Genomic DNA, 72,089 nt, shown 5'->3' with positions numbered 1-72,089 from the left:
AGAGGAGTGCTTTTTCGACTTTTGTATTATACTTCCTTACATTGTTGTAGCTTATGTTCAAGTTAAGTGAATGTGTGAAGTTTTTTGATACTTTTGATATGCTTAATGCTTGAATATAAAGATAATCATTTGGACATTTGAGCTAACTCTGTATTATCTCATTATCTTTTTAAAAAGTGTAGGCTAATTGTTTTGTGCGTCTAGCCTTGTACATTTGTATGTGGTATGATTGGTGTATTCCTAGTGAGTTTTCGAGGGTGCATGCATAGCCATAGCATACCTTAAACTCAGGCTACTTGTTGGTCAGTCCCAAATGTTTGTATTTTGGCATTTGGATAACTTTCTTCACATAGTGGCCAAATGTATAACTAGTTTGGTACCCGTCACATCAACAAATAGGGTTAGCCTACAAAATTAGCGGTCTGGTGGTTTGCGTGAACAGGGTGGCCTGGGATGGAGTCAAATTCCCAACCTGAATTATTGTTTCAGTCCTCCCCTGTGAAGGCAAAGCTTCTGAAAAGCTTTGAAAAGCACGGGAGAGTTGAACAGAGGGTTGAACAGAGAGTTGAACAGACCTGCTGTTTTCAACTCTCTAGAGACAGCAGGAGCGGTAGAGATACTCTCAAGGATCGGCTATGAAAAAGCCAACTGACACTTACTCTTGTGTTACTGACTTGTTGCACCCTCGACAACTACTATGATTATTATTATTTGCCATGCTGGTCATTTATGAACATTTGAACATCTTGGCCATGTGCTGTTATAATCTCCACCCGGCACAGCCAGAAGAGGACTGGCCACCCCTCATAGCCTGGTTCCTCTCTAGGTTTCTTCCTAGGTTTTGGCCTTTCTAGGGAGTTTTTCCTAGCGACCGTGCTTCTACACCTGCATTGCTTGCTGTTTGGGGTTTTAGGCTGGGTTTCTGTACAGCACTTTGAGATATCAGCTGATGTAAGAAGGGCTATATAAATACATTTGATTTGAGGTAGCTACTGTCAGTGTGTACGTGTTGAGTTCTTTCTCCGAGTTGTAAAAGCAAGTAGAGGAGAAACTGGCCACTCTAGTTGACTGATGTAGCTGGCAAGGGAACTGCTGTTTTATTTAACTGAAGAAAAAAAACTAAACTTGTGTTTATTCCCAGTGCTGAGCTAGTAGTGTAACTGAAATGTAACTTTAGGTAATGTGTCATCCCCTCTCAACTGAGGTGAATTAATTAGCTAACGTAGCTAGTAGTAGCTACTACAACCAGTTCAGCTCTAGCCTCGGCTCTAGCTATCTGTCAGATAGTGCTATATAACAGCTGTTGTGTGTATGGAAATGTTTTGTCGACTTTGTTTTGTCCCGTTTCAACAGAAGTAAATGAACTTGGCAAGCTTTTGCTAATCGATGTAACGTTACCGATAAGAGAGAGCTAGCCAAAAGCTTTTCTTTGCTTTTGCTTTTTTTAAGGGGTGGATCAGCTTAGTATTGCGGAAAGATTGTTGCTTCCATCAATGTAATTGTCTGCATCATTTCCAATCCCCATACATTTTGGGGGGTAAATATATATATCCATACACATATGCATACATATACACATATATACATACACATACCTATATAGACATAGATACTTTTTTTTAGAATATACCTTTATTATTCCCTGCAAACTCTACCACCCTTCCCCCAATTGGAATAAACTAATAAACAATAACACTTACGCTTCTACCTTCAGTTTATACATCTTATACACATTTTAGACACTATCTATTTTACAATAGTTATATTTTGTTTGTTTTTAGTCCTTCCTCTATTTCTGATGTCCATCAAGTTTGATTTCTATTTGTAACTATGTTATTTCACAACATTTCAGAACCTATATACATTTTACAGACCCCGTATGTTTTACATTGGTTATGTTATTAGTCCCATCCTTCAGCTCCATTCAACCCCTCCCATCTATCTCTTAACACCATCCATTTTGGATTTCAATTTGCCATATATTTTCGACTGTGCTGTGATGCTTGACAAAAGTACTGAACCTTTCTATTCTCATATGTTCTACAGATTGCCAATTAAAAATAAACATTTTTGCAAAAATAATTATTATGTTATTGATTGATTGACTATGGCTTTTCAAAATCACCCAGTATTGCTATCTGCAGCGTTAGTTCTAGGCAAATGTTCAGCCATTCCTCTTCAGCCATTCCTGGACCTGTGACCAAAAACAAGCTACATATGGACAATACCAAAATAAATGATCTAATGACTCTGCCTCTTCACAGCAAAATCTGCAGAGCTGGGAAGATTGTATCCCCCATATATATAACATTCTATTGGTTGCAAGAATTTTGTATAGTAATTTAAATTGAAAAATTAGAAGTTTTGAATCCGGTGTTGTTTTGCGTATCAATTCATAAACCATGTGCCATGGAATGGGTACATCGAAAATCTCTTCCCAACTATTTTGCGATTTATATGGCACAGCTGTCAGTTTTTTGGTCCTTAAATGAAATTGGTATTTGTTTTTATTTATCACACTTTTCTTTAACCATTTATGTTCTTTAATACAGGGCCGACATACAAGTTCCTTGCTTTTCTTTTTACCTCAATCACACTTGACCTGAATCAAGGGGTGCTACTTTCACTAGGGACAAGGGGGACATGACCCCCCCCACATTCTGATATTACATTTTTGTCCTCCCCAGTTTTATCATTGCACTGTGAATCAAAAAGGACCATGCTTACGCTGTTTGGCGATATCAGCCGATTGGATTTAGGACCTTGCAAACACCACAGAGCGTACGAACAGAGGCAGCATGCAGCTACTCTGTGTTGAGCGGTTACCAAAGAAAGAAACATTTCCTCCTACAGTATATACTTAATGAAAAAAGTTGCATTAAAGGCATAAGCACTGTTTTGTTTCTTGTGCAGGCTGCACACACTTCATCAGTCTCTCATTCACAATTTGACAAGTACTTGATAATATTCTCACCAGGCCTAGAACACACCTGAAATTAATGTTTCACTAAGATCCTAAAGCTGAGTGGGTTGTATCGGGTTGGGGCGCTGCAGAGCGGTGGAGCCCTAGTGGCGGGATGGCGATCCATCTATATTGTTAAAACAAAAATTATAATAGCATTTGTGTGCAAGTAAAAAGAGCTCTACAGTACTATTAGGCAGAGAAGTATTATTTTCTTCTTTTGGTTCTATACTCCAAAAGTTTGGATTTGAAATCAAACAATAACTATGAAGTGAAAGTGCACACTGCCAGCTTTAATTTGAGGGTATTTTCATTCATATCGGGTGAACGTTTTAGAAATTATAGCACTTTTTAGAAGATACTGTAGTCCCCCCATTTTAGGGTAGCAAAAGTATTGGGACATATTCACTTGGATGTGTATTAAAGTAGTACAAAGTTAAGTATTTAGTTCCACATCTATAGCACGCAATGATTACATCGAGCTAATGGCTCTACACATTTGTTGAATGCATTTGCTGTTTGTTTTGGTTGTGTTTCAGATAATTTTGTGCCCAATAGAAATTAATGGTAAATTTGGATGCAAGGACTGACCAGCCATGAGATTAAAATGATAACCATGTTTTGAAGCCATGGAGTTTGTTTACAAATATACTGAACAAAAATATAAATGCAACATGTAAAGTATTGGTCTCATTTTTCATGAGCTGAAATAAAAGACCCCAGAAATGTTTCATATGCACAAAAAGCTTATATCTCTCAAATTTTGTTCAAAAATAACATCCCTGTTAGTGAGCATTTCTCCTTTGTCAAGATAATCAATCCATCCACCTGACAGGTGTGGCATATCAAGAAGCTGATAAAAACAGCATGATCATTACACAGGTGCAACTTGTGCTGGGGACAATATTAGGCCACTCTAAAATGGGCAGTTTTGTCACACAACACAATGCCACAGATGTCTCAAGTTTTGAGGGAGTGTGCAATTGGCATGCTGAGTGCAGGAATGTCCAACAGAGCTGTTGCCTGAGAATTTAATGTTAATTTCTCTACCATAAGCTGCCTCCAACATCGTTTTAGAGAATTTGGCAGTAGATTCAACCGACCTATCAACCGCAGACCACTTGTAACCACGCCAGCCCAGGACCTCCACATCCGGCTTCTTCACCTATGGGATCATTTGAGGATCTTTTGTCTGTAAAAAAGCCTTTTAGTGGCTGAAAAACTCATTCTGATTGCCTGGGCCTGGCTCCCCAGTGGGTGGGCCTATGCCCTCCCAGGCCGACCCATGGCTGCACCCCTGCCCAGTCGTGAAATCCATAGATTAGGGCCTAAATAATTTATTTAAATTGACTGATTTCCTTCTATGAACAGTAACTCAGTAAAATCTTTGAAATTGTTGCATGTTGCATTTATATTTTTGTTCAATATACATTTTTTTTTTTTTATTATTTTTTACAAACAATGGCTTATATTTTGGGTTCTAAAGTTGAACTAAACTCAGTTGAAGTAAGTTCGAGGCAATTAAAAAACTAAGTCAAGACATCGGTTGACAACTCCATTGTGTCCTCCTCCCAGAGTGCTAAGAGCCTTGGCGTGACCCTGGACAACACCCTGTCGTTCTCCGCTAACATCAAGGCGGTGACACGATTCTGTAGGTTCATGCTCTACAACATTCGCAGAGTACGACCCTGCCTTACACAGGAAGCGGCGCAGGTCCTAATCCAGGCACTTGTCATCTCCTGTCTGGATTACTGCAACTCGCTGTTGGCGGGGCTCCCTGCCTGTGCCATTAAACCCCTACAACTCATCCAGAACGCCGCAGCCCGTCTGGTGTTCAACCTTCCCAAGTTCTCTCACGTCACCCCGCTCCTCCGCACACTCCACTGGCTTCCAGTTGAAGCTCGCATCTGCTACAAGACCATGGTGCTTGCCTACGGGGCTGTGAGGGGAACGGCACCTCCGTACCTTCGGGCTCTGATCAGTCCCTACACCCAAACAAGGGCACTGCGTTCATCCACCTCTGGCCTACTGGCCCCCCTACCTCTGCGGAAGCACAGTTCCCGCTCAGCCCAGTCAAAACTGTTCGCTGCTCTGGCACCCCAATGGTGGAACAAGCTCCCTCACGACGCCAGGACAGCGGAGTCAATCACCACCTCCCGGAGACACCTGAAACCCCACCTCTTTAAGGAATACCTGGGATTGGATAAAGTAATCCTTCTACCCCCCCCCCCCAAAAAAAAAAATATATATAGATGTACTATTGTAAAGTGGTTGTTCCACTGGATATCATAAGGTGAATGCACCAATTTGTAAGTCGCTCTGGATAAGAGCGTCTGCTAAATGACGTAAATGTAAATGTAAATCAGAAATGTGAAAGTCCTAAAATGGATGGTCCACTACCATATTGCCCCTTACAACAACAAAAAAAACAATCCATAGGAAGGGGATGTAATTGCACACTCCTTTCTAGACATAAAAACTGATTTAATTGTTCCTCAACACAAACCAAAAAAAGATCAGCATTGCCATAGTAATGGTTAAAAGGTTATTGCGAGTTGAATTTAAATGTTTACCAAAGTTTGCTTGCTAAATCCCCTATCCTGCTTCGTGGCATACTTCTCTGGAGCGGGAAATTCTGAGTTGATTTGAGATCTGACTAAAGTAAGCTTGGTAAAAGCTTGGTAACTCATTAATCTTGCTCTCTGGAATAACCCTTTGCTTTCTCCCTAGTGTGGGTCCCCATGTGTCTTTTCAGATGGTGATTCTGACTGAAGCCTGTTCCACAATAAGGGCAGCGGAATGATTTCTCCCCTGTGTGAATCCTTATGTGCCTTTTTAGTTCACCATTGTAAAGAATTGTTTGTCACATTCACGACAGTGGTATGACTTATCCCCTATGTAGATCGTTAAGTGGGTTTTCAGATTGCTAGCAGTGCTAAATCCTTTGCCACAATCACGGCACTGGTATAGCTTCTCTTCTGTGTGGCTCCTAATGTGTCACTTTAGATGGTCACTCCGGTGGAATCCTTTGTCACAATCAGGGCAGGAGGTTTCTCCCCTGTGTGGCTCCTCATGTGTACTTGTAGATATCCAAACTGAGTGTAGCTTTTGCCACAATCAGAGCATTGATATTGTTTCTCATCTGTGTGGATCCTCATGTGCACTGACATATCATATTCCGTTGTGAAACATTTACTACAAACCTGACAAGAAAACCTAGCTCCGATGTGAGTTTGGTGGTGATCTATCATACTTTCTTGTGACTGAAAAAGCATTCCACAGACACCACAAAGATGTTCTTGATCTTTTACGTGAGTTTGCACATGTTTCATTAATGAACCCATGTAAAGAAAAGACTTGCCACACACCTTACAACAAGAAACAGCAGCATTACTTTGACTGGGTGATTTCCCGTTAGATACCTCTATAGATTTTCTAACCTTAGTATTGATACAGGAACGTTGGATTTTTACAATCCGTTTTCTCTTTGATTTGACTGGATTAAAACCTGAAGGAGATCCTGCATTTTTAATACTATGGACACTTTCAGAGTTCTCACTCTGATCCTCAGGACAGTCTGGATTTACTGCAGAGAGGGTCTGAGAATCACTGGTTGATTCGGATTCTCTGTAGTCTTCTCCATCAGGTTCTGTCTTGATCTGTTCAGTTGTAGTATTGGGCAGAGTGTCACCCTCTCGGTTCCCTTCCTTTGGGACTTGATAGAGATGTGAGGGCTGAGTTGGGTCCTCATCACAGTCACTTTTCACAAGGACAGGAGTGAATATGAACTCTATGGTATGTGAGTTCTGCTCTTCCTCTTGACTGGGCCCGAGTTCCCCCTGTTCCTCTTTTATCTGTGTGGGCTCTGTGTCTTCCTGCCCCAGACTGGGGCTCTTCTCCTGCTCACAGTGCTGCTGCTCAGGGGTACCGGAACTTCAGAGATAGAGAGGGTGAACTGCTGGAGGTCTGGAGGAAAGGATTAAACAAAACCTCAATGCTGACATGATGAGGGGTATGCCTACAAGTTAGGATTTAGGAATCTGTTTATGGTCATTTTAATTATTGATATACACTGCTAACCATATGTATTTGGACAGTGAAGTTAAACATCTAATTTGGGCTATACATTCCATGTTTTCATTGGAAGCATTGGTTCTCCCAAATTAAAAAATTAGGAGCACAACATAACATTGAGGACCACCAGAAAAAGACGATTCTTGAAATCGATTGAGATATAGCCTATATTGAGCCTATATGAACTTGAGCTACTTCTGAAGCACATGTTGTGGCCTAGAAACTAACTACCCTGTAAAGATATGTTTATTAGAAAAAGCTAAAATATTGAATATTAGGTTTCTACATGGTTAGGGCCCTATAATTTCTATTTCGACTTTGCACTTTCTTCCACTACAAATATACCATTCCAGTGTTTTACTTGCTATATTGTATTTACTTTGCCACCATGGCCTTTTTTGCCTTTACCTCCCTTATCTCACCTTATTTGCTCACATTGTATATAGACTTATTTTTCTACTGTATTATTGACTGTATGTTTGTTTTACTCCATATGTAACTCTGTGTTGTATGTGTCGAACTGCTTTGCTTTATCTTGGCCAGGTCGCAATTGTAAATGAGAACTTGTTCTCAACTTGCCTACCTGGTTAAATAAAGGTGAAATAAATAAAATAAATAAAAAATAACAAATGTTTTTTTGCCCAATTCCGTTTTCTCAGTTTTGTTTTCCTAGGTTTCAGATTCTCTCAATCACACTTTTTTTCAAAGAAAAACAACAAAAGTAAATGTTCAAAGTCCACAACAATGCCACTTTTGTTTTTTTTGTTGTTCACATGCGCTTGAACCGTGCACACACACAGCAGCAGCATTCCTGTGCGTTGCCTCTCCAGAAAGTTGCAGGAAATACAAATCACTGATTCATTCTGTTCATGTCTTATGATGTACTTGGACAAATTCATTAATCTTTTTAACTGTTTGGGCTGGAAACAATCCATTTTCTATGTACCCTAGTAATGGTGCAACCATAACGCTAACGAATCTGTGCTGAGTTTCTTCTCTGAGGTACTCGGAAGCAACGGTACAGCAAAGCCTAATCATTACAACAATAATAATCTGGGTGATTTTTTTCCTAGGCGCACTGGTGCTCCCAAATAAAAATTTCAGGAGGCACGGCAATTAAGGAGCATATGCAACGAAAATGGTTGCTCATTAGAGCCCTAATAATACATGCATAATTAACAAACTGCAGTCCTCTCCAAGCGGAGAAAGGCACAGAATCCTTACATTCTAACATGGCATCATTTAGTGCACACGATCGGCACACTCATTCCTGTCTCATGTAGTGAACGCACGCCCTGAAGCAACAGGGATTACCTGGCTGCATGCACTTACCATTAGTTCTTTTGATAACAGTGAAAATACACTGAACAAAAATATAAACACAGCATGTAAAGTGTTGGTCCTATGTTTCATGAGTTGAAATAATATATCCCAGAAATGTTCCAGACGCACAAAGCTTATTTCTCTAAAATGTGCACAAATTTGTTAACATCCCTGTTAGTGAGCATTCATTCTTTGCCAAGATAATCCATCCACTTGACAGGTGTGGCATATAAAGACGCTGATTAAACAGCATGATCATTTCTCAGGTGCACCTTGTAAGTTTTCAGCTATACTTTTCGTGGCTGTTTATTTACCACCACAGACAGATGCTGGCACTAAGACCGCACTCAGACAGCTGTATAAGGAAATAAACAAACAGGAAACCACTTACCCAGAAGCTGCGCTCCTAGTGGCCGGAGACTTTAATGCAGGGAAACTTAAATCAGTTCTACCAAATTTCCATCAACATGCTAAATGTGCAACCAGAGGGAAAAAAATTCTAGATCACCTGTACTCCACACACAGAGACGCGTACAAAGCTCTCCCTCGACCTCCATTTGGTAAATCCGACCACAACTCTATCCTCCTGATTCCTGCTAACAAGCAAAAATTAAAGCAGGATTCACCAGTGACTCGGTCTAAAAAAAAGTGGTCAGATGAAGCAGATGCTGAACTACAGGACTGTTTTGCTATCACAGACAGGAACATGTTCCAGGATTCTTCCGATGGCATTGAGGAGTACACCACATCAGACGCTGGCTTTATCAATAAGTGCATCGAGGACGTTGTCCCCACAGTGACTGTACGTACATACCCCAACCAGAAGCCATGGATTACAGGCAACATTCGCACTGAGCTAAAAGGGTAGAGCTGCCGCTTTCAAGGTGCGGGACTCTAACCCGGAAGCTTACAAGAAATCCTGCTATGCCCTGCGACGAACCATCAAACAGGCAAAGTGTCAATACAGGGCTAAGATTGAATCATACATACTACACCGGATCTGACGCTCGTCTTATGTGGCAGGGCTTGCAAACTATTACAGACTACAGGCGAGCTGCCCAGTGACACGAGCCTACCAGACGAGCTAAATCACTTCTATGCTCGCTTCGAGGCAAGCAACACTGAGGCATGCATGAGAGCATCAGCTGTTCCGGACGACTGTGTGATCACGCTCTCCGTAGCCGACGTGAGTAAGACCTTTAAACAGGTCAACATACACAAGATTGCGGGGCCAGACAGATTACCAGGATGTGTGCTCCGGGCATGTGCTGACCAACTGGCAGGTGTCTTCACTGACATTTTCAACATGTCCCTGATTGAGTCTGTAATATCAACATGTTTCAAGCAGACCACCATATTCCCTGTGCCCAAGAACACAAAGGCAACCTGCCTAAATGACTACAGACCCGTGCTTTGAAAGGTTGGTAATGGCTCACATCAACACCATTATCCCAGAAACCCTAGACCCACTCCAATTTGCATATCGCCCAAACAGATCCACAGATGATGCAATCTCTATTGCAATCCACAATGCCCTTTCCCACCTAGACAAAAGGAACACTTATGTGAGAATGCAATTCATTGACTACAGCTCAGTGTTCAACACCATAGTACCCTCAAAGCTCATCACTAAGCTAAGGATCCTGGGACTAAACACCTCCCTCTATCTGCATTGTGTCCCACCCACCACCCGCCAACCCCTCTTTTGCGCTACTGCTACTCTCTGTTCATCATATATGCATAGTCACTTTAACCATATCTACATGTACATACTACCTCAATCAGCCTGACTAACCGGTGTCTGTATGTAGCCTCGCTACTGTATATAGCCTGTCTTTTTACTGATGTTTTTATTTCTTTACCTACCAATTGTTCACCTAATACCTTTTTTGCACTATTGGTTAAAGCCTGTAAGTAAGCATTTGACTGTTGTATTCGGCGCACGTGACAAATAAACTTTGATTTGATTTCTATGGACCAGTTTATGCCAAAGTCTATGTCTGTAGCAAAACAAGGCCAAATTGATATTGCACTGGCTAAAATGATTGCCACCGATTTCCAGTCATTTTCGATCATGGAGGACAGAGGTTTTAGAAATTATAGCAATAGTCTAAATCCAATGTACACAATTCCAAGCAGGAAAACCCTTTCAAAATCACTTATTCCACAACTGTACGAGAGCACACAGGCTTCAGTGTGGGAAAGAGTCCAAAAAGCTACTGCAGTTTGCCTTACCACTGACTGCTGGACATCAAGGGTAACCACTTCTTACATGTCGGTTACATGTCACTTCATTGAAGATTTTTATATGTCTAGCTGTCTTCTGGACTGGTTTGAGTTCAGCAACAGACAAACCTCAGAGAACTTGGCTTAGGAACTGTTGAGAGTGGCCAGAGAATGGCAAGTTAGATGGAAAAGTGGTCTGTTGTGTTAGCGACAATACAGCTAACATAACCAAAGCCATGAAAATATTAAAATGGACCCATCATCCATGTCTTGCCCACACAATCAACCTGATTGTAAGAGAGGCTCTGAAGGTGATGAAGCCCACTGTGGACAAAGTGAAAGCAGCTGTGGAATACTTCCACAGGAGCACAGTAGATGCTGAAAAACTACACAACGCCAGATGGGGATGCCTGAGATGAGGCCTAAACAAGACTGTGGAATTCAACATTTTATTTGTTGAAGCGGTTTCTTGAGTCAAAGGATACCATCATCTCTACCCTGGCCATTGTCAATGTACCTGTTGATGCTCTGACCCAAGAGGAATGGGAGGTGGTGGAGGAGGTGTGCAGAGTCCTGGAACCCTTTGAGCAGGTCACTGTGGAGATCAGTGGAGAGAGGTACAGTAAGCAGTTATTACTACATCATTATTTAACCTCTATGGGCTAGGTGGGACGCAGGCGTCCCACCCGTGTTGCACTCCATCAACAGCAGGTGCATTTCAAGAGCGGCAAATTTGAATCCAAATAAATGTCAAAATTCAAATTTTTCAAACATACAACTATTTTACACCCTTTGAAAGATAAACATCTCCTTAATCTAACCACGTTTTACGATTTCAAAAAGGTTTTACGGCGAAAGCATAAATTTAGAGTATGTTAGGACAGTACATTTACAAGAGTTGTGTGTAATGTTTTGTCAATTCAAAGACAGGGTCACCAAAACCATAAAACCAGCTAAAATGATGCACTAACCTTTTACAATCTCCATCAGATGACACTCCTAGGACATTATGTTAGACAATGCATGCATTTTTAGTTCTATCAAGTTCATATTTATATTCAAAAACAGCGTTTTACTATGGCATTGATGTTGAGGAAATCGTTTCCCTCCAATAACCGGCAGTCAAGTCAGCATCACAAATTAAATAATTAAAATTAGAAAACATTGGTAAAATATTATATTGTCATTTAAAGAATTATAGATTTACATCTCTTGAACGCAATCAACTTGCCAGATTTAAAAATAACCTTACTGGGAAATCACACTTTGCAATAATCTGAGCACTGCGCCCAGAAAAATACGCGTTGCGATACAGGCTAGTCGTCATGTTGGGGAGATCTAAAATCGAAAATACTATGTAAATAATCCATTTGACGAGAGAGCAACTAGGGATGCAGCACGAAGGAATCCCTCAGCAGATGTCATAATTGAGGTCCGATCCTATTTAGAGGAGCCCCTCCTCCAAAGATCTGCAGATCCTCTGAGCTGGTGGAAGAACAAAGCCTCTGTCTACCCACGGCTTACTAAAGTCATGACAGGGAGACTCTGCATAGTGGCCACATCTGTTCCCTCTGAGAGGGGCTTAAAGAAAACGGGACAAATAATTACTGAGAGAAGAAACCGCATCAGCCCCTGGAAAGTGAGGCAGCTTGCATTTCTGAATGCAAATCTCTCATAAAAGCAAAATATGGTTCGCATTGCTGTGTGCTGCTGGTTATAACATGGCAATAAAGGAGAGAAAAGAGGGACCAGTTTAATGTTTTAAGTGGGATGCTGCAGTTTTCTGTTTTACATTTATTTCAATTTGTGGGATGCTGCAGTTTTGCAAATTGTTATTTTTCTTTGATATGGTGCAATATTCTATTATGCTGTTCAGATTGTATTCATTTTGAATGGTTAGATTTATATGCACTTTGTTTATATACATTAAAAAGTTATACTTTAAATGCAAATGTTTAATTGCATTCTTTTTCATAACAAACCAATGCATTTTTAAATAAATTGTGGTTAAGGGAGAGTACGATTTCATTTAATAATTTAATTAGAATTGTTTTAACACCAATCATAGTCAAACTATCGCAAACTGTTTGACTTATAAAAATACAAAAATATATTTTTTTAAAGAGCCGTTTCGGAGCCAAAGCACCCGGCTCTGTTTGGTGAGCTGAGCCGAACAAGCCGCTCACTGAAAATAACCGGAATGCCCATCACTACAAAATAAACAAGACAGCTCCCACTTTTACTACCGCATCTTCTTCTAGGCCAGTTATTACTGGCCTAGAAATTGTAGAAATGACTGGGCAAATGAAAGTCTTGTGGCAGTGCCTTTGTGTTCGATTATCCAAATCAGTGACAATAAATAGTTTTCGGAAAGGAGGATGAAGGACGCACTTTTAAGGATTTTGAACAGGACCAAAGAGTCAAGCAGATACACTACATGACCAAAGTATGTGGACACCTGCTTGTTAAATATCTCATTACAAAATCATGGGCATTAATATGGAGTTGGTCCCCCCTTTGCTGCTATAACAGCCTCCACTCTTCTGGGAAGGCTTTCCACTAGATGTGGGGACTTGCTTCCATTCAGCCACAAGAGCATTTGTGAGCTGGAGCACTGTTATTGGCCGATTAGGCCTGGCTCGTAGTCGGCGTTCCAATTCATCCCAAAAGGTGTTCGATGGGGTTCAGGTCAGGGCTCTGTGCAGACCAGTCAAGTTCCTTTACACGATCTCGACAAACAAATTCTGTACAGACCTTGCTTTGTGCACGGGCGCGTTGTCACGCTGAAACAGGAAAGGGCGTTCCAAAACTGTTGCAACAAAGTTGGAAGCACAGAATCATCTAGAATATCCTTGTATGCTGTAGCGGTAAGATTTCCCTTCACAGGAAATGGGCGATGTAAACCCATTTCATGAAGCTCCCGAAGAGCAGTTATTGTGCTGACGTTGCTTCCAGGGGCAGTTTGGGACTCGATAGTGAGTGTTGCAACCGAGGAAAGACGAGCTTCAGCACTCGCGGGTCCCGTTCTGTGAGCTTCAATGGCCTACCACTTTGCAGCTGAGCAGTTGTTGCTGCTTGACGTTTCCACTTCACAATAACAGCACTTACAGTGGACCGGGCACCTTTAGCAGGGAAGAAATTTGACAAACTGACTTGTTGGAAAAGTGGCATCCTATGATAATGCCAAGTTGAAAGTCACTGAGCTCTTCAGTAAGGCCTTTCTACTGCCAATGTTTGTCTATGGAGACTGCAGAGCCATACACACCTGTCAGCAACGGTGTGTCTGAAATAGCCAAATCTACTCATTTGAAGGGGTGTCCACACACATATATATCATAGTATGTATGGCTCTGTGTTGAGTTTCTCCATGTATGAAGTCATGAAGAAATGTGTCATGCAAGACTACATTTCAATACAGAAAACCCAATAAAACCACAAAGTACACAGAATTCCAAAAATCATTCTATTGAATTTTATACAATTTCATAAATAACACAATTTCAGTCATGATAAAAACAATCTAAATATGCAAACTCCATATTTAGCAACATAAATCCATAGGCTGTGTAGGGATTATTTTCCAAAAGGCACAGTTTTACTAGGTGGACTCCAAGGGGGAGGTGGATCGTCTTGTAGAATAGCTTGTATCCGTCTCTCCTTCCTCTGTCTTGTCTGTTGGCGTTCTTTCCTTCTCTGTAGGAGAATTGCAGACAACATAGTAGCTCAATTGGCAGAAAATGTAATTTTCAACATGGCGGGTTGGGTTCAATTCGAATTGAAGTCAGTAAATTCAGAAAGTGACTTGAATTTGTCAATGTAAAGTGTAAAAAAATTTTTTTTTACTTCAAGCTGTCTTCAAGGCAAAGGGTGGCTACTTTGAAGATATACAACATATTTTGATTTGTTTAACACTTTTGGTTACTACATGATTCCATGTGATATTTCATAGTTTTGATGTCTTCACTATTGATTAAATGTTATATATATATATATATATATATATATATACATACACACACACACACATCAATTTCAGAAAAAAAGCTGTAACGTAACAAAATGTGGGAAAAGTCTGGGGGTCTGAATGCACTGTATACTGTATTCTACTGTATTTTGGTCAATGCCACTCCAACATTGCTCATCTTAATATTTATATATTTCTTAATTCCATCCTTTTACTTTTAGATTTCTCTATTGTTGTGAATTGTTAGATACTACTGCACTGTTGGCGTTAGGAACACAAGCATTTTGCTACACCGGCAATAACATTAAATATGTGTATGTGACCAATAAAATTTGATTTGTTATTTCTGTATAACAAAACAATTGACGACAAAGTTGCCTCTTTTACAAGGGGGTCAATAGGAAAGAATGTTGGTTTTCCCCAATTTGTGGGCGTGGTCGAGGGGAATTCCTTATTACGTGAATACCGACTGGGACTATAAAGCTGCTTAAATGTGGTCTGTGTGCATACACTACCGTTCAAAATTTTAGGGTTACTTAGAAATGTCCTTGTTTTTGAAAGAAAAGCAAATTCTTTTGTCCATTAAAATAACATCAACATCCCTTCACAGAACAGTACAAACTGGCTCTAACCAGAATAGAAAGAGGATTGGGAGGCCCCGGTGCACAACTGAGCAAGAGGACAAGTACATTAGAGTGTCTAGTTTGAGAAGCAGACACTTCACAAGTCCTCAACTGGCAGCTTCATTACATAGTACCCGCAAAACACCAGTCTCAACGTCAACAGTGAAGAGGCGACTCCGGGATGCTGGCCTTCTAGGCAGAGTTCCTCTGTCCAGTGTCTGTGTTCTTTTGCCCATCTTAATCTTTTTATTGGCCAGTCTGAGATATGGCTTTTTCTTTGCAACTCTGCAACTCTGTACTCCTTAATGAAGCTGCCAGTTGAGGACTTGTGAGGCGTCGGTTTCTCAAACTAGACACTTTAATGTACTTGTCCTCTTGCTCAGTTGTGCACCGGGGCCTCACAATCCTCTTTCTATTCTGGTTAGTGCCAGTTTGCTCAGTTCTGTGAAGGGAGTAGTACACAGCGTTGTACGAGATCTTCAGTTTCTTGGAAATTTCTCACATGGAATAGCCTTCATTTCTCAGAACAAGAAAAGACTGACGAGTTTCAGAAGAAAGGTCTTTGTATCTGGCCATTTTGAGGCTGTAACCGAACCCACAAATGCTGATGCTCCAGATACTCAACTATTCTAAAGGCCAATTTCATTGCTTCTTTAATCAGGACAACCGTTTCAGCTGTGCTAACATACTTGCAAAAGGGTTTTCAATTAGCCTTTTAAAATGATACACTTGGATTAGCTAACACAACGTGCCATTGTAACACAGGAGTGATGGTTGCCGATAATGGGCCTCTGTACGCCTATATATTCCATAAAAAATCTGTAGTTTCCAGCTACAATAGTCATTTACAAAAAATGTGCTTTTCTTTCAAAAACAAGGACATTTCGAAGTAACCCCAAACTTTTGAACGGTAGTGTACATACCAGCCATTTTTCATACATCTCCAAGGCCATCCTATCCTTCTCTTCTTTTTCATATCTCTCCTCCTCCTCTTTGATCTTCTCTTTCCGACGCTCCATTTTCACTTTTTCATGGACAACATCCTTCTTCCTTTCATTCCTATGTAATTTCCAGGGGAAGAAAAAAAGCAATTGTATAGTTTTGATTCAATCATATCCTGTATCTATGCCAATACCGTAACGTCCTCTAGTGTAACTGACCAATACATTTCTATCTGTGATTTTAAAGAGCTTTCATCAAAGCTTGTTACTTTAAAAAAGATCTCCCACTGATGTTTGAAAAATAATATGCCACTTAGCAGACACATTTACCCAAGGTGACAGTCTATAGTAGTCTGCATACATTTTAATATGTTTATGTGATCTCTGCAGGAATTGAACCCACGACCTTGACGTTGCTAGTGCCACGCCTTAACCAATTGGGCCACCAAGGACCACCATTTGATGCTCTCACCAATTAGAAATGGCAGATAAGGAATCTCTCTTTCTCTCCTCTTCCGTCTCTTCTTTCTTCTGTTTTTGTTTATTTTCAACCTCCTTCTGTTTCCTGTATTTCTCTTTGAGAAGTTCATCATGACCCTGCTTCCACTTTTCAAAAACCTGCAGGGACATACATTCATAAAGATATGAATAAACGCAGATAATGTTTGCATAAATGCAGATAATGCATTGAGATATATTCTGTAAAGCTTAATAACTACTTAAAGGCCCAGCGCAATCAAAAATGCGATTTGACTGTGTTTTATATATACACATTTCCACACTACCAGGTTGGAATAATACTGTGGAATTGAGAAAATTATGATAATGCACTTTTAGTGTAAGAGAGGTTTGAAAAGACTGCCGGAAATGTCAGCCTGTTTTGGTGGGATGGAGTTTTGGCCTGACATCACCAGTCGGTAAATTAGTTATTAGACCAATAAGAAAGAGTTCCAAACCTCTATGCCAATAACACCTAGTTTTCAGCTTTCCTCTCCCCACTCAGAATGTTGCTCTTTGCTAAGAAGCTTTCTGACCTGGGTACTTAATTGTCACCCAGAAATGATTTTATATTGAGATAAAAAGGGCTGCATTGGACCTTGGACCACAAACTGGTGCATCAGCCACCTACTAGCACACCCTACTAGCGTTCTTAAATGTTCTGTACACTCAGTGTATATACCTTTTTAGCAGATTCCTTTTTCTCTTCTTGTTCATAAATTTCTCTTTGCTTCTTTTTGATCACATCTTGCTTTTCTTTGACTTTTGCTTTGATGACTTCGGTTTTCTTTTCTTTCCAAGCCTCATAAGAGGCCTTGGCGTCGTCTATCTTAGCTTGCTCATCCTGTGGACAGAGGTAATAATGTGTTATTTGATGATTAGCTGTTTTCTTCTTGTATCGTTTACTATTAATACATGAGGTGCTCTTAAGACCTACAGGACCTAAAACAGCTGCATTTGTAGTTTAAGTTATTTATAATACATACTTTGGGCGGAAAGGTCATTCTTAAAATAAAGAATCTCAATAGTGTCCATTCAACTATCTGAATCATTTTTTACAAATCTATAAATTGATTATAGAAATATTATTCTGTAAATAAATGTACACAATTGTTAATTTTAAAATAGAGAATCTTTAAACTTTTAATATGCAGTGCCACCATTTTCACCTTTACCTTTCTCCTCTTCTCTTCCTTTAATGTTTGTTCCTCTTTCTTTGTTTGCGTTGTCTCTTGCAACTTCTTCCTTTTTTTTTTCAGCCATTCCTGTTATTTTCAGAAAATGGTTATGGTACACCTCAAACTAAGACAAACAGTCACATTTAACAAGTTTTTAGATGTAGATATATATATATATATAATTATCTAAATGTTTGTTTGTATATATATATATATATATATATATATATATATATAGTGATGAGGTAAGGTAGATACAGTGCATTTGGAAAGTATTCCGACACCTTTACTTTTTAAAGATTTTGTTATGTTACAGCCTTATTCTAAAATGGATTTAATAAAGAATGTTCCTCATCAATCTATAGACAATTACCCCATAAAGAAAGCGAACACAGGTTGTTGTTTTTTTGCAAATGTATTGAAAATAAAAGACAGGTACCTTATTTACATAAGTATTCAGACCCTTTGATATGAGACTCGAAATTGAGCTCAGGTGCATCTAGTTTCCATTGATCATCCTTGAGTTGGATGTTTTCACAACTTGGAGTCACCGGTGGTAAATTTAATTGATTGAACATTATTTGGAAAGGCACACACCTGTCTATAGAAGATCCCACAGTTGACAATGCATGTCAGAGCAAAAACCAAGCCATGAGGTCGAAGGAATTGTCCGTAAAGCTCTGAGACAGGATTGTGTCGAGGCACAGATCTGGGGAAGGGTACCAAAAAAATGTCTGCAGCATTGAAGGTCCCCAAGAACACAGTGGCCTCCATCATTCTTAAATGGAAGAAGTTTGGGACCACCAAGACTCTTCCTAGAGCTGGCCACCCGGCCAAACTGAGCAATCACGGGAGAAGGGCCTTTGTCAGGGAGGTGACCAAGAACCCGATGGTCACTCTGACAGAGCTTCAGAGTTCCTCTGTGGAGATGGGAGAACTTTCCAGAAGGACAACCATCTCTGCAGCACTCCACCAATCAAGCCTTTATGATAGAGTGGCCAGACAGAAACCACTTTGCTTGGAGTTTGCCAAAAGGCACCTAAAGGACTCTAACCATGAGAAACAAGATTCTCTGGTCTGATGAAACCAAGATTGAACTCTTTGGCCTGAATGCCAAGCGCCACGTCTGGAAAAAACCTGTCACCATCCCTACGGTGAAGCATAGTGGTGGCAGCATCATGCTGTGGGGATGTTTTTCAGCGGCAGGGACTGGGAGACTAGTCAGGATCAAGGGAAAGATGAACAGAGCAAAGTACTGAGAGATACTTGATGAAAACCTGCTCAAAAGCACTCAGGACTTCAGACTGGGGCAACGGTTCACCTTCCAACAGGAAAATGCAGGAGTGGCTTCAGGACAAGTCTCCCAAGGACATCTCTGGAGAGACCTGAAAATAGCTGTGCAACCTGACAGAGCTTGAGAGGATCTGCAGAGAAGAATGGGAGAAACTCCCCAAATACAGGTGTGCCAAGCTTGTAGCGTCATACCCATGAAGACTCCAGGCTGCAATCGCTGCCAAAGGTGCTTCAACAAAGTACTGAGTAAAAGGTCTGAATACTTATGTAAATGTTATATTTCCGTTTGTATTTCATTTTTATACATTTGCAAAAACATTTTTTTCTGCTTTGTCATTATGGGGTATTGTGTGTAGAATGATGAGGGGGTAAAACTATTTAATCCATTTTAGAATAAGGTTGTAATGTAACAAAATGTGGAAAAAGTCAAGGGATCTGAATACTTTCCGAATGGACTGTATCGTAAATTAATAATCACAACGGAGACACAAAAGATAGCATTTCATCTTTCTCATATATTCTGCATAGGGCCCAAAGGTTTTCTGCTCAGGACACATGGTCAGGGAAAACTCCTGCCCCTTATCACAATTATGCATATCTACAAAGTCATCCAATCAAAGTCATCCAACCAAATCCTGCCCATACCTGGTATATGGCCGCTCTGAGAGAATCTGCAGATCCGGGCTCTGCTTCCTTTAGCTGCACTTTACGATCCAGAACTTTCAGCGACCCCAAGTATTTGGACTCTGCTGTGTACGAACACACACTCTGCGACTTTCGGGAGCTTTTTGTCAGAGAACTTGAGGGCCTAAGGAAATAAAAAGAAAATAGGAATGACCAAGGTTTACCAGAAATGAAAATGATCCCCATGCATTTCTTGTAGTTATCAAATCTAATTGTATTGGTCACATACACATGGTTACCAGATGTTAATGCGAGTGTAGCGAAATGCTTGTGCTTCTAGTTCCAACCATGCAGTAATATCTAACAAGTAATCTAACAAGTAATCTAACAATTTCACAACAACTACCTTATACACAGTGTAAAGGAATGAATAAGAATATATATAAATATATGGATGAGTGATGGCCGAACAGCATAGGCAAGATGCAGTAGATGGTATAGAGTACAGTATATACATATGAGATGAGTAATGTAGGGTATGTAAACATTATATGAAGTGGCGTTGTTTAAAGTGACTAGTGATACATTTATTACATCCAATTTGTAATTATTAAAGTGGCTAGAGATTTGAGTCTGTATGTTGACAGCAGCCACTCAATGTTAGTGACGGTTGTTTAACAGTCTGATGGCCTTGAGATAGAAGCTGTTTTTCAGTCTCTCGGCCCCAGCTTTGATGCACCTGTACTGACCTCGCCTTCTGGATGATAGCGGGGTGAACAGGCAGTGGCTCGGGTGGTTGTTGTGCTTGATGATCTTTTTGGCCTTCCTGTGACATCGGGTGGTGTAGGTGTCCTGGAGGACAGGTAGTTTGCCCCCGGTGATGCGTTGTGCAGACCTCACTACCCTCCGGAGAGCCTTGCGGTTGTGGGTGGAGCAGTTTCCCTACCAGGCGGTGATACAGCCCGACAGGATGCTCTCGATTGTGCATCTGTAGAAGTTTGTGAGTGTTTTACGTGACAAATTTCTTCAGCCTCCTGAGGTTGAAGAGGCGCTGCTGCGCCTTCTTCACCACGCTGTCTGTGTGGGTGGACCATTTCAGTTTGTCTGTGATGTGTACGCCGAGGAACTTAAAACTTTCCACCTTCTCCACTACTGTCCCGTCGATGTGGATAGGGGGGTGCTCCCTCTGCTGTTTCCTGAAGTCCACAATCATCTCCTTTGTTTTGACGTTGAGTGTGACGTTATTTCCCTGACACCACACTCCGAGGGCCCTCACCTCCTCCCTGTAGGCCATCTCGTCGTTGTTGATAATCAAGCCTACCACTGTAGTGTCGTCTGCAAACTTGATTGAGTTGGAGGCGTGCATGGCCACGCAGTCATGGGTGAACAGGGAGTACAGGAGAGGGCTGAGAATGCACCCTTGTGGGGCCACAGTGTTGAGGATCAGCGGGGTGGAGATGTTGTTTCCTACCCTCACCACCTGGGGGCGGCCCATCAGAAAGTCCAGGACCCAGTTGCACAGGGCGGGGTCGAGACCCAGGGTCTCGAGCTTAATGACGAGTTTGGAGGGTACTATGGTGTTAAAGGCTGAGCTGTAGTCGATGAACAGCATTCTTACATAGCTATTCCTCTTGTCCAGATGGGTTAGGGCAGTGTGTAGTGTGATTGCGTCGTCTGTGGACCTATTGGGGCGGTAAGCAAATTGGAGTGGGTCTAGGGTGTTAGGTAGGGTGGAGGTGATATGATCCTTGACTAGTCTCAAAGCACTTCATGATGACGGAAGTGAGTGCTACTGATAGTCATTTAGCTCAGTTACCTTAGCTTTCTTGGGAACAGGAACAATGGTGGCCCTCTTGAAGCATGTGGGAACAGCAGACTGGGATAGATTGAATATGTCCGTAAACACACCAGCCAGCTGGTCTGTGCATGCTCTGAGGATGCGGCTAGGGATGCCGTCTGGGCCGGCAGCCTTGCGAGGGTTAACACATTTAAATGTTTTACTCACGTTGGCTGCGGTGAAGGAGAGTCCGCAGGTTTTGGTAGCGAGCCGTGTCGGTGGCACTGCATTGTCCTCAGAGCGAGCAAAGAAGTTGTTTAATTTGTCTGGGAGCAAGACATTGTGGTCCGCAACGGGGCTGGTTTTCTTTTTGTAGTGCGTGATTGACTGTAGACCCTGCCACATACCTCTTGCGTCTGAGGCGTTGAATTGCGACTCTACTTTGTCTCTATACTGACGCTTAAGCTTGTTTGATTGCCTTGCGGAGGGAATAGCTACACTGTTTGTATTCGGTCATGTTTCCAGTCGCCTTGCCCTGATTAAAAGCAGTAGTTACGTTTCAAACAATGTCATAGTATTTGAAAATAGAATAGAATATCATGTTGCAGTACTAGAGAGTAGTTATTAACCTACCAATAATGGAAGATTTTTTTGCATGAAGCATGCTACTATCCTATAGTTTGCAAAGTATAATATAGTTTGAGGCCATGGGTAAATAGAAAAGGAAGGATTTCCCTGCAAGATTTAGATAAATGTAGAGAGAAATATGGTGTTTACCTGGTGTCGATAGAGTTCTCAGTCACATGGCTGAGTCTGCTTATATGATCTGGGTGATCCTCTGAATCGTCCTGAGAAGAAGCAGCATGAATCACCTACATGAAAACTCCTGGACCTTATCACAATCATGCACTCTCAATAAGTTTTCTAATCTTTACATTTTCTGTAAATCCCACTCGCTAAAACAGTGTGGTGAGAAGTTTTAGGAAAGAGAAAGTTATAGCTCAGTTTAGTTTTAGGTCAAAATGTCCCTCAATGCAGTCTATAAAAATAACATGATTTTTACTGGATGGAGCCTTTAATGAAACCTGCAACTCTGTTTGGATGTAATTTTATACTGGTGAGTATGGTTTAGTTTCCAAAATTATTAGAAAGTGGGGTGAAGCTAATACTTTAGGTATACGATAGGCAATACAAAAATATCAGATTTCTTAGTCAAATCAGATGGCATCTCAATAACAAAGCAAATTAAAAAACTGTAGATTACTTACTTGATATTCTTCAAATGATGTGGAGTATTTTCCATCCTTTGCCTTGCTGTCTTCTGAAGTATGTCCATCTGTAAAAAGAGATGGAGTTTTTAGAATGTGTTGGATGTTGTCCTTCTTGAAACAACTTACACAACTAAACCCACTATAGCAATGTTTACGCAGTGTCTTTGTTAATAACCTTCTGCCTGGGCACACACATTACCTATCTGAAAAATGTATACCTATGAGATGGGTAGTAGTACTGGACCAAGTAGTACTGTTGTTAGGTTTTTACAGGGAAAGAACTGCTGTGTGAATATCGCAATGCAGGTTCTATTGAATCAAGTCCAAATTCATATTTTCAAATTCGTTTTTGAATACTGCAGCTCACAAATGCATAGCGTGCATCAGGTAAACACGAGTCATATACAGTAGAAAACAGACTGACCAGGTGAATCCAGGTGAAAGCTATGAGCCCTTATTGATATCACTTGTTAAATTCACTTCAAATCAGTGTAGATGAAGGGGAGGAGGCAGGTTAAAGAAGGATTTTTAAGCCTTGAGACAATTGAGACATGGATTGTGTATGTGTGCCATGGGCAAGACAAAATATTGAAATGCATTTTGAACGGGGTGTGCTAGTAGGTGGCTGATGCACCAGTTTGTAGTCCAAGGTCCAATGCAGAAAAAAAAAGTACCTTTGAATGGGGTATGGTACTAGGTGCCATGCGCACCGGTTAGTGTGACATGAACTGTAATGTTGCTGGGTTTTTCACACTCAACAGTATCATGTGTGTATCAAGAATGGTCCACCACCCAAAGGACATCCAGCCAACTTGACACAACTGTGGGAAATATTGGGAGTCAACATGGGCCAGCATCCCTGTGGAAGCTTTTGACACCTTGTAGAGTCCATGCCCTGACAAATTTAGGCTGTTCTGAGGCCAAAAGGGGTTGCAACTCAATATTAGGAAAGTGTTCCTAATGTTTTGTACACTCAATGTAAATAGAGTGTTAGGCCAATGTGGCTGAACGTGTCAAGTGCCACATTTCCTCCATAGCCCTTGCTAAGTGATAATTAATGCTTCTGCGCTGTGCTGTTTATTTCTAATAGTTTTCAAAACCTATGAAGATGTCCAGTGAAAGCAGATATGCTTTCACTGTTGACACTACAACACAGTACAGACTTGGATACACATTATGCTGAATGCTAATCAATAAAAATGAAAAAATCTTAAACTCGTTGCTCTGTTTTCCTTGTTTACAGCGGGTCATTTCATAGAGAACTGTCGGAGGCGCTCTTGTATTGCATCACCAATATTACAAGAATAAAGTTCTCAAGGTTATATGGGCGCTAGCATGGCGGCCGTTCTAAAACCTGGCCTAACGCTCTCTATATATGGCTCTGAGGTAAACACTAAGGGGAAGTTTCCAACCAGACCCAGAATAAATCTATGCCTGGACTAAAAAGCATGCTTATGAAAGAATCTCCCTTGATCGTGCTTTTTAGTACAGTGGACTAGGTTTGGGCCTGGGAAACCAACCTAAACTTGCTTTTAAGTCTAGGACTAGGATTAATCTGTGCCCGGGAAACCGCCCCAAATGTTTATTTCTGCTTAAATTACAGATAGCTAACAATACTTGCAGCTGGATGTAGGCCTATCGGTTGTTTTACTTTGCACACTTAAGTGCAGAAAATGTCACCCATGCTCTTCTTACCTCTACTCCAGGTGCCGTCAGTAGATTTGTACAGCGAGTTTGACTGCCGACCTACAGTTGAAGAGGACGATTTGCGGAGTTTAGATGAGATGTTGTGGTCTCCTACGGGGCCCTGTGGTGAAATACAAAAATACAATGACTTTATTGTCCAATGTGAATCCGAAATGTGCATTTTTTGTCGTATCGTCATTATCCAAAGGTTGTGATAAGGGCCAGCTAATCGATGGTGCCATTGTTTTTGACTACCATTACAACATTGTCTGCATTATCTAACTGATCTATATGCCGCAGATTATTATGACCTCTCCTCAAATGTGTTACAATAGCGACAGATGTGATAAGTAGAAATCGGAGTTGAAAAAAGAACGGCCATTCCTCGCACCCCGACCCTTAGGAACTTCTGACAATCTGAAAGGACTGAGACAGGTATAAGCAACATGGTGAAAATCCCACTGTACATCTGCAGCAAAGGTAGAGCTACTTTCAAAATCCATATTGTTTATACCTATCCCAAGGCACTAGAAGCTGGGTCATAGAAATTGACCACTAGTATAGATAGTCTACATCTTTATTATCCCTACTCTTGGATAATCTACAGGTAAATGCCAAATTAAAGGAAACAAACAGTGTCTTAATTAGGTCGTTGGGCCACCATAAGCCGCCATAACAGCTTCAATGCGCCTTGGCATAGATTCTACAAGTGTCTGGAACCATTCTTCCACAAGAAATTTCATCACTTGGTGTTTTGTTGACGGTGATGCATAAGTGTTCGATTGGGTTGATCTCTGGTGACTGAGACGGCCATGGCATATCATGAAACAGTCTGTCACTGTAGCTCCTGCCAAACGTGCCCAAACAATCACCCCTCTTTCAAAGTCACTGAGATCTCTCCTTCCCACCATGGTAGAAAAGATAGTGGACAATTTTTATACATTCATTGTATTCATTTTTTATTTTACCTTTATTTAAATAGGCAAGTCAGTTAAGAACATTCTTATTTTCAATGACGGCCTAGGAACAGTGGGTTAACTGCCCTGTTCAGGGAACAGATTTTTACCTTGTCAGCTCGGGGATTCTATCTTGCAACCTTTCGGTTACTAGTCCAACTCTCTAACCACTAGGCTACCTGCCGCCCCATACATGACCCTAAGCATGATGGAATGTCAATTCCACACCTGTGTTGAAGCACCTGCTTTCAATATACTTTGTATCCCTCATTTAATAAAATTGTTTCTTTAATTTTGACAGTTACCTGTATATCTCTTTACAATTCTATGTCTTAGCCTGGCCCCAGGTCTGCTGTCTTGCCAACTCCTACTGTATGGTCATAGTCAAGCCAAGCAACAATGCCCATCTGACAAAAACAATAGGAGTTGGCAAGATGGCACAAACAAAACTGGCACCAAGTTACCCGTTTCTGGTCCAGGTCAAAGTATCACGTTACTCACTTGTCGACTATGACTCCTGGCAGATGTTTTGCTAGAGGATGAAGTAGTGGGGGTGCTTGCCATTTCACCCTGGTCAATAGAGGAAAGGGAGATAGACACAGAGGAGGTGGGGGGTCTGCTAGGAGTTTCCTTGTCCACGGCGACAGGCTCCGCCTCGGTTTGACTGCTCACCCTCACGGTCCTCTGCCTGGGTTTGGGTCTGGGCGGCTCATTCTCGACAACGCTGTCTGAATGGGGAAGGGATTAGGCAATAATACCTAATAATTCCTAAGACTATAGCTACAAACAGATATGATAGCTGACACGAATAAGATAACAATGAATCAATGTCGCCCACAAATTGTGTCATGACCATATCAAATACATCATACATAACATTGTGCATATTAATGACAGGAACAAGCAATGAATTGAAGGGGATTTAGAGAAACCTGTCAAGGATGCACATCTGATGAGTGGCAGTGGAGTAGCTAGTTTTCCTTTTCCTCCAGTCCCCGATTCTTTGCTCTCCACACTATTTTCAGACGGCAAGGGCAATGGGGTTTCCAACAGACCACCATTAGATGTCAGGGGCAAGGGAGAATCCCAATGGCTGTTGTTCTCCGAAGTTGATTGCAATGGGGATTCTTTTTGACTTGGTTGCGAGGGTAGGGAAAGAGATTTCAACTGACTGTTCTGTGATGCCGAGGATTCTGTGTAGTCTTGGTGAGGGTTTTTAAAGTGCAGTGAGTGTAAGGAGTCCGAATCCTTCTGGTCGCTGCTACCTCCAATAAAGCCGTCTGTTTGTTCATTTTTATGTGGGTCAGGTGTCGCCAAATCTTGTAAGGGGGAAGTGGCCTTTCGCGTCTTCATGAACGACACTCTCGTCGGCCTTTCGCTTTCCTCCTCGTCATCCGACAGGTTGAAGTCGTTGATCTTGGCTTTCTTCTTTCCCGCCTTGAAGGTATCGATTCTCTTTTTTCTTGAATTGAGAAGTTCTTTCAACACATCTAGGAAAATATTACAAACACATCCGTCAGTAATTTGGTGGTCAACTTATAACAGTGTTGCCTAATGTAAAATGTAGCTGGCCAATATGAACTGATATTGTGTATTAGGGGGGATTTAAGATCACTGAAGTTCAGATTTCGAGTGATCGATGTATGTGCCACTCATTAGTATGACTAACGTCTTACCATCTTCGTCAAAGTCATCTGAGTAGGAGTATTGGTCAGTCTTTTTTTTACTTGCTCTAGCAGAAACAGCTGCCTCCAGCTCATCCTAAGAAAGGGGGGGGGGGGGTGCAACTCAATATTAGGAAGGTGTCCTTAATGTTTTGTACACTCAGTGTATTTCAAAGCACTCTCAGTAGACCATTTTAAAACCCTTTTGTTCATAGGCTACTTCTGTCTAATGGCCAGGATAAAAAAGGCGCACCTATGCGATACTGCTAAATCAGCCTTGATTAAGGGGAGGATAGGCTATGCTTGGTTTTTAATCAAATTAAAGAAAAATGGGGGGAAACCAATTGTTTTGTTATGTTTCTAAATACGAGATTCACCGGCACAAAAGGCACATCTCTCCATCCATGGGCACTGTGCGCCATGGCTGGATAGGCTGCGCTTCCGCTCTCAAAATCCATGCCATTATCAACTGCGCTACGTTAAGACCTGCTTTTTGTGGGTCTTAACTTCTCATTAGCGCTGCTTGAAATTGTCCCTTTTGCTTCATTGTAAGGACACCTCAAATATTACCACCCCTCCCACCTCAGCGCAAGCGTGCTGATGTTAGACAGGTAAATTACCATACTTGGCGTTGGGGCTGGAAAATGACAAAATTGCAAAACCAACGTGCATTTGACACTTGCGTCTACTTAGCGCCAGCTGAAAATAGAGGCCTAGATATACAGCACACTACCTCTTTGTTTTCCTTTTTGTATATATATGATTTTGTCACCAACCATTTGAACTCTAACCTTTTTGGGCTGGCCAACTAGAGAGTCGAGACTGAGCTGGCCCTTGAAGAGCGCCAAGACACTGGGATTTTGAGTCCGAGAATTTTGGATGGAGACAACGCTTTTTAAGTAGGAGTCATCTGTTGCCATATGATTGACAACGGATCATGACTGACCGACCCAAAAATATAAAAAATAAAAATATACACAAACGGTCCCTCTTTCAACTCGTCCGATAATAGTTGATTTGAATTGTACTTTTGATGGACAAAAGCGGACAATGATGTACGTCATACAATTTTATCCATGTTAATGTGTCTCAGTGGGGCCGAAACCTAACCCAGTAAGTTTGCTGTCTCCAAGGTACACATAAAAGTATCAAGTTAATGCAAACATTCTGACAGATTACAGATAATTTAGCCAGGCCTTGCCTTTGTCATGACTCTTTTGGAGTCATTTCATGTTCAGTTTAAATAACCGAAGCTCTTTCTAAACCCAAATACTCCTCGCATTTGATACAGTTTGGAAACATATGGAACTTAACTTTCAAATCAGCGATAAATAATTTAAAAACAAACTACTATACACCTTTATAGGGTTATGGTTTGTGTTCCCACATGGCCATATCTCCATGTTACAGCCTGTGTTTATGGAAGACAGGCGGAAGACAGAGGAACCACTAGTGCTAATTAGCTATCTAGCATGCTCCGAACACCTTTGTGTAATGGAAGAAGGCCGCCAGAAACGTGTTGTACCACTCAATACTTCTATAAATATCATTTTTTTTAATGCTTACTGTGTACCTGTGCTTATCCTGATTGTTTCAGAGTTGTCAGAATTCATAGTTTTTGTGTAAAATGCAACTTTTATTTCAGCACCCCAAGAAAAGCTTAAAGTTACACAGGACAAACATAGGTACAACGTAAGCATTAAATAATGGACATTTTTTGAAGTATTGACTGATAGCAGTACACTCCACAGACACTCATTGCAACTCCATTGAGATGTGGGCCTATAATGGAGTTGCGTTTACTAAGCTAAGCCTATACCTAGACCTATACCTTCAAGCCATAGACGAAAGGTAGGCTCTCTTTGTTCTAGCCTATGACTTAACCTCATGAAAAAAATACTACAGTTTACCATAGAATACTACAGTACTTACTACAATTCTGTAGTAAAGTGGAGTATACTGTAGAATACTACAGTAAATACTACAGTATTATCCACTCAAAAAACACTGTAGTAAAACTACAGTAATGTCCGCAAAAACACTACAGTCCGGTCAAAAACACTACACTTGTATTGTAAATACTATGGTATCCAATTTGCATAAAGGCCTACCCTGTCCATTCCCCTCCCGCATATCCCAATTTGTGCCACCCATAAGTGAGAAATTTACATACATGCCAAGTGTAGACCATATATTGTGTTCCCTACAGGTCATCGAAAAGAGCAGAAGCTCTTAACTATCTGTTTAGATCCCAGTCCTTCCCACCTACAACAATAAATAATACACATACAAACGACAACATCATACAAACATCAACTACATCACCCCTGCCCAGACCCACGAGCACCCCCCCCCATCCCCAGCGCACACATCACTTTCTGCCACATGGCCTGAAACTGCACCATTTTGTTTCTCTCCATAGCACAAGTACTTTCAATATTTAAATAATAATTAATTTGATTTTTCCATTGTGTTAATGATGGCGGATTGTTTTCCATGTTTTGAGTATACATTTTTTTCAAGATGAGTTATGAGAAGAGAATCGTCCAACCCATCGTGTATCTCACTACACCCCCATATGGCATTTCTTGAAATGTGCAGACAAATGGATGAAAAGTAAATTTACATAGTGATATTTATATATACCAGGAGGTGTAAAAGGTAAGATCCACGTTTCATTACTTCATCAATTGTAGTTTCCCCGACCACTATGGCGTTTTGGATTCATGACTGCTTCAAAGGCCGCTGTGGTACAGTTCACAACCATTTAGTTCGCAACCATTTAGTTCGCAACCATTCAGTTCACAACCATTCAGTTCGCAACCATTCAGTTTGCAACCATTCAGTTTGCAACCATTCAGTTCACAACCATTTAGTTCACAACCATTTAGTTCACAACCGCTGTGGTACAGTTCACAACCATATAGTTCGCAACCATTTAGTTCGCAACCATTCAGTTCACAACCATTCAGTTCACAACCATTCAGTTCACAACCATTTAGTTCACAACCATTCAGTTCACAACCATTCAGTTCACAACCATTCAGTTCACAACCATTTAGTTCACAACCATTTAGTCCACAACCATTTAGTCCACAACAGCTGAGATTCAGTTCACAACCATTTAGTTCACAACAGCTGAGATTCAGTTCACAACCATTTAGTTCACAACAGCTGAGATTCAGTTCACAACCATTTAGTTCACAACAGCTGAGATTCAGTTCACAACCATTTAGTTCACAACAGCTGAGATTCAGTTCACAACCATTTAGTTCACAACAGCTGAGATTCAGTTCACAACCATTTAGTTCACAACAGCTGAGATTCAGTTCACAACTCCACAATAATTTACAACACCACATATTGACAGTTGATGTCGTGGATATCGCCTTAAACCTTTACCGTTACACCAATCACATCTTCAAAACAACACTATAGATACAGCTGACGGTAAGACCTCATCAAGGTTCGACCTAAATCAAAGTTTAATGGTCAAATTTAAACATCAAACAGTGAAATGCGTGCTTTGCTAACTCTCGTCTCAACGATGTGTGCGGTCGGACGTTATATACAGGACGTCTGTAGTTTCACGCAGAAGTTCAAAGTTCTGGATGATTAGAATAACTTGATCAAATCAGCCTGAATAAGTTAGTCCCCGTTTAACGTAGCAGAAGAACATGATAGAACAGGTGAAGACTGACAGAACAACACGTGTCAGGGTGGTGTGTGTGTGTGTGTGTGTGTGTGTGTGTGTGTGTGTGTGTGTGTGTGTGTGTGTGTGTGTGTTCGTGTGTGTTAATACACTCCTATCTCCTTCTATCTGAAACACCAGTCAGCTCTGAACCCGTGTGATCCATTGTCCTACTTAACATTTGTCTGGCTGAATAAAATACCCATCTTGATATTTTCCTTTTGTGTCTCCCTGGGTATATAGCGACTGCATTGAACAGCGTATAATCTGTCAGTTGTTTTGTCCTGGGAAACGCTCGACAAGGCTGACGCCTGAGTAGATCAATGCAGTGTCAGTCAAATGAAAAACTAGTCTTGTCATAAGGAAGCATACTATATACAGGAAATATTAAGTCACTTCCAATATATATACAGGAAATAACAAGTCACTTCCAATATCACATTTACATGTGCAGGGATACTAGAGTGATGGAGGTAGATACAGTTTGTATACGGGTAAAGGGAACTAGGCTGCAGGATATGAGATAAACTGTCTCTGTGTGTGATCAGATTATCATATTACACATCTCTTCTAGATCAGATTATTTTACTACACATCTCTTCTAGATCGGATTATTTTACTACACATCTCTTCTAGATCGGATTATTTTACTACACATCTCTTCTACATCAGGTTATTTTACTACACATCTCTTCTAGATCGGATTATTTTACTACACATCTCTTCTAGATCGGATTATTTTACTACACATCTCTTCTAGATCGGATTATTTTACTACACATCTCTTCTAGATCAGATTATTTTACTACACATCTCTTCTACATCGGATTATTTTACTACACATCTCTTCTAGATCAGATTATTTTACTACACATCTCTTCTAGATCAGATTATTTTACTACACATCTCTTCTAGATCGGATTATTTTACTACACATCTCTTCTAGATCAGATTATTTTACTACACATCTCTTCTAGATCAGATTATTTTACTACACATCTCTTCTAGATCAGAATATCGTACTCTCTTATTATTTTAGGGTGTCTGGCTCTTCTCTCCACCCCCCCACCTCTACCCCCTGGTGCTTGTCCTGAGTGACAGGGTAGTGATCATGGAGGTTAGGATGTCTGGCTCTTCTCTCCACCCCCCCCCCCCACCACCTCTACCCCCTGGTGCTTGTCCTGAGTGACAGGGTAGTAATCATGGAGGTTAGGGTGTCTGGCTCTTCTCTCCACCCCCCACCTCACCTCTACCCCCTGGTGCTTGTCCTGAGTGACAGGGTAGTAATCATGGAGGTTAGGGTGTCTGGCTCTTCTCTCCACCCCCCACCTCTACCCCCTGGTGCTTGTCCTGAGTGACAGGGTAGTAATCATGGAGGTTAGGGTCTCTGGCTCTTCTCCTCTATGATAATTACACAGTGGTTAATCTGACAGGGTCTTGTTCTCATGTCTGACGTCAGATGAAGGGAGGGGAAATTAGAAAGGCTGTCTCCTCTCACATCCATTTGCGTTTGGTAATTAATTGGTCCGAGGGGCTGAATTCTCCTCCAAGCTTGTGTTCTTTACCAACCCTTGACAGTCATTGTTGGATAACTCTGGGTGCTGCCGTGTTACTGCCTGGTTTCCTGCCTAATGAATTTCACCAGGGACCTCTAGGGCAGGTCTTTAAAAAAATGCAATTAGAGGCGCCAAAGGGCCCCGACGCAACCTCACGTTCAACCTCGCGTTGAGATGTTTACAGTTAATTACTACTGCTTTTAAACCAACGGCTTGTGTCAACCGGATTGTCTTGTACAATTCTACTGTCTTGTACAATTCTGTCAGACACATTTTATCTCTAATTTAACATAACACACCTGAAACCCCACCTCTTTAAGGAATACCTGGGATAGGATAAAGTAATCCTTCTAACCCCCCCCCCCCCAAAAAAGATATAGATGTACTATTGTAAAGTGGTTGTTCCACTGGATATCATAAGGTGAATGCACCAATTTGTAAGTCGCTTTGGATAAGAGCGTCTGCTAAATGCCGTAAATGTAAATGTAATATTTCTGACAGACAACTTTCTAGCTCCGCCCACACAACTTCTGGAATATATACCATTCCCAGAAAGCATGGATTATTAATTTACACTTAAGACGTGACTGCCAATGTGCTGTAGAATTTGTGAATTTCAAATCAAATTTTATTTGTCACATGCGCCGAATACAACAGTTGCAGACCTTACAGTGAAATGCTTACTTACAAGCTCTTAACCAACAATGCAGTTAAGAAAAATACCTAAAAAAATGTAACAAATAGAAGTAACAAATAATTAAAGAGCAGCAGTAAAATAACAATAGCGAGGCTATATACAGGGGGTACCGATACAGAGTCAATCTACAGGGGCATCGGTTAGTCGAGGTAATTGGGGTATATGTACATGTAGGTAGAGTTAGTGACTATGCATAGATAATAACAGAGAATAGCAGCAGCGTAAAAAAAAGAGGGGGCGGAGGGGCAATGCAAATAGTCTGGGTAGCCATTTGATTAGCTGTTCAGGAGTCTTAAGGCTTGGGGGTAGAAGCTGTTTTGAAGCCTCTTGGACCGAGACTTGGTGCTCCGGTACCGATTGCCGTGCGGTAGCAGAGAGAACAGTCTATGACTAGGGTGGCTGGAGTCTTTGACAATTTATAGGGCCTTCCTCTGACAACGCCTGGTATAGAGGTCCTGCATGGCAGGAAGCTTGGCCGCAGTGATGTACTGGGCCGTACGCACAACCCTCTGTAGTGCCTTGCAGTCGAGGGCCGAGCAGTTGCCATACCAGGCAGTGATGCAACCCATCAGGATGCTCTCAATGGTGCAGCTGTTGAATCTTTTCAGTCTCCTGAGGGGGAATAGGTTTTGTCGTGCCCTCTTCACAACTGTCTTGGTGTGCTTGGACCATGTTAGTTTGTCGGTGATGTGGACACCAAGGAACTTGAAGCTCTCAACCTGCTCCACTACAGCCCGTCGATGAGAATATGGGCGTGCTCGGTCTTTCTTTTACTGTAGTCCACAATATTCTCCTTTGTCCAGATGGGAAAGGGCAATGTTGAGTGCAATAGAGATTGCATCTGTGGATCTGTTGGGGCGGTATGCAAATTGGAGTGGGTCTAGGGTTTCTGGGATAATGGCGTGAGCCATGACCAGCCTTTCAAAGTACTTCATGGCTACAGACGTGAGTGCTACAGGTCGGTAGTCATTTAGGCAGGTTACCTTAGTGTTCTTGGGAAAAGGGACAATGGTACTCTGTTGAAACATGTTGGTATTACAGACTCAGTCAGGGACAGGTGAAGAAACTTGTCAGTTGGTCAGTGCATGCTCGGAGTACACATCTTGGTAATCTGTCTGGCCTTGTGAATGTTGACCTGTTTTAAGGTCTTACTCACATCGGCTACAGAGAGCGTGATCACACAGTCGTCCAGAAGAGCTGGTGCTCTCATGCATGTTTCAGTGTTACTTGCCTCGAAGCGAGCATAGAAGCAATTTAGCTTGTCTGGTAGGTTTGTGTTACTGGGCAGCTCGTGGTTGTGCTTCCCTTTGTAGTCTGTAATTGTTTGCAAGCCCTGCCACATCCGACGAGTGACAGAGCCGGTGTAGTACGGTTCAATCTTAGTCCTGTATTGACGCTTTGCCTGTTTGATGGTTTGTCAGAGGGCATAGCGGGATTTCTTATAAGCTTCCGGGTTAGAGTCCCACTCCTTGAAAGCGGCAACTCTACCCTTTAGCTCAGTGTGGATGTTGCCTGTAATCCATGGCTTTTGGTTGGGGTATGTACATAAAGTCACTGTGGGGAATACGTCATTGATGCACTTATTGGGGCGGCAGATAGCCTAGTGGTTAGAGCATTGAACTTGTAACCGAAAGGTTGCAAGATCGAATCCCCGAACTGACAAGGTAAAAATCTGTCGTGCCGCCCCTGAACAAGGCAGTTAACCCACTGTTCCTAGGCGGTCATTGAAAATAAGAATGTGTTCTTAACTGACTTGCCTAGTTAAATAAAGGTAAAATAAAATAAAAACAAATTGGGGGGGGATGAAGCCAGTGATTGATATGGTGTACTCCTCAATGCCATCGGAAGAATCCCGGAACATATTCCAGTCTGTGCTAGCAAAACAGTCCTGTAGCTTAGCATTTGCTTCATCTGACCACTTTCTTATTGACCGAGTGCTTCCTGCTTTAGTTTTTGCTTGTAAGCAGGAATCAGGAGGATAAAAATGGTCAGATTTGCCAAATGGAGGGTGAGTGAGAGCTTTGTACGTTTCTCTGAGTGTGGAGTAAAGGTGGTCTAGAGTTTTTTTCCCCTCTGGTTGCACATTTAACTTGCTGATAGAAATGAGGTAAAACTGATTTGAGTTTCCCTGCAGCATTAAAGTCCCCGGCCACTAGGAGCGCCACCTCTGGATGAGCGTTTTCCTCTTTGCTTATGGCCGTATACAGCTCAATGAGTGTGGTCTTAGTACCAGCATCGGTCTATGGTGGTATGTAGACATACGAAAAATACAGATGAAAACTCTAGTTAGATAGTGTGGTCTACAGCTTATCATGAGATACTCTACCTCAGGCGAGCAAAACCTCGAGACTTCCTTAGAGTTTGTGCACCAGCTGTTGTTGACAAGTATGCATAGGCTGCCCCTTGTCTTACCAGAGGCCGCTGTTCTATCCTGCCGAAAAAGCTTACAACCCGCCAGCTGTATGTTAATCATGTTGTCATTCAGCCACGACTCGGTGAAACATAAGATATTACAGTTAATAATGTCCCGTTGTTAGGATATACATGCTCGTAGTTTGTCTATTTTATTATCGATTAATGGTACGTTGGCTAATAGGACCGATGGTAAAGGTAGATTACCCTCTTGGCGACCTTACAAAGCACCCGGACCGTCGTCCACGATATCTCCTTCTTTTCCTCCTGCGAATGACGGGGATGAGGGCCTTGTCGGGTGTCTCGAGTAAATCCACCTCATCCGACTCATTAAAGAAAAATTATTTGTCCAGTTCAAGGTGAGTAATCGCTGTTCTGATGTCCAGAAGCTCTTTTCAGTCATAAGAGACGGTAGCAGCAACATTATGTACATGCAAAAAAACAAACAAGGTTCACTAATGTGAGTGGGCCATTGCCAGAGGAGAGAGAGTGCGACATTTCAGCAGCAGGTATGAAATAATGACAGACAACAGACAAACTAGATAGCCAATTCAAAACATAACTTGTAGCAATTTTTTGTATTGGTGTCGTTGTCGCCTTTCCACCGGCACTGTAGATAGCCTAAATAATATAAACGCAACAATTTCAAAGATTTTTCTGAGTTACAGTTCATGTAAGTAGATCAGTCAATTGAAATAGATTCATTAGGCCCTAATCTATGGATTTCACATGACTGGGCAGGGGCACAGCCATGGGAGGGCGTAGGCCCACCCACTAGGGAGCCAGGCCCAGCCAATCAGAATGACTTATTCCCCACAAAAGGGCTTTATTTAAGACAGAAATACTTCTCATCGGATGGGATCAGGCACAACAGCCTTCCAGTGTCAATAATGCTTACTTGTTCATTAGACTATAATAATAGTCATTAAAATTTGGTTAAAAGTCATGGAAAATGTGTATAAATCCTTAACAGTGAATAATCAGAAGTCTCTATTGCATAATGTCATTTGTGAATTTTGGTGAACATTTTCTAATGGATCGACATGGAAAAAGACAGCTTCTGGACATATTTCATCCCAAGTCAAGCACTGTCTCTTTTGTATAATACATTTGCTTATACTGGATTAACTGTACATTTTCGTTAACTGTAATTTTGTTATGTTCCAACATTCTTGTGCCAACATCAGTTCTTGGTTACAAAAGTTTATATTTTTTTCAAGGAGACTGTCAGTTGGATATCTTCCCTATCATATAAAAAAAATCATTTTCTGACTCAAATAAGATTCCCTTAAGATAGTTCTGATGTCCAAAAGATTTCAAATCGAAATTTTAAGATATGTAACTTTTAAGTTGCATGTATTTGAAACTATCGACATTGGTTAGTCCATAATTACTTTTTAATTGTGTCATGGAAATACATGTATTTCCTGTTAACAACTCATTTAGGGTTTCTATGCCTTTAGTTTTCCATGTGGACAAATTTATCGGTGAATTCTGAAAAGCTATCCAAGGATTGTTCCTTAAGGTTGTGTTTTTAGGAACTGAAATTGCTTGTTTTTTTATTTTTATAATGATGGCCTACCCCGGCCAAACCCTAACGACGCTGGGCCAATTGTGTGCCGCCTTATGGGACTCCCAATCACGGCCGGTTGTGAAACAGCCTGGAATCGAACCAGGGTCTGTAGTGACGCATCTAGCACTGAGATGCAGTGCCTTAGACCGCTGCACCACTCGGGAGCCCGTATTCTTGTAGAATACGTTTCATTTTCTGCCATATTGTTATAGTGTTCTTATCTATGAAGTTGTTAATATTTAAAAACTTAACAACTCCAGTAGGTTTCCTCAAGGAGAATGCCACCACTTCTATGTCAAAGATAATAAAACAAAAACACTATAGTAAATACTACAGTAACATCAGCAAAAACACTACAGTAAACTACAATCTGCAAAAACATTACATTATTTACTATACTAGTTATTTTACTACAGTCTTTATACTATAGTTAACTGTAAATACTACAGTATACAGTAAATACAGCAAAAATACTACAGTGAATACTGTAGTATTTATATCATAGTATACTATAGTATTTTTTCATGTGGGTATAGGCAGTTAGGCATATAACGACTACGTTAGGCATGGGTGCTGAGCAGAGACAGTAAAAAAACAGGTGTTGAATAAGCAGTTTATAGCTACCTGAAAAGTTGTTCTCCTCGACGTCTTCGGGCTCTTGGTGTAAGCCAGTGTTGTGCTGAAGTCTTTATCTGCCATTCCTGGAAATGAAAAAGTTATTTTGAGATGCCAGCCATGTGAATAGCTTAGTTAGATAGCCAAGCTAGTTTAATTTGCAAGCTACTGTAGCTATTTGTCTTAGACAAAACGCCTTGCCATACAAATCAATGTTACCTTGGTTATCTCTGGTTTTGAATAAGCTAACGTCAGCTAGCTCACCCAGCCCACTTGATCTTTCTGGGGAAAACGTGATTTAGCTAAAGCTGCAAGAAATATCCTGCTATCTCATGAAAAACAACTAGCTAGCTGTATGCTAACGTTAGCTATTTAATCTTTATACCTCAGTTGGTTTGATCTTGTTTGTCAAGAAGGTAGTTTGTTGCTAAACAACATGTTTCACTGAATGAGGGGATTCTCTTAAACTGGCCTGGGCGCCCGGGTTTTCGTAGTTTGCAGCGGGTAAAAAACGATAGCATTCGTTTTGGAACCAGACTGCCCCACACCCCCCGTGTCACGATAGGCCGGTTCAACGCTGGCCAGGGTATTTAACAGAACTGCAATTGTTGGGTCGTCACTAGTTACCACAAACACAAAGTCATACACAGTAACTAAGGAACTGTTTCTGGATCACTTCCGTGTCACGTTTTTCCTCAAGGTGGGAATTTCACAATAAAGGTTCCCTATACATAAGTGTAAAACAAAAAAAAAAAAACAATTTAAAGGAATACACGTACACTTAATGAAGCCCTTTGATCTATTTTACCTCCCCAGAGTCCGATGAACTTGTGGATACCATTGCATGTCTCTGCGTCCAGAATAAAGGAAGTTAGAGGTAGTTTCGTGAGCCAATGACTAGAAGTCTACACGAACAGCTAGCATGCTATCTGTCCCCATTGATTCCAGTCATTGCGCTGGTTACTTAATTAATTAATTCGTTAGTTAATTGCTAGTTAGAAATTGCTCTAACGCTACTTAGCAACTTCCTAAAAATGGTATGCGAGTTCATCCAACTCTGGGGAAGTTTCATGAAAAAATTCCGAAGTATATCCCAAGCACAACACATGGACTTTATGATAAATCTGAAATCAGTATAAAATGCATGATATTGAATGAAAAAAATAATAATCTAGAAGTATTGACAACAATAGCGAAGTCCCCTTAAACCGCAGGTTTAATGTACAGTAGATTGTTATTGTTGTGATTGTCTCTTATCACTTTCAAAAAGTACTTTCAGGGAAAATGTGTGGGACATCACTGATCTATACAAAATACTACATAATGTCAAGTGGTGGCCACTTTTCTGCCAATCAATCAATATAATTTGGGATAAACAGGGAAGTGTTATTATTATTCCATTTGGGATACTCAGAATATTGCAAGCGTACTGTCATTGTTACATGTATCTGCCTTGATTTTAAGACTTGACTGTTCATCATGTAACTTTACTGCTTATTCCAAGTCAGGGAATTTGTATTTGTTTTTATTAGGGATCACCATTAGCTGTTGCCACTCTTCCTGGGGTCCAAACACACCATGGCCCTACCATTACATATAAAACAAAAGATAAAACAGTACATCATATAACATTACCACACCACTACATATCCACAATACAAAATGTATAATACCAGTACACAACAATATTACAATGTGCGTGTGCTAGCACCTATGTGCGTATGCGTGTGTCTGCACCTTTGTGTGTTTCTCTTCACAGTCCCCGCTTGCATCAATTACCTGATGTGGAATAGAGTTCCATGTAGTCATGGATCTATGTAGTACTGTGCACCTCCCATAGTCTGTTCTAGACATGGGGATTGTGAAGAGACCTCTGGTGGCATGTCTTGTGGGATATGCATGGGTGTACAAGCTGTGTGCTAGCAGATTAAATAGACAGGTCAGTACACTTAGTCTGTCAACTCGTCTTACAAAAACAAGTAGTGATGAAGTCAAGCTCTTTCCACTTTGAGCCATAAGAGATTGACATAAAAATCATATATATTTTGGGACACTGCAAAGTCCATGGAGAATAAGAGCACCTCCCCCATCGATAATTTCAATAAGCATTTTTCTACGGCTGGCCATGTTTTCCACCTGGCTACCCCTACCCCGGTCAACAGCTCTGCACCCCCTGCAGCAACTTGCCCAAGCCCCAGCCCCCCCGCTTCTCCTTCACCCAAATCCAAATCCAGACAGCTGATGTTCTGAAAGAGCTGCAAAATCTGGATCCCTACAAATCAGCTGGGCTAGACAATCTGGAACCTCTCTAAAATTATCCACCGATATTGTTGCAACCCCTATTACTAGCCTGTTCAACCTCTCTTTCGTATCATCTGAGATCCCCAAAGATTGGAAAGCTGCCACGGTCATCCCCCTCTTCAAAGGGGGAGACACTCTAGACCCAAACTGTTAATGACCTATATCCATCCTGCCCTGCCTTTCTAAAATCTTCGAAAGCCAAGTTAACAAACAGATAACCAACCATTTCGAATCCCACCGTAACTTCTCCACTATGCAATCTGGTTTCCGAGCTGGTCATGTGTGCACCTCAGTCACACTCAAGGTTCTAAACGATATCTTAACTGCCATCGATAAAAGACAATACTGTGCAGCCGTCTTCATCAATCCTGGCCAAGGCTTTCGACTCTGTCAATCACCACATTCTTATTGGCAGACTCAATAGCCTGGGTCTCTCAAATGACTGCCTCACCTGGTTCACCAACTACTTCTCTGATAGAGTTCAGTGTGTCAAATCGGAGGGCCTGTTGTCCGGACCTCTGGCAGTCTCTATGGAGGTGCTACAGGGATCAATTCTCGGGCCAACTCTTTTCTCTGTATATATCAATGATGTCGCTCTTGCTGCTGGTGATTCTCTGATCGGTCTCTACGCAGACGACACCATTCTGTATACATCTGGCCCTTCTTTGGACACTGTGTTAACAAACCTCAAACGAGCTTCAATGCCATACAGCACTCCTTCCGTGGCCTCCAACTGATTTTAAATGCTAGTAAAACTAAATGCATGCACTTCAACCGATTGCTATCCGCACCTGCCCGCCCGACTAGCATCACTACTCTGGACGGTTCTGACTTAGAATATGTGGACAACTACAAATACCTAGGTGTCTGGTTAGACTGTAAACTCTCCTTCCAGACTCACATTAAGCATCTCCAATCCAAAATTAAATCTAGAATCGGCTTCCTATTTCACAACAAAACCTCCTTCACTCATGCTGTCAAACATACCCTCGTAAAACTGACTATCCTACCGATCCTTGACTTCGGCGATGTAATTTACAAAATAGCCTCCAACACTCTACTCAACAAACTGGATTAAATACACTGCTCAAAAAAATAAAGGGAACACTAAAATAACACATCCTAGATCTGAATGAATGAAATAATCTTATTAAATACTTTTTTCTTTACATAGTTGAATGTGCTGACAACAAAATCACACAAAAATAATCAATGGAAATCCAATTTATCAACCCATGGCGGTCTGGATTTGGAGTCACACTCAAAATTAAAGTGGAAAAACACACTAGAGGCTGATCCAACTTTGATGTAATGTCCTTAAAACAAGTCAAAATGAGGCTCAGTAGTGTGTGTGGCCTCCACGTGCCTGTATGACCTCCCTACAACGCCTGGGCATGCTCCCGATGAGGTGGCGGATGGTCTCCTGAGGGATCTCCTCCCAGACCTGGACTAAAGCATCCGCCAACTCCTGGACAGTCTGTGGTGCAACGTGGCGTTGGTGGATGGAGCGAGACATGATGTCCCAGATGTGCTCAATTGGATTCAGGTGTGGGGAACGGGCGGGCCAGTCCATAGCATCAATGCCTTCCTCTTGCAGGAACTGCTGACACACTCCAGCCACATGAGGTCTAGCATTGTCTTGCATTAGGAGGAACCCAGGGCCAACCGCACCAGCATATGGTCTCACAAGGGGTCTGAGGATCTCATCTCGGTACCTAATGGCAGTCAGGCTACCTCTGGCGAGCACATGGAGGGCTGTGTGGCCCCCCAAAGAAATGCCACCCCACACCATGACTGACCCACCGCCAAACCGGTCATGCTGGAGGATGTTGCAGGCAGCAGAACATTCTCCACGGCGTCTCCAGACTCTGTCACGTCTGTCACGTGCTCAGTGTGAACCTGCTTTCATCTGTGAAGAGCACTGGGCGCCAGTGGCGAATTTGCCAATCTTGGTGTTCTCTGGCAAATGCCAAACGTCCTGCACAGTGTTGGGCTGTAAGCACAACCCCCACCTGTGGACGTCGGGCCCTCATACCACCCTCATGGAGTCTGTTTCTGACCGTTTGAGCAGACACATGCACATTTGTGGCCTGCTGGAGGTCATTTTGCAGGGCTCTGGCAGTGCTCCTCCTGCTCCTCCTTGCACAAAGGTGGAGGTAGCGGTCCAGCTGCTGGGTTGTTGCCCTCCTACGGCCTCCTCCACGTCTCCTGATGTACTGGCCTGTCTCCTGGTAGCGCCTCCATGCTCTGGACACTACGCTGACAGACACAGCAAACCTTCTTGCCACAGCTCACATTGATGTGCCATCCTGGATGAGCTGCACTTCCTGAGCCACTTGTGTGGGTTGTAGACTCCGTCTCATGCTACCACTAGAGTGAAAGCACCGCCAGCATTCAAAAGTGACCAAAACATCAGCCAGGAAGCATAGGAACTGAGAAGTGGTCTGTGGTCACCACCTGCAGAACCACTCCTTTATTGGGGGTGTCTTGCTAATTGCCTATCATTTCCACCTGTTGTCTATTCCATTTGCACAACAGCATGTGAAATTTATTGTCAATCAGTGTTGCTTCCTAAGTGGACAGTTTGATTTCACAGAAGTGTGATTGACTTGGAGTTACATTGTGTTGTTTAAGTGTTCCCTTTATTTTTTTGAGCAGTGTACATTTTATTTTATTTTTATATTTTTTATACATCAGCTGATATCTCAAAGTGCTGTACAGAAACCCAGCCTAAAACCCCAAACAGCAAGCAATGCAGGTGTAGAAGCACGGTGGCTAGGAAAAACTCCCTAGAAAGGATGTACTCTATCACAGTGCCATCCGTTTTTGTCACCAAAACCCCATATACTACCCACCACTGCGACCTGTATGCTCTCGTTGGCTGGCCCTCACTACATATTCGTCGCCAAACCCACTGGCTCCAGGTCATCTGTAAGTCTTTGATAGGTAATGCTCCGCCTTATCTCAGCTCACTGGTCACCATAGCAACACCCACCCATAGCACGCGCTCCAGCAGGTATATTTCACTGGTCATCCCCAATGCCAACACTTTCTTTGGCCGCCTTTCCTTCCAGTTCTCTGCTGCCAATGACTGGAACGAATTGCAAAACTCACTGAAGCTGGAGACTTATATCTCCCTCTCTAACTTTAAGCATTAGCTGTCAGAGCAGCTTACCGATCACTGTACCTGTACACAGCCAATCTGTAAATAGCACACCCAACGACCTCATCCCCATATTGTTATTTATCTTCTTGCTCTTTTGCACCACAGTATCTCTACTTGCACATCATCATCTGTACGTCTATCACTCCAGTGTTAATGCTAAATTGTAATTATTTTGCCTCTATGGCCTATTTATTGCCTTACCTACCTAATCTTCTACATTTGCACACACTGTACATAGATTTTTGTAGATTGTGTCAATAGACTGTATGTTTGTTTATGTGTAACTCTGTTGTTGTTTTTGTCGTCACAGCTTTGCTTTATCTTGGCCAGGTCGCAGTTATAAATGAGAACTTGTTCTCAACTGGCCTACCTGGTTAAATAAAGGTCAAATAAATAAATAAAATATATCACAGTTCTGTGATATATGTAGCGCACACTATGAGTAATTAGATAGTTATTATAGAATTAAAGTTATTATTAGAGACATGAGTTCCATGTTGTTAAGTGGGAGATTTAGATTTTATATAAAGTGTGTTTTAAAGTTGTTAATAAGAAACTTGGGTTTATAGTATAAAATCATACAATTTCAAGTGCCATCACACAGGAAATTCAAGTTACAATTGTTTTACTTGAAAGGGTTGTACCTGAGAAGAGAGCACTGTGAAGTGTTCATTGATTGATTTTATTTGCCAGTAAAACAAATTCACATATAAGCCTATTATACGCAGTAGATACATTTTAAAAGTGTGACAGGGATATCACAAAAAAGTTAGAGATTATTTCCATTGTGGTCTCTAAAGTGCATGGTAAAAAAACATGACAACATTACATACTGTAGATAAGTTATATTACATAGATACAGACACATTACATACAGTACCAGTCAAAAGTTTAGACACACCTACTCATTCCAGTGTTTTTATTTATTTTTTACTATTTTCTATATTGTAGAATAACAGTGAGGACATCAAAACTATGAAATAACATATGGAATCATGTATTGTAGTAACCAAAAAAGTGTTAAACAAATCAGAGAGACCATATGCTGGTGCGGTTGGCCCTGGGTTCCTCCTAATGCAAGACAATGCTAGACCTCATGTGGCTGGAGTGTGTCAGCAGTTCCTGCAAGAGGAAGGCATTGATGCTATGGACTGGCCCACCTGTTCCCCAGACCTGAATCTAATTGAGCACATCTGGGACATCATGTCTCGCTCCATCCACCAACGCCACGTTGCACCACAGACTGTCCAGGAGTTGGCGGATGCTTTAGTCCAGGTCTGGGAGGAGATCCCTCAGGAGACCATCCGCCACCTCATCAGGAGCATGCCCAGGCATTGTAGGGATGTCATACAGGCATGTGGAGGCCACACACACTACTGAGCCTCATTTTGACTTGTTTTAAGGACATTACATCAAAGTTGGATCAGCATGTCGTGTGGTTTTCCACTTTAATTTTGAGTGTGACTCCAAATCCAGACCTCCATGGGTTGATAAATTGGATTTCCATTGATTATTTTTGTGTGATTTTGTTGTCAGCACATTTAACTATGTAAAGAAAAAAGTATTTAATAAGATTATTTCATTCATTCAGATCTAGGATGTGTTATTTTAGTGTTCACTTTATTTTTTTGAGCAGTATATTTTATATTTGAGATTCTTCAAAGTAGCCACCCTTTGCCTTGATGACAGCTTTGCACACGCTTGGCATTCTCTCAACCAGCTTCATAAGGTTGGAAATACCTGGAATGTATTTAAATTAACAGGTGTGCCTTGTTAAAAGTTAATTTGCGGAATTTCTTTCCTTCTTAATGCGTATGAGCCAATCAGTTGTGTTGTAACAAGATAGGTTTGGTATACAGAAAATAGCCCTATTTGGTAAAATACCAAGTCCACATTATTTCAAGAACAGCTCAAATAAGCAAAGAGAAATGAAAGTCCATCATTACTTTAAGACATGAAGGTCAGTCAATCCGGAAAATTTCAAGAACTTTGAAAGTTTCTTCAAGTGCAGTCGCAAAAACCACCAAGCGCTATGATGAAACTGGCTCTCATGAGGACTTCCACAGGAAAGGAAGACCCAGAGTTACATCTGCTGCAGAGGATAAGTTCATTAGCGTTAACTGCACCTCAGATTGGAGCCCAAATAAATGTAGATTTATTTAGAATTCAAAGCACACTTAACCAGCATGGCTACCACAGCGTTCTGTAGTGATACGCCATCCCATCTGGTTTGCGCTTAGTGGGACTATCATTTGTTTTTCAACAGGACAATGACCAAACACACCTCCAGGCTGTGTAAGGGCTATTTGACCAAGAAGATGTCACGTTCGTCATGAAAATGATCGGACCAAGGCGCAGCGTGAGTAGCGTTCCACATAATTTATTATAAAGTGAAACGTAATGCAAGTACAAAACAAATAAAAAATAGACTAACCGTGACTAACAATGCAACAATACATAAACAATATCCCATAACCCCCCAGTGAACAACAAGCTACTTAAGTATGGTCCCCAATTAGAGACAACGATTACCAGCTCCCTCTAATTGGGAATCACACCAATCACCTAAACATAGAAAAACTAAACTAGAACCCCACATAGAAAACAACAACTAGAAAAAAAACCTGTCACGCCCTGACCTACTCTACCATAGAAAATAAAAGCTTTCTATGGTCAGGACGTGACAGAAGAACAGTGCTGGTGTGACATTCATTGTTAAAGGTAGACCAAGGCACAGCATGATTTGGGTTCATCATATTTTATTTTAAAGGTGAACCAGCAAAAAAACAATAAACCACACAACAAACGAAAAGCATCGTAGTGCAAAAATACATGCAACCAAACAAAGACAAGATCCCACAACTGACTGTGGGAAAAAGGGCTGCCTAATTATGATTCCCAATCAGAGACAACGATAGACAGCTGCCTCTGATTGGAAACGATACTAGGCCAATCAAAGGAAAAACCAACATAGAATTACAACACATAGAATGCCGACCCAATGTCACACCCTGACCTAACCAAACAGAGAAAAACGTCTCTCTCAGGTCAGGGTGTGACAGATGGAGTGCTGCATCAGATGACCTGGCCTCCACAATCACCTGACCTCAACCCAATTGAGATGGTTTGGGATGAGTTGGACCGCAGAGTGAAGGAAAAGCAGCCAACAAGTGCTCAGCATATGTGGGAACTCCTTCAAGACAGTTGGAAAAGCATTCCAGGTGAAGCTGGTTGAGTGAATGCCAAGAGTGTGCAAAGTTGTCTTCATGGCAAAGGGTGGCTACTTTGAATAATCTTGGTTACTATATGATTCTATATGTATTATTTTACAGTTTTGATGTCTTCAGTATTATTCTATAATGTAGAAAATAGTAAAAATATAGAAAAACACTTGAGTAGGTGTGTCCAAACTTTTGACTAGATACAGTCATACATTTTTTATATTGTTTGATCATTAGACATCATTTGACATTCTTTTAAAATTAAGTTATGGTCAGCATGGTAGTTTGTTCCGCTCAACAGCGCTGGTATACTGTATAAAAAGGTGTTCTTACCAGATAGACTATTACATTTAACACAGGCAATATCAGAATCTCTGGCTCTGGTGTTATATTGGTGGACATCTCCAATAAAAGTAAAATAATTTGATTGGTTAGGTACCTGGGGGCTGAGTCAGTCACAGGAGGTGGGTGGAACCTTAATTGAGGAGGATGGGCTTATGGCAATGGCCGGAGCGGAATAAGTGGAATTGTATCAAATATTTCGCTCCATTCCAGCCATTATTATGAGCCGTCCTCCCCTCAGGAGCCTCCACAGGAGTCAGTAATAATAAAGAACAAGTGTAACTTATATTAGCCTTTACTCTACAGAAAGCCAGCTCAGCTGATTAAAATGCTCGACCTCCAGATAAACTACCTAGGTTATACTAAATATACTAACTTTACATAGGGAACCACTGAGAGACAGTGGACAGAACAAGCAAGGAGGTGTGCAAACTATGGTGAGCACGAGTTAATGAGATCCTATTGGTATATTTTAGCATGTATTTGCATATTTCCATCAAGGAACTTGAACAATGCAATTTTTTTAACTTTAGCAAAGGGGCAAGTGTATTAACTTACTGCACTCTATTCACAACTGATTTTAGTTCTGGGAACAGAAAACTGTATTGAGATTGGATGTTTCATCTAAGAGAAAATGTGCAGAATGTCGGCCCAGTTTCATCTTGCCTCATCTTCTCCCTTTGCCTGCCACTGGACTTTCTCTGTGGAAGCCTCCACCGGATGCTTCAGGTTTTTACCTCATGTGACACATCTGGATTTCCCCCTTCATCTGTGGTTATACCCTGTCACCTTCGTAGAGGGTTCTTCATGAAAGGATTCTGAATGGCTGTAAGGTCTGTCGTCAGGACTGGACCAAGGCGCAGCGGGAATGTGGATACTCATATTTTTAATAAACACGAGTAAAGCATCCACAGGAAAAAAAACAATAAACACGACAGGAACAGTTTTGCAGGCACACAATACGCAGTGCAAAAACAACTACCCACAACCACAAGGAAAAACACACACTACTATATAGGACTCCCAATCAAAGGCAACTCAACACACCTGCCTTCAATTGGGAGTCCAACAACCAACTCACACGTAACACAAAATCTCTGCCACGTCCTGACCAAAACTAATACAATTGCTCCCTCTGCTGGTCAGGAGGTGACAGTACCCCCCCCCCCCCCTAAAGGTGCAGACCCCGGAATGCACCTTAATAAAGAAAACACAAAAAATCCCCAATACCCCAACAAAACCAATAAACAATACCCCCTAAACAATAAGGGAGGGAAGGGAAGGTGGCTGCCGTCAATTACGGCACTGTGCTACACCCTCCCTCCCCAACCCACCTATCCTGGAGGTGGCTCAGGTGCGGGACGTGAACCTCGCTCCACCTTCGGCGTCGCCCACTTCGGTGGCGCCGATAGCTGCGCCGGACAGACGGGCCACTCGGGCTGACCCTGCCAGACGGACCACTCGGGCTGGGCCGGAGGACAGGCGGACCACTCGGGCTGGTCCGGAGGACAGGTGGGCCACTCGGGCTGGGCCGGAGGACAGGCGGGCCACTCGGGCTGGGCCGGAGGACAGGCGCGCCACTCGGGCTGGGCCAGAGGACAGGCGGGACACTCGGGCTGGGCCGGAGGACAGGCGGGCCACTCGGGCTGGACCGGAGGACAGGCGGGCCACTCGGGCTGGGCCGGAGTACAGGCGGGCCACTCGGGCTGGGCCGGAGGGCAGTCGGGCCGCTCTGGCAGCTCTGGGCAGTCGGGCCGTTCTGGCAGCTCCGGGCAGTCGGGCCGCTCTGGCAGCTCCGGGCAGTCGGGCCGCTCTGGCTGATCCGGGCAGACGGGCCGCTCTGGCATCTCCTGACTGGCGGGCAGGTCTGGCGACTCCTGACTGGCGGGCAGCTCTGGCGACTCCTGACTGGCGGGCAGCTCTGGCGACTCCTGACTGGCGGGCAGCTCTGGCGACTCTTGACTGGCGGGCAGCTCTGGCGACTCTTGACTGGCGGGCAGCTCTGGCGACTCTTGACTGGCGGGCAGCTCTGGCGACTCTTGACTGGCGGGCAGCTCTGGCGACTCTTGACTGGCGGGCAGCTCTGGCAGCTCCTGACTGGCGAGGCTGGGCTGACGCACTAGACGCCTGATGCGTGGGGCTGGTACTGGACGTGCCAGCCTGGAGACACGCACCTCCATGCTAGTGCGTATAGCGGGAAACACCGGACCGTAGAGGCGCACTGGTGGTCTTGAGCGCAGGGTTGTCATCACCCCTTCAGGCTCGATGCTCACTTCGCCCTGGCACATGCGGGGCGCTGGTACTGTGCCTACCGGCCTGAAAATCCCAGGCCTCACCACAGCCCCTACCCCAAAGCACGGGACCTGTCCAGTCTGTCTCTGCCCTACAAGGGTACGGGGAGCTGGCCTGGGGCTCCAATCTCGCCCCGCCAAACAGCCCTTGTGCCCCCCCCAAAAAAAATCTTGGGGCTGCCTCTCGGGTTCCCTTAGCTCCCTTAGTTTGTCCTCCCAGAATCGTTGTTCATTCTGCCAAGTCCATTCATCAACCCGATGCTCCTTCCTCCTCCGCTGCTTGGTCCCTTTGTGGTGGGTAATTCTGTAAGGTCTGTCGTCAGGAATGGACCAAGGCGCAGCGGGAATGTGGATACTCATATTTTTAATAAACACGAGTAAAGCATCCACAGGAAAAAAAACAATAAACACGACAGGAACAGTTTTGCAGGCACACAAAATGCAGTGCAAAAACAACTACCCACAACCACAAGGAAAAACACACACTACTATATAGGACTCCCAATCAAAGGCAACTCAACACACCTGCCTTCAATTGGGAGTCCAACAACCAACTCACACGTAACACAAAATCTCTGCCGCGTCCTGACCAAAACTAATACAATTGCTCCCTCTGCTGGTCAGGACGTGACAATGGCCTAAAAGAATTCTGCAGTTCTGACATCACAAACTGTCAATATAATGTGTCACTCAATGCCTATAATATACTGTACATAAGGAAAACCACACAACATATTATATCAAGAGAGATGGCAATACAGTCTACTACTAATATACTAACCCTAAGTGCCTTTGGAAAGAATTCACACCCCTTCACTTTTTCTACATTTTGTTGTGTTACAACCTGAATCAATAAGTATTCAACCCCTTTGTTATGGCAAGCCCAATTATGTTCAGGAGTAAAAATGTGCTTAACAAGTCACATACTAAGTTGAATGGTCTCACTGTGTGCAATATTAGTGTTTAACATGATTTTTGAATGACTACCTAATCTCTGTACTCCACACATACAATTATCTGCAAGGTCCCTTAGTTGAGCAATGAATTTCAAACACAGACTCAACCACAAAGACCAGAGGTTTTCCAATGCCTCGCAAAGAAGGGCAGACATTGAATATCCATTTGAGCATGGTGAAGTTATTAATTACACTTTGGATGGCGTATCAATACACCCTGTCACTACAAAGATACAGGTGTCCTTCCTAGCTCAGTTGCTGGAGAGGAGGGAAACCGCTCAAGGATTTCAACTGGAGGCCAATGGTGACTTTAAAACAGTTTAATGGCTGTGATAGGAGAAAACTGAGGATGGATCAACAACATTTTAGTTACTCCACAATACTAACCTAAATGAAAAGAAGGAAGGCTGTACAGAATAAAAATATTCCAAAACATGCATCCTGTTTGCAATAAGGCACTAAAGTAAAACTGCAAAAAAATTGGAAAGAAATTACAAATCCAACAGAACACATCACAGTGTACCACTCATCATATTTTCAAGCATGGTGGTAGCTGCATTATGTTATGGTTGTGCTTGCCACTGACAAGGACTAAGGAGTTTTTTAGGATAAAAAGAAATGGAATAGAGCTAAGCACAGACAAAATCCTAGAGGAAAACCTGGTTCTGTCTGCTTTCCAACAGAGACAAATTCACCTTTCAGCAGGATAATAACCTTCAACACAAGGCCAAATATACAAATATACATTGCTTACCAAGATGATATTGAATGTTCCTGAGTGGCCTAATTACAGTTTTGACTTAAATCCACTTGAAAATCTATGGCAAGACTTGAAAATGGCTGTCTAGCAATGATCAAAAAACAACTTGACAGAGCTTGAAGAATTTTAAAAAGAATAATGTTCAATCCAGATGTGCAAAACTCTTCAAGACTTACCCAGAAAGACTCACTGTAAACGCTGCCAAAGGTGATTCTAAAATGTATTGACTCAGGGGGTTGAAGACATAATATATTTTTTATAAATGTTAGAAATGTTCTTCCACTTTGACATTACAGAGTATTTTGAATAGATTATAGACAAAAAATGACACTTTAAATCCATATTAACCCCACTTTGTCACACAACAAAATGTGGAAAAGTCAACGGGTGTGAATACTTTCTGAAGGCACTTGTATGATGTCATGTATTGGCATTGTTAATTACACACACAAATCTCAAATTAGGATTTGGCCTATATTGCACACACATTGTATAATATGGTCCATGAAACTTATGTGAGTTGTTAAGCAAATGTTTACTCTTTAACTTTTTGAATACTTATTGACGCAAGACATTTCAGCTTTTCATTTTTAATTAATCTAAAAACATATCTAAAAACATAATTCCACTTTGATGTTATGGCGTTATGGGGTATTATGTGTAGGCCAGTGACACTAAATTACAATTTAATACATTTTAAATTCAGGCTGTAACACATAAAAATGTGGAAAAAGTCCAGGGGTGTGTATACTTTCTGAAGGCACTGTACATCACTGTACTGAGAGAGTGTCAGATTCTAAAATAACGTATCTTTGTGTTTATTTTACATTTCGTTCATGTCCTTTGCGTGCCCTTATAATGCACAACAAGCAATGAGGAAGTGAATCCCAGCTGGGGTAAGTTTTTAAAAACAAGCCAAATCACAAAAAACATATCTGGATCCTTCTATAACATGCCATTTACATCAAACATATATACACTGCTCAAAAAAATAAAGGGAACACTTAAACAACACAATGTAATTCCAAGTCAATCACACTTCTGTGAAATCAAACTGTCCACTTAGGAAGCAACACTGATTGACAATAAATTTCACATGCTGTTGTGCAAATGGAATAGACAACGGGTGGAAATGATAGGCAATTAGCAAGACACCCCCAATAAAGGAGTGGTTCTGCAGGTGGGGACCACAGACCACTTCTCAGTTCCTATGCTTCCTGGCTGATGTTTTGGTCACTTTTGAATGCTGGCGGTGCTTTCACTCTAGTGAGACAGAGTCTACAACCCACACAAGTGGCTCAGGTAGTGCAGCTCATCCAGGATGGCACATCAATGCGAGCTGTGGCAAGAAGGTTTGCTGTGTCTGTCAGCGTAGTGTCCAGAGCATGGAGGCGCTACCAGGAGACAGGCCAGTACATCAGGAGACGTGGAGGAGGCCGTAGGAGGGCAACAACCCAGCAGCAGGACCGCTACCTCCGCCTTTGTGCAAGGAGGAGCAGGAGGAACACTGCCAGAGCCCTGCAAAATGACCTCCAGCAGGCCACAAATGTGCATGTGTCTGCTCAAACGGTCAGAAACAGACTCCATGAGGGTGGTATGAGGGCCCGACGTCCACAGGTGGGGGTTGTGCTTACAGCCCAACACCGTGCAGGACGTTTGGCATTTGCCAGAGAACACCAAGATTGGCAAATTCGCCACTGGCGCCCTGTGTTCTTCACAGATGAAAGCAGGTTCACACTGAGCACGTGACAGACGTGACAGAGTCTGGAGACGCCGTGGAGAATGTTCTGCTGCCTGCAACATCCTCCAGCATGACCGGTTTGGCGGTGGGTCAGTCATGGTGTGGGGTGGCATTTCTTTGGGGGGGCCGCACAGCCCTCCATGTGCTCGCCAGAGGTAGCCTGACTGCCATTAGGTACCGAGATGAGATCCTCAGACCCCTTGTGAGACCATATGCTGGTGCGGTTGGCCCTGGGTTCCTCCTAATGCAAGACAATGCTAGACCTCATGTGGCTGGAGTGTGTCAGCAGTTCCTGCAAGAGGAAGGCATTGATGCTATGGACTGGCCCGCCCGTTCCCCAGACATGAATCCAATTGAGCACATCTGGGACATCATGTCTCGCTCCATCCACCAACGCCACGTTGCACCACAGACTGTCCAGGAGTTGGCGGATGCTTTAGTCCAGGTCTGGGAGGAGATCCCTCAGGAGACCATCCACCACCTCATCAGGAGCATGCCCAGGCATTGTAGGGAGGTCGTACAGGCACGTGGAGGCCACACACACTACTGAGCCTCATTTTGACTTGTTTTAAGGGCATTACATCAAAGTTGGATCAGCCTGTAGTGTGGTTTTCCACTTTCATTTTGAGTGTGACTCCAAATCCAGACCTCCATGGTTGATAAATTGGATTTCCATTGATTATTTTTGTGTGATTTTGTTGTCAGCACATTCAACTATGTAAAGAAAAAAGTATTTAATAAGATTTTTTCATTCATTCAGATCTAGGATGTGTTATTTTAGTGTTCCCTTAATTTTTTTGAGCAGTGTATTTAATTCAGAAATAGGAAAATTGTCCTTTAATATGATAACACGTTTTAGGTAAGTTCTGTTTGACATTAAGGGAATGGTCTCTTGTAAACAGTCCTTTCACATCACTGGAACATTCCTATGAAAATGAATGAGCCTCGTAAGGGAACATTCTCTAAAGTTGTTGGAACATTTGTTGTTAGCTGGGGAGCAGCTTATTAGTTGAATCATGCATGTTAGAGTAAGACTGGTACAAAATCATGTAGTTTCTAGGAAAGATGGTGGCCATACCTGAGGCCACCTTCTGTGATAAGATGATTTGTAAAAGGAGATACCTAGTCAGTTGTACAACTGAATGCATCTTCCACATTTAACCCAACCACTCTAAATCAGAGAGGTGCAGGGGGCTGCCATAATCAACATTCATGTCTTCTGTGAACAGTGGGTTAAACTGCCTTGCTCAGGGGAAGAACGACAGATTTTTACCTTGTCAGCTCAGGGATTCAATCCAGCAACCTTTCGGTTACTGGCCCAACGCTCTAACCACTAGGCTACCTGCCTGTGATGGTGTATGATGATATGCATACCTCCTATACAGTGTCCTTTCACAACCTTGTTGACCAAGTGCGACCTGTTTTTTGTCAGTGCACCATGTAGACGAAAGATCAGAATGTATGTAGATCATGAAAGTATGTACGTGGACTTTACCATAACCATTCTTTAGCTTTCATTAGAGTTATATGATAATTTTTGTGTCAACCAGGGAAGTACAAAAGGTAAGATTTAAGCTCATTTTGAAATTGCAACCCTAAAATATGCATACAGTATAGTATGTTCAAGTTTTGGTCTGATCTCACTCTTACAGTATACAGTATAAGGATTAATAGCCTTACGAACAAGATTTTTTCTTTGTGAATATCAGTGAATTTTCAGCGTATGTCAAATAAAGTACTATACTTTTCCAGTTGTTCAATTATCATTTTGATTAATGATATACTATTGAAAAAGTATAGTATACTCCTTGTTCTAGGTGAAAAGAACTCTAGTACACTGGTGAGCATCCAAGAGGCATCCAAGATCGCCCATGTGGTGGAATTAATAATATACACACATTGAATCTTTACGGTAAGAATATAAATACCTCATGAGCTTAGTAAAACTGTTTACCCATCATAAACCAAGATATAAGGTTGAGTCTTTGAACGCATGTTTAAACTAACATTTCGATCTCAGACTCAGACCCTGCATCCATTGCTCCCTCTTTGAATTTGAGAGTACATTGCCCCAGTCTCATCTATAAAAAAAAGTTTGCCCATTTTGAACTGCACTGATTAAAGATGCACTCCGGGATCTTAAGCTCAAGAAATGTGCAACATATTGCACGAATTGGATTCGTAACATATCACACGAATTTCAAAATTCATATGATATCATACGAATCGCAAAATTTGTAACATATCACATGAAATGGATGACATAGTACACAATTGTATGACATAGTACACCAAAAATGAGGATGCGTTTTGGCTCATGAGCACCATTTTCAAAACTACTGACAATTGTGGCTGCTTTGCGTGATGTATTGTTGTCTCTACCTTCTTGCCCCTTGTGCTGCTATCTGTGCCCAATAATGTTTGTACCCTGTTTTGTGCTGCTACCATGTTGTGCTGCTGCCATGTTGTGTTGCTACCATGTTGTTGTCATGTTGTGTTGCTACCATGCTGTGTTGTCATGTGTTGCTGCCATGCTATGTTGTTGTCTTAGGTCTCTCTTTATGTAGTATTGTGTTGTCTCTCTTGTCGTGATGTGTGTTTTGTCCTATATTTTTATTAATTTTATTTTTAATCCCAGCCCCTGTCCCCGCAGGACGCCTTTTGCCTTTTGGTAGGCCGTTATTGTAAATAAGAATTTGTTCTTAACTGACTTGCCTAGTTAAATACAGAATCTTTCCAGATCCTTGATTACCTTCGCCTGCTCTAATGTAATGCCCTCTTCAATTCAAACGTCTAGGTTACTCTCGTTTCCCTGGCTCTCTGAAGGAGAGAATGAGACGTCACCCTAGTATGGGATGCGCCTTCTTGGGGCGTCATTTTATAAGCCATTGTAAACCACACCAGAATGGCTGCTTCCGCTGTCAATTACTCCCTAGTGATTACTTCATACCAGCCTATATTTGGTGTGATTGGTATGATGATTTCCTCCTTTTAATGGAGTAATTGTAGTCTAATTGGGTGATAAAAGATGGGACACACTCTTTTCATGCCATTTCGCCCTGTGGGCGGTGCTATACGTCATGATAGGCGTGGGTTTCGAAGTGTAAGGACTGTCCGATGCGCGTCCACGTCCTCCTCATTCATACTTTTTTCACCGACATCACTATGGTGGGTTTATACTTTTAGATTACGAATCACCTAAGTTACCACAGAAGGGGTCCATTTTCAGAGCTCTCTGCCCCATTCCCAGCTACGTTACAAGGGGTTTTGTCGCCATAACCTATGACTGGCCGATAGGGTAGTCCTATTTTTTCCCCCCCTGGTTCTAATTTTAATGCGTGGGGTTCAATGTCACATTACTATTTTTACTGGAGCTGTTCGATAAAGGCTGATCGTCATCCACTATTAAGGTAGATCTTGCGGCCATATCGGAAAGTCATGTTGTTATTGATGGGTTATCCCCCAGTAGCCATGCACCGGCATAGGTTCTGTCACTCAACACTACTCTGTTACTGGCTTTGGCATTGGACATGTGCATAGGGAATCTAATGGCTTTATTCATGAATCGATCATGCCTGCTTTGGAATCTAAGGTAATATTGAGGCCTAACCCTATCAGCCTATGATTATTACATCCCATTATAGGACTAGAGTTATAGAGGTTGTGGTGTTTTACCCTCCTCCTTTTTCATCGGTAAGAGAGCATGAGAGAGAGGGCACAGACTTCACACACTGTGCCTAGCTAGAGCATTACTATAAGGTCCATATATCCAGCTTTCAAGTGAGACATCACCCCAGTTAAGGTTTTATCATAGTCCAAAACGTGTACGCTTACGCACAGCAGTGTTCTAGAATTGGACTGTTGGCTTTCATACTTTTCAAATTCTCAGCACAGCTCAAGCTATTTGTCCAACTGTCAGCACAAATAAATAAAGGACATGTTCGTTAGGAATTTTGGGGAGGTGCGCATTCGGGCTGGGCATCCCCCTCAGATGGTGGTCTCAGATCTGTGTAGCTATGTCATAAAGGGACACAGGACAATCATGTCCTAGTGTCTGTGGACTATGATTTGCGCTTTAGCCTCACCCAGTCCGGTTGCACTGTAATGTTTCAGCAAAAGAAAGGTGAATGAGGTTATTTCCACTGTCACTGTCTATATGGAACACACTCTTTTTACACCATTTCGCTGGATGGTTGGTGCTATACCTCATGGTGGGCGTAGCTTTCAGCACCCATACAGGTGCACACAGCATCGAGCCGAGCATTTGCTCAAGTCAGGATCGTGGAATATATTTTCAACTCACTGCCTAACTACTGTAGGTCTAATGGATGTTACTGTTTCATCAGGTAGCCACAAAGATGAAGTAATTTTGTAATTTTGTTTGCTATTTCATGCAGCCACAGAATAGAAATAAGCTAAACAATTATTTTGTATAAGAATATTGCATTGTTTAAAGTTCAGATATATCATTCATGCATAGTAATGAGACTGGGTGTGTAAGTATGGCTCCAGGATAATACGGTAAAGTTGTATGTAAAGGCCATCGAACAAATTAATAAAGCCAAGGTCAAGGACATCCGAGGAAAGGTAAGGCTAGGCTCAGTCTAAACTGGAGAAAGACAGATCATTTTGGGGTTCATATAAACCACAGAGACTGTGTGTGGGATAATAGCATGGTCATGTCCAACCCTGCTTGTTCCCTCGACCTTGCTACCAACCACCAATCGCCTAAAGAGCCCATAAAATGTATCACTAGACAACCCACAGGCAGGAATCAGCAATGCATCCCAGTAATGAGCCATCTATGGCGGAGGGGTGCCCCCTTGTGGACAATGAGTGAATCGCCCAATTTATTACTCCCACCCTGGATACACAGGGTACCAGAAGGGCACATAACATGGACAAACTTCCAACACATGTTGTGTTTCCGTGAGACTGTATAGCCTGCATGAAGCCCGGCCCCCTTATGGGCACATAGGGCACTGTCGTCACAACAATCTTTTTGTGGAGTGGCGCAGCTACTCAGTGTCTATTTCCTCATCAGCGGAGCACGCAAGCCCTGCTTTCTCTACTCCCTCCAACTACAGGAATTTAAAATAGGAATGGGGTTGCGATAGTGGAGGGGGAACGCTAGTAAGCTTCATTCACCGGAAGTTATGCATGCTAGCCGGCGTTAGCCAGGAGGCTCTTTAGTCTAAGCTAGACTAGCTAGCCTCATAGACTGTAGCACTGTCCGTTTTAGAATAACCAAGCGACTTAACGCCATGTGTACTAAATAAGAGAGCTACTCAAGAAACTAAATTGTGGGGAGGCAGGAATAGCTACTAGTATCTATCTCACCCCGGCGTGTTAGCTAACCTGGCTAGCACACTATGATGTGTTTGTTAGCAAGTCAGGTCTTGAAAGTCTACGTAGGACCGGAGCACCAAGGTAGGACCCAGACACGTCTGGGAAGAGAGGCAAGCTGTGCTTAACCAAGGCAGACACAGGCGGGGGGGATACCCACATAACCTGTTCACCCTCTCTCTTTGAGTAGCCCCCCGTAACCAGTGACAGAGAGCACAGGAGACATTTGACCATACCAACAACCCAAACCATCTCCTCGTCCTGCAACTCAGACTCAGCCGAGGTACGGCTGAAGTCACTATCGGAAACACCAAGCCCCCTAAAGAATGCTACATGATTGTCAAGAGAACCTGCACCGTGGACTAGTAGGAGAACAATGCAATCAGTCCCCTAGTCTCACACATGAACTGATTCGAGCGAGGGCAGCCTGCGCCTGAACCGAGACTTACAAGACAACCAACATGTGTATCTTTTAATTCATTGGAACATGGTCATGAACCAAAACCGGGCTTGTTAGCCTTTATCGTTTTGGTCGCATTAGCCATCTTACTTATTGCTATAGCCAGGCCAAGCAATTAAAAAAATAACTAATTGTCTGTGATTAGGAAACTTATGAGTACCATACAAACTTCAGCACACAACGTCCTGTGGGTGAGCACGCTCTACCACTAAAGGACAGTTTAGTTGGTGCAACGTAAGACAGTTTCAACTGAAGTCACGAGAATGCGACTTCCCATAGTATGTTGTACCGAAGTTGACTGACTGAAAGAGAACAGCCTTGAGTTCCAGCACATGTATGAGAAGATGTGCCTGTGTACCCTTCCACATGCAAATTGCCATCCGGCCCTCGCACAATGCACCCCGTCCATTGTTATCACATGACGACACAGAATGGGACCTAACAGCACCCCCTCTGCTAGGTGTGCCATCCATGGAGAGACAGCTGACCAGCTTTTGGCAAAATGTTACCTTATCTTTGAAAACAAACCTTAAAATGTTCTGTGTCACGTTGCTATTGGAATATGGAAGTATGCGTTTGCAGATCTACTGACACATCAATTGCCCTGACGTATACTCTGGACTAACTGTTTGTAGTATGTAAGCATGCGAAAGGGTAGCTTCTTTAGGCATCCGTTTAGGCGGTGGAGGTCTAGGATCTGTCTGAGACCCCCACCCTTCTTTGGAATCAGGAAATATTGACCGTAATGTCCTTCACCTGTTTTTGAGGGAGGGATCATATGAATAGCTCAATTGGCCAATAGGGAATCTACTTCCTGTTGCAATATCTTTGCGGTCTGCTGTGTTACCGTGGAGACCATGACACCACTGAACCCTGCTGGCCTTTTTGCGAATTGGAGCATGTAGCCCTCTGTAATCATACATAGCACCCAGAGTGCTCTGCACGTGCTCTGCACGTGCTATGCTACTCTCCCCACCAGAGTAGGAGGAGACGACAGAGTTATTTGATCTACCATTCTCCCAGGCTCAACAATGGGTTGTGTAGGGCTCATTATAATTTTCTTCTGCGTGCATTTGCGAGGCAGAGAAGGAATATTTGTGTGAATGTGCGTGCTTGTGATAAACGGGAGAACTTTGCTTATGGTCATATCTTCTAATATACACTTTTCTGCCTGTCTAGTGGGGCCAACCAACTGTACAGGGTGCCCTAATTCACATTTAACACTTGGGGTATGGTACATACTGAACTCACTACCTGTGGTAAGGGAGAAGGAATTACTGATTCTAGAGAGTGAGGGGATACTGACTGGCTGCCTAACCATGCTTTCTTTAGCTGTGGAGAAAACTATTTTATTGGCCCAGTTGCCCTTTCCCTTGAAGTTCTCAAAGTGGGATGGCACTGCAGAGAAACCTTCCCTGGATACACTCTCTTCTTGGCTGCACAGCCCTCAGGCTCTTGGCCTCTTACTCGGCTGGTAGGCGCATCCCCTCTGGTTCTTGGGTCTGAACCTCTCTCGGGACCATCTTCACCCTGTCACCTGCTGGGGTGCGGCCAGCTCCTTGCTTTCCGGGCAGCGGTACTTGTGTGCTGAGCTGGATCTCTAGCGGGAACAATGGTGGCTGCAAAGCTGGGAGAAACTCTGTTGTTGTGAGGGAGGACGCTGCCACTCAAGGCAACCCAGGTGTTCTTTTAAAAAAAATCTATTTTCATGTCATCTGACCATAGCACCGGTTCCAATCTGTGCCAATGCCGTTTATCAAACTCCAGGCGGTGCTATGGTCAGATGACATGAAAATATAACTATTTGGCCACGCACATCAATGGTGGGTTTGGCGTAAAAAACACAGAAGCATATGCAGAAAAGTAGCTCATACCTACGGTAAAATATGGTGGTGCATCTTTATGTTAGGCAGCTATTTTGCTTCCACTGGTCCTGTTTCAGTACAATTTTATAAATGCCGACAGATCAATTGTTCGTTTGACATGGTGGGATCTTTTCGCGTCAGTAAAATTCATTATGCGAGAAATGGTGGTGGAAAAGCCTTTATGCAAATATTGATATAAGCTTGTGGAAGGCTACCTGAAACGTTTGACCCAAGTTAAACAATTTAAAGGCAATTCTACCAAATAATAATTGAGTGTTTGTAAACTTCTGACCCACTGGGAATGTGATGAAAGAAATAAAAGCTGAAATAAATCATGCAGTCTACTATTATTCTGACATTTCATATTCTTAAAATAAAGTGGTGATTCTAATTGACCAAAGACAGGGGAATGTTTACTAGGATTAAATGTCAGGAATTGTGAAAAACTGAGTTTAAATGTATTTGGCTAAGGTGTATGTAAACTTCCGACTTCAGCTGTATGTCAATTTGTCAATCCATGTTACTGAACTGAAACTTGTGGTTTATAATCTTTACATCCAACACCACCGCTGACCCCACAACAGGACTGACCACAGGAACCAGTAAGTGTCATCAAATGAGTATTATGTTGTTTTTCTAGGTAATCCATATTCATGTAAATTAGAAACAAAGCGTTACTGCAATATACCTATTAGCAACCACTGTAAATTACAGTTTTAGAAAAAAAGGTGCGATCTGGAACCTAAGGGTTCTTCGGCTGTCCCAATGGGAGATCCCTTTGAAGAAACCTTTTTGGTTCCACGTAGAGCTCTTTGGGATTCCATGTAGAACCCTTTCCACAGAGGGTTCTACTTGGAACCCAAAAGGGTTATTCTATGGGGACAGCTGAAGAACCCTTTTGGAATCCTTTTTTCTAAGAGTGTACCACCTTAACAATAGAATAGTGAACAATACTTGTTTTGAGTTTATTCTGTGTGAAAGTGAATCTATTTATGTTTACTGTCTAGTACTCCAAAGACCTAACAATCTTTCACTACTGTTTATTACCTCTCTCCCTGCTGTAGATTCTTCAATACCTTCACCTACAACACAATTCACCACTGGTATGAACATCCTGTTTTCCTTCCCAATCACATTAAAAAGAAAATGACTTGCTTAAAGAAGAATTGTTCCCATTTTGAAAAAAATGGGTGCGATTACTTGACTGACATTTGCCATGCTTCAACTGGAAAATAAGTGGCTATCGCTTTTTTTTGCGTTTAATAAGTGTCCCCGCTTGATATTGTCCTTATACACACATTTTTTATGGATTCAACGACACCTGTGCCATCACCTAATTTTCTGCCAACAGTTACTCTTTTGACAAATATCACATTTGTACCAACTATGGAACAAACCACAATAGGAAGTGAGTTCAGTTGTTTTTTCCTGCATCGTGGGGGACACGTTTAAAGTCACTTATGTTTGTAACAATGTGTCAAGATGCAATTAAGATGTTGGCTACAGCATTTAGGAGTAACAAAACATGTTCAGAGCCATTTAATATAAGTAAGACAAGAAAATACCTCTTTGGCTGCATTTAGACAGGCAACCCAATTCTGACATTATTTTCACTAATTGGTATTTTGACCAATCAGATCTGAAAATGATGTGATTGGTTAAAAGACCAATTAGTGAAAAATATCAGAATTGGACTGACTGTCTAAACATAGCCTTAGTTACACACATGAAGCATCTATGCAAAATAATGTAGCCTACAATTACCAATATATGTACATATTAAAGGGACGTTTACATTTTCATACCAGTGAGGGGATTCTATTAACCTGTCCAGGGCACCCAGGTAGCCGAAGTTTGCACCGGGTGAAAAGGGATTGCATTTGTTTTGGAACTGGACTGCCTCCCGGGCATGAGCCGGCAGCCCCATTCTAGCCGATGGCGAAGTCGGCTCAAAAGAAAAGTGTCTTAGGTTAGCACGTGGACTAATGAGTAGGATTCTGTGTTTTCACATGCAAAAGTGATTGCTTTTTAATAAAAAACGCTTAATCTGCCTTCCCAATGACAATTAAACCATATATTTTATGGAAAAGAAATGCATGTTTCTGAACGATGGATCATGCTGCTTTGTTGACAACACAACCAAGTGGCGCAGATTGGTGTTTGATTTGAGCAAGCCGCTTCGCCCGGTCACATGACAGGCCACTCAACCCAGGCTAGTTTATTAGAACTCTGCCATTGTCTACATACAGTACCAGTCAAAAGTTTGGACACACCTACTCATTCCAGGGTTTTTCTTTGTTTGGACTATTTTCTACATTGTGGAATAATAGTGAAGACATCAAAAAAGTAACCAAAAAAGTGTTAAACAATATTTGAGATTCTTCAAAGTAGCCACCCTTTGCCTTTACAACTTTGCACACTTTTGGCATTCTCTCAACCAGCTTCATGAGGTAGTCACCTGGATTGCATTTCAATTAGCAGGTGTGCCTTGTTAAGTCAATTTATGGAATTTATTTCCTTCTTAATGCGTTTGAGTCCATCAGTTGTGTTGTAGGGTTGGTATACACAAGATATCCCTATTTGGTAAAAGACCAAGTCCATATTATGTCAAGACCAGCTCAAAAAAGTAAAGAGAAATGACAGTCCGTCATTACTTTAAGACATGAAGGTCAGTCAATCCGGATAATGTCAAGAACTTGGAAGTTTCTTCAAGTGCAGTCGCAAAAACCATCAAGCACTATGATGAAACTGGCTCTCATGAGGACCGCCACAGGAAAGGAAGACCCAGAATTACCTCTGCTGCAGAGGATAAGTTCATTAGAGTTAACAGCCTCAGAAATTGGCAATTCACTGTACCTCAGATTGCAGCCCAAAATAAATGCTTCACAGAGTTCAAGTAACCGACACATCTCGACATCAACTATTCAGAGGAGTCTGCGTGAATCAGGCCTTCATGGTCGAATTGCTGCAAAGAAACTGCTACTAAAGGACACCAATAAGAAGAAGAGACTTGCTTGGGCCAAGAAACATGAGCAATTAGACCAGTGGAAATCTGTCCTTTTGCTCCGAGTCCAAATTTGAGATTTTTGGTTCCAACTGCCGTGTTTTTGTGAGACGCAGAGTAGGTGAATGGATGATATCCGCATGTGTGGTTCCCACCGTGAAGCATGGAGGAGGAGGTGTGATGGTGTGGGGGTGCTTTGCTGGTGACACTGACGGTTATTTATTTAGAATTCAATGCACACTTAACCAGCATGGCTACCACAGCATTCTGCAGCGATACGCCATCCCATCTGGATTACGCTTATTGAGAGTGCATCAGATGACCTGGCCTCCACAATCACCCGACCTCAACCCAATTGAGATGGTTTGGGATGAGTTGGACCAGACTGAAGGAAAAGCAGCCAACAAGTGCTCAGCATATGCAGGAAGCTGGTTGACAGAATGCCAAGAGTGTGCAAAGCTGTCATCAAGGCAAAGGGTGGCTACTTTGAAGAATCAAAAATATATTTCGATTTGTTCAACACTTTTTATGGTTACTACATGATTCCGTGTGTTATTTCATAGTTTTGATGTTTTCACGATTAATATACAATGTATAATATAGTCAGAATAAAGAAAAACCCTTGAATGAGTAGGTACTGTATGTGCGTGCCTTTGTTTGTGTGCCTATGTGTGTGTGCACGGGCCTGTGTTTGTGTCATTACCCATGCATGAAGATTACATCTCCCCCCTCCATATGCAGACTGCTGCCATGTATACTCAGTGTGCTTGTGGCTCCGGGCACTGAGAGAAACACTGATGGATTGAGGCATAGATTATCTAATTATTCCAGCATCAGTGCCCATCCTCTGTCACCCAGATAAAATGCCAAAGCTTTATGCAGTACCTGAAACCATGCTTCAGTTGTCTCCCCCACTTTCTGTGTTCCTACGCTCAGCTAATACATTGTCAATCTTCACTCATGTTCTATCTTTTAATCATTTTTGGGGGGCACAAAATGAAAGGGTTGGTGGAGTAACAGATGGAGAGAGGGGAAATAGAAAATATATACAGTGAGCTCCAAAAGTATTGGGTGAGTGACACATTTTTGTTGTTTTGGCTCTGTACTCCAGCACTTTGGATATTAAATGATACAATGATGTTAAAATGAAGACTGTCAGCTGTAATTGAGGGTATTATCATCTATATCGGGTGAACAGTTTAAAAATTACAGACACACAAATATCTTACCCCCTTAAAAATGCTTACCTTTCCTGTTATTGTAATGGTGAGAGGTTAGCATGTCCTGGGGGTATGATATTTGTGCGTCTAACTTTCTCACTCATCATTATTCACGATTCATTTAGGACTATACGTACTGTAATCATGGTGGCATTCACTTTAATGTAGAAGTGTTTGGAAACCTATTATATTCTTATTACAATAAAAGTTAAACCAAAGTGACACAATACATTATTTACCATCCATTTCCAAAGCAAATGCATCAAACAAGTTTGTAGAGTCACAAGCTTGATGTAGTCATTGCGTGCTAGGAATATAGGACCAAATACTAAACGTTTGACTACTTTAACACACATATAACTGAATTTGTCCCAATCAATTTGGTCCCCTAAAATGCAGGGTCTATGTACAAAAAATGCTGTAACTTATTTTGGGCCAGAACTGTTGCAAAGTAATATCCAAACATTCTGTTGTGCTGTCCTCACAGTTTTGCTTCAGGCCTATCCATGGCAGCCATGCAGACTAAATGGACCCAGGGTTTCAGATATGTTCTGCTACAGTAAAGCAGCTAAGGAGCTTTCTAGTGATGAAGATATGGCCAGCCGATAACAATATTAGATTTACTCTACATATCTACGGTATTTGTAGTTATGCTGCAGATGTGAAAAAAACATGACACTATCTAAGATTTGATATTTCAGCATCATCTTTCATTGTAGTTTACAGTGACAATAATATTTTCTGTATTTGATAGACCGATACAATACAAACATTGCTGATCTCAACATTCTAAATTCTTTCGATTTTTATACATCACATTTTATGACTCCTGATATTTTAATCTTCAAGTCAACACTATCAAGCACGTAGAGACAAAATTTAATGATATGTTTTACCATTATTTCCAATGGGAATTCAATGTTTTAATAATTCCTAATGAAATGTATAGGTTATTACACATATATAATTACCATTTTATCATGTCATTGTGTTAATTAATATCTGGTCATTTATGTACAGTAAAATAAAGTGCTACCGGTTTTCCTGGCAAGTCAGGCAGGCTCAAGAAAATACTATTTCAACACAGGTCTGATCAGCAGAGGGCAGCTTTGTTGTGCTAATAGAACACAAGTCCATTTATGGCTGGGACAAACTCGAGACAGTGTTTCATAGTATGGTGCAGCACATTCAACCCAATTAATGATTTATGCTTGGTGAAATAAATGGAAAACTGAAAGCCCTGGATGTCCTTAAAATGCTTTGATACGAACTAGCTTTAGTGTTTAGGTGACCAATGCTGATGGTTTGCAGGGCTTAGAAACTATGCAGGAGCCTGCAGTGTAACAATTTTAGACTCTCACACAGAGAGGAAATGGATCATTTTAAATACTGTGTTTTTTTTTAGTTGTGTGGCTCTGCTAGCATTGTCACTGGTTTATATCATAGCCAGAGCTGACTTTCCAGCTGTTAGACTTGTGCTAGTAACAGAGCCTCAATGGTCTTCGTCATCACAATATTAGACGATGGTCCAAATTCTATCATAGCAGTGAGTGGATTTTCTGCTCTGTGTTTTATGAAAGTACCATTTGCACAGCAGTGTGTGCAGAGTAAAGGAAGTTGATACTTGATTTAGAAATTGGCTAACTTGTGGCTTGACCCGTTCAGTGCTGAGGGTTAACCTGGCCGAGAAGTCGTTTGGTGCACAGAAGAGGGCTGTCGATTCCTAAATGTGAGTGTGAACTTCCTCCGTCTGGAAAATGCTGCAGTGCAAATCAAAGGCAGTTATGAAAGCACAGTGCAGGAGAGTCAGTACTGTGCATAGTGTTAGTAATGCACACTGACAAAAAACTCTAATAGAGCAATAAGAGAACCGTTTTCATCTCTCAGATGGTTAACAATAAAATAAAAGTTGCTTAACCATACCAAAATTACTTTTTGTCATTTAACATTGTGCCACCCCTCCCACCAAGCATCTACCCAGCCTAACTCACAATGAGAGAGATGGAGGCAGAATGGAGTGGATTGACCAGAATAGCAATATTCATCTCCTCTCCATGAGCCAGCTGGCTTGTGCCAATAACATCCTCACACATCATCACATCATTTCCCCAAACAATCCAGCTTGATTGCCACGTCACTGACTATAGTCTCTGTAGTGCATCACAAACAGGCGCTCAAGTGGCCCATGAGACCGGAGTTGGACCGCGATTGAACGTTTGACCCTGAAATGCTGTTGTGATTCAGTCAAGCACTTTCCCTCATTGAAAGCCAATTATAGGACGAATTGCATGAGAGCTAAGATCATTTTCTGGCACCACTACAATCATGTCTGTTTTGTGTATGTATACAATGATCAGTAGCTCGTGAACTGGTTGGTTGTCAAAAAGGTGCATAACCGATGTCGGGGCTTTCTCACTTATATTTGTTTCATAGTGTCCTGTGGTGTAAAGTACTTGAGTAAAAATACTTGAAAGTACTACTTATGTTGTTTTTTGGGGTATCTGTACTTGACTTTGCTATTTATATTTCTGACAACTTTTACTTTTACTTCACTACATTCCTAAAGAAAATTATGTACTTTTTACTCCATACATTTTCCCTGACACCCAAAAGTACTTGTTACATTTTGAATGCTCAGCAGGACAGGAAAACTGCCTAATTAACACACTTATCAAGAGAACATCCCTGGTCATCCCTACAGCCCCTGATCTGGCAGACTCACTAAACACATGCTTTGTTCGTAAATTATGTTTTGATGTGTTGGAGCATGCCCCTGGCTATCCGTAAATAAAAAAAAACAAGAAAATGATGCCGTCTGGTTTGCTTTACATAAGGAATTTGACATTTTTATACTTTTACTTTTGATACTTAAGTATATTTTAGCAATTACATTTACTTTTGATACTTAAGTATATTTTAAACCAAATACTTGTAGACTTTTACTTAAGTAGTATTTTACTGTGTGACTTTTACTTGAGTAATTTTTGATTAAGGTATATTTACTTTTACTCATGTGTGACAATTGGGTACTTTTCCCACCACTGATAGCGTCTTTCTCAAGACGCATTGGAGGAGAAGATTCTAGGTTCCACCCCTTGGATCTTTTCCTCAAATGTGTTTTGAGGAAGAAGCAATTAATCAAGGATGCAAGGAATCATGGAACGTTTGAGATTCATCCCATTTTAGTTTCCTCTCGATCGACTTATCCTCCCCTATTGTACTAAGAAAACATGAAAACCGTATGTCAATTCATAACATGGAACTTGATGTACTATAAAAACGTGCTATACATTCCCATACAGAGGCCGGGTGAATTGGAATTCTCCTGAGATAGGACTTCCCTCAGGGGTAATGAAAGATTATGTCTGTGAACAGTGCACATCTCAACAAACATTCCTTGTACTTGTGTGGCTGTGGACAGCTGTGTCCACACATGAATGTAGCCTTTTTTTCCCTTCAAATTTCTTTCAGTATTGGATCCCAGTTGCTATTTAAGGAGTCTTCGTAGTCCTGTGTTTGTGCCATCTTAGGGTTCAGTATAAACAAAGGATAGGTGGACTACTTGAAGCTGTCTGGGCATGTGGCACACACCGTGGGAACCGCCTTGTTTATCAGACCTACCTTTAAAGACCACATGCTGAGTTTTGCAACCCTGTCAATGTAAACAAGGTAGGGTTTTACATGATGACAAATGGAAGACAGACATTTTTGTACCCGAATTACATTACAAGGCATGGTGGCAAAATGGTTCTCTCTTCACGTGTTAAGAAAATAAAAGAGATTACAGTTATAAGGTCGATGTAATTGTTCACTTATGATCATAATTTAAGCCATTGAAGTGAAGTCCATTTGTTGTGCCTTCACATTACATCACATGAATAGTCTACTGTAGCCAATGACATTAACACCACAGAAGCCACAAAAAAGCCTTTTGAGAACAGTCAGGAATTTGCTCTAATCTTCCCACTAGGTGGCTAACATTAGCAAGATGGCTAATGTTAGCTAGACTAGGGGTTAGGGTTAGGAGTTAGGGCTAAGGTTAGGGTTAAGTTTACGAGTTAGGTTAAAGGGTTAAGGTTAGGGGAAGGGTTAGCTAACATCCTAAATAGTTGCAACTTAGCTAAAAAGTAGCTAGTTAAAGTTGCTAATTAGCTACAATGCTAAAGTTGTCAATTATGAGATTTGAACTCACAACCTTTGGGTTCTAAACGTTCGTGTTATACACCTACCCAACCACCCTACATTCATTGTTGCTTTAAGTAAGCATCTGTCTTATGTAACCATACAAAATGTTACATATCATGCTACCCAACCACCCTAGATTCATTTTTGCTTTAAGTAACCATCTGTCTTATGTAACCATACAAAATGTAACATATCATGCAAATTTTGTATCCTGGATTTACATTTACTATGTTACGTCTAGTCTACGAGACCAGGCTGCCTAAACAACAGCCAAACTATGACCCACAGTTTCCATTTGACACCATATGAAAACTTTTTAACCTACTGATAACCTCCTCAAAACATTATAGTGACTTATCCTTTTTCCTTTATCGTCTAGATCTTGTTTCATCTGGGAACGAATCCTCAAGGCGAAAGAAAACAGATGGCGATGAATTGCTTTCCAAAAGTTTTGTTGACAATTAATTAGGCATACAGATGATGCTTTTAGTCCACAGACTCTCTTAATAAAAATATTGCCTTGCATTTGATTAGGACAAGAAAGATAAGAGCATAGGATAGTGTTTCACAATGTAATTTAGGCTCTTTTATTATCTTAATTAGTTGTGCTTTGAAGTCGTGGACTTGTTCTGTTTATGTACTTCAGGAAAGCTATCTGGTTTATAAGTGCAGATAGTTAGCCTGCGCCACCAGATTGTGTTAGGCCCCTGAGCTAAAGCCTATAGGGTATTAGCTCGGGGAGCTGATGCGAGTCTTTAGATCTCAGACAAGGTTTCTCATCATCATTTACCTAACCACCTCCGCTACACATACATGAGCACACCTAACAGGCTGATTTCTTAAGTGCTCTACATATTAGGATTTGGAAACGAAGAAAAGCAAAAGTGGTTTAATGAAATAGATGTCAGTCTTTGTTTATCACCACGTTAGCCAAAATACCCAGGTGGCCTTCTTTAATCTAAAGTCCCATTGTTTCCAAAATAGAGTGCACACCGTCAGTCAACGGATGCTTCAATAATTAAAATGGATAGGCTGGCTTATTTGGAGGGTTTGCGAGTGAAATTGAAGTTGAAATAGAAAAAAAGAGAACTCCCAAAACAGTTTCCCTGGCTTCTGTATCTGTTATGAGGAGTAACAAAGGATGCCGTCCAAATGCTTCCTTTCCCAAGGATGGGAAAGCTTTCAAGTGCTGGCCCAACCTTCCCTGCTTGTTTATTATTTAAACTCTGAAATGTGTTTTATGTCAAATTTTAAAATGGCTGCTCCAATGGAATTGTTTCTAGGCCATTTCACGCCAAGCTTCCACAGTGACTCATGAGCAAACTGATGACAAGTATTTGCTAGAATTGTGAAGATTTGACACATACTGTATAAGAAGAGCAGGTCATTTTCATTTTAAAGAAAGAAGTCATCCTCCTTGTGTCACCAAATGACATATTGACCACACATTGACCTCACTGTGATTCTCTGGTCCAAATCATCGATGGACCCTAAGGTTCTGCAAAACGAAAGCATGACTACATTTAGTAATGTCTATTCACCGCTTAGCATTATCAATTAGTGCAAAATAATGACAGCTGTATAGGACCCCTGTCATCAAAATATTGTGGGCTGTAACTTGTTGCTTTCTTCGATAGAATTCAGTTCAATTCTATTCTTATATATTTTTTGCCAAGATAGTCAACCCAGCAAAAAATGTCACAGTTATTCTGGGAGTCCTAGGATCCATTGGTGACTTCTTGCAAACTGAATGGTTTGCATTCATCAACATAATTTCAATAACACATTTCAATATTACTACTGAGGCCTGAGGTATATCTGGAAAAGATGTGGTAAAGATCCACATTGTAGGATTCTAGTGCCATGCACAAGAGCCCCCACACACACACAAAAAAACACACACCTGTCTGATAAAAATGAATCTTTCTGGGGAAGTAAGATTAACTGTGAAAGACTGGAGCAGTTAATCACAGATTCTAACCACATCTCCAATCATTGTTTTTATGCGAGAAAAGTCATAATGTATAAAAAGTAATGACAGTTGTGGTGATGGAAACAGGAAGTTTCGGGAACAGTTTTTATAAATGCCGACAGATCATTTGTTCATTTGACATGGTGGGATCTTTTAGCGTTTGTCAAATGTATTATGCAATAAATCGCAGCGTAAACACATTCATGCACAAATATTGATATAAAAACCATATCAAAGTAAACTTGGAGTCACACGATGACATGATGTGTGGTCCTCCCACTACGACTCCGGAAACGATGCAATTTATTAATCTACGGATAATGACATAAATTATGATGAACTTCACGGGTGGTGGGAGTGCACGGTGATCTTGATGCTCCTTTCCAATAAATATCATAGAGGGTCTTATTCTGTTGACATGATGATCGATGCTTGACTGCCATTTTGACAAATACAATTATTCTCGCTCTTCTCTATAATAATCCCATTATGTAGACTAGCCTACCCGCATCAATCTCAGATAAAGCATCCGAGCGAGTGAAACAGCGCCCCTCTGTCTCCGTATATAGACCATGAATCTGATACTGTCTGGACAAAAGGAGTATTGCATGTCATACTTTTTCGGGCCAAACAGCATCAGATACATAGGCTTTCGCCTTATGCCCTTGGGGGAATCCCCGTCACCATCTTGGAGGGTGGTCCAAATGATTAGCCAAGCAAGGGAAGTTTGCAACGTAAGCCCCTCAAACCTTGTTTTTTGTTGAGTTTGCGAGTGTACAATTATGTTCACTTCGGGGCCTGAAACTCCCCATAATTCAATTTGCGACGATTGTACATCCACTAAGAAAAGTCAGCCAAAAATTAAAACCTCAAAGTCAATATGGAGTCAACATACAAGTTTAAGTAAAAACGAATATAAATAAGTTAGAAATTGTGCTACTATCGCACATGACGGCACAAACACGTCGCGCAAAAGTAATTGTTTTGTTTGGTTATCTTTTGGAAATGGTAGAAATAAAACATTTTCCTTCTTCAGAAGTTCCAGCTAGGCAGGCTAACGTTATTTAGATAATTGATTTTCTAGCTATTGTACAGTAGACGTATATTAATAATTAGATATTTAATGTAAGTAAACATAGCATCATAATTGACTTAGCGCACATAAAGCACCCACATGGTCTCTCCTATCATTGCTACGTAGACGACACACAATTAATCTTCTCCTTTCCCCCTTCTGATAACCAGGTGGCAAATCGCATCTCTGCATGTCTGGCAGACATATCAGTGTGGATGACGGATCACCACCTCAAGCTGAACCTCGGCAAGACGGAGCTGCTCTTCCTCCCGGGGAAGGACTGCCCTTTCCATGATCTCACCATCACGGTGGACAACTCCATTGTGTCCTCCTCCCAGAGTGCTAAGAGCCTCGGCGTGACCCTGGACAACACCCTGTCGTTCTCCGCTAACATCAAGGCGGTGACCCGATCCTGTAGGTTCATGCTATACAACATTCGCAGAGTACGACCCTGCCTTACACAGGAAGCGGCGCAGGTCCTAATCCAGGCATTTGTCATCTCCCGTCTGGATTACTGCAACTCCTGTTGGCAGGGCTCCCTGCCTGTGCCATTAAACCCCTACAACTCATCCAGAACGCC

General features: G+C 41.8%; 1 protein-coding gene across 4 annotated transcripts; it reads right to left on the bottom strand.

The window, feature by feature from the left end:
* Positions 1–14,034: 14,034 nt before the first annotated feature.
* map9 (microtubule-associated protein 9) lies at positions 14,035–38,285 on the bottom strand. 4 transcript variants are annotated; one of them, XM_045716783.1, is made up of 15 exons: positions 37,990–38,263; positions 37,824–37,886; positions 37,614–37,690; positions 27,073–27,157; positions 26,329–26,886; positions 25,898–26,124; positions 24,450–24,561; positions 22,752–22,819; positions 22,261–22,331; positions 19,728–19,890; positions 17,781–17,876; positions 17,294–17,455; positions 16,586–16,731; positions 16,096–16,231; positions 14,035–14,278 (listed from the first exon to the last, which is right to left on the bottom strand). In XM_045716783.1, the coding sequence occupies exons 3-15, from the start codon at positions 37,686–37,688 to the stop codon at positions 14,159–14,161; spliced, it is 2,019 nt and encodes a 672-aa protein (XP_045572739.1). In that variant the 5' UTR covers positions 37,689–37,690; positions 37,824–37,886; positions 37,990–38,263; the 3' UTR covers positions 14,035–14,158. The 4 variants fall into 4 exon arrangements, with proteins under 4 accessions (XP_045572739.1, XP_045572738.1, XP_045572740.1 ...); XM_045716782.1 differs by lacking the exon at positions 37,824–37,886 and having other exon boundaries at positions 37,990–38,285; XM_045716784.1 differs by having other exon boundaries at positions 17,787–17,876; positions 37,824–38,262.
* Between the last annotated feature and the right edge of the window lie 33,804 nt (positions 38,286–72,089).

Source organism: Salmo salar, chromosome ssa04, assembly GCF_905237065.1.
Source record: "Salmo salar chromosome ssa04, Ssal_v3.1, whole genome shotgun sequence".
Lineage (NCBI taxonomy): Eukaryota > Metazoa > Chordata > Actinopteri > Salmoniformes > Salmonidae > Salmo > Salmo salar.
This window is presented reverse-complemented; position numbering and strand designations above follow the sequence as displayed.

What these genes read in the sequence shown, in the direction of transcription:
- map9 (XM_045716782.1), bottom strand. Translation starts at nt 37,688, where the DNA reads ATGGCAGATAAAGACTTCAGCACAACACTGGCTTACACCAAGAGCCCG. An exon ending in CGAGGAGAACAACTTTTCAG is followed by an intron (nt 27,158 to 37,613) that starts GTAGCTATAAAC and finishes CCCCTTTCTTAG; the next exon opens with GATGAGCTGGAGGCAGCTGT. An exon ending in GAGAACTCTATCGACACCAG is followed by an intron (nt 19,891 to 22,260) that starts GTAAACACCATA and finishes TTATTTCCTTAG; the next exon opens with GCCCTCAAGTTCTCTGACAA.